The sequence below is a fragment of the Panicum virgatum genome, chromosome 9N, assembly GCF_016808335.1.
Source record: "Panicum virgatum strain AP13 chromosome 9N, P.virgatum_v5, whole genome shotgun sequence".
Classification (NCBI taxonomy): Eukaryota; Viridiplantae; Streptophyta; class Magnoliopsida; order Poales; family Poaceae; genus Panicum; species Panicum virgatum.
Genome location: NC_053153.1, coordinates 82944190 through 83014817, shown reverse-complemented (window position 1 = coordinate 83014817; position 70628 = coordinate 82944190). Strand labels below are relative to the sequence as shown.

The following is a 70628-nucleotide window of genomic DNA, read 5'->3' as shown; positions in this document are numbered from 1 at the left end:
ATTTTTTTCTGTTCTTTGCTTTATGTATTAAATTTCAAACAGAAAGCATATTGAAGCTCATTATGATTTCGTTATGCATTATCTCTTTTCTTTTACTCCCATTTTCGAAGAAAGTCAAAGAAATGAAACATCTTCACACAGTTTCAACTCTGAAATGGTTCCTCTAAAAACAGTTGACCAACATAGGAGGAAGTAGGAGTAATTGTTATCAAGAAGAAATAGCCTCCCGAATTCGAGTCGAAGAGGACTCAAACCTGGGATCCACACCTGCCACCAACTGAAACGGTTCCTCTTAAGCTGTGTGGGCAAATCAATCCGGTCTTATTTGCTGCCGTACCATGACTATGAGCATATTGGCAGTTCTGCACTTTTCCCATACCAATAGTAATGACACTTATTGCTAAAATATTGAAAATTTCTGTAGGTTTTTGCTAGAGGTATGGAAAAGGATGACATTGTCTTAATGGCTGCAAGGGCTTCTAGAATAGAGAATCAAGATGCTATTGATTTTGCTATTGTTTCGATGTTGCCAGATCCAAAAGAGGTAGAAAACCCATCTCTCATACATTTTTATAATTTATGCCTGTTCAGATGATCGTTGGATGTTTTCATCACTCAAGTAGAGAAGAAGCTAAACACTCAAAGTGCTGGCATATATACGATTCACAAAATGGTTGCATATAATTTCAAGTGTATAGTCTACTTCTTGTCTGATTTACTTGTTGTTTAAGACATCACATTAGTACAATTAAGTTTTAGAAGTTTGGCTGCACACATTCTAGGACAATATCTAATTTAGATAAGAGGCATCCGTTCATCATATGAGCTGTATGTTCAATTTCTTGCCTTGATAGGATCTAGCAACTTCTGATAACGCATAGCTGGAGGTAGTATCAATTTTGAACAAGCATTTCTGAGTTCGACAGCTCATAGCACTTGCATTCATAAGTTTCCATGTGTAACAGAAAAAAAAGCCATCTAACGAGCAATGTTGTTGGCATCTCTTGTTTCTTCTTAATTTCATTTACCTATTTTATTCTCTTCTGCCTACTTCTAGGCACGTGCCGGCATTCAAGAAGTTCATTTCCTCCCATTCAATCCAACTGACAAGAGGACAGCACTCACATACTTAGATGCTGGGGGTAAAATGAACAGGATTAGCAAAGGTGCTCCTGAACAGGTATATATATATACCAAAAAAAAAACTGAAGAAAGTGTAGAAACCGTAGTGTGTAGACAGTTTGTAAGTGCACGGTATATGGTAATTTATACTTTGCTACTTGAATTTATGGTTAGATGACTTGTGCATGAAACTTACTACTGCGACAGGAAAAAGGCAAATGGAGGAATGTAGACTCTTGCATCATATTTTGCTTGATTAAGATATATATGTGGTTGCCTTTGGTATTAACTGAATTGATGAATCTCCAGTCCTAGTCTGTGTGTATCTAATTTCCCCCTATCAATCTAGTTTTCTGCATGTTTTCATATGGGACCGGATGTAATCTTGTTCCTTTTTGGTTCATCTCATTGTGCTTTCCTGGTATTTGCTTGTTTGAAATGAATAAAAAAAAGAATACTATATGTGACTGGGTGCACTCACATCACTGTTACTGTAATGTACTTATATCCCATCATATATGTCTTGCAGATTCTGCATCTAGCATCGAACAAGTCTGAAATTGAAAGGAAGGTCCATCATGCTATTGGAAATTATGCCGAGAGAGGGCTGCGATCGCTTGCTGTTGCCTATCAGGTGGCAAAACTGCTAGTATGCTACAGCATGCTTGTCCATGTACAGAACAAAACCTAATTAAATTCTTTCGTCATACAGGAAGTACCTGAAGGGACCAAGGAAAGTCCTGGAGGACCTTGGCAATTTGTTGGTCTTCTCCCGCTCTTTGATCCTCCCCGTCATGATAGTGCTGAAACCATACGCAGAGCTCTTGACCTTGGAGTCAGTGTGAAAATGATTACAGGTGCCTCCTTTTATGCACCATTTAGTATATGCTGAACAGCAAGGAATTACTTAATTTATGGAGTTAGGATATGTGTGCTTGTCTAGGTGATGATGGCTGGTTTTTTTTTCACTTAAGACTTGCTGCCCTCAGTAGCTGGGAGCAGTCAATTAGAATGCTTTACTGTATGTGGACGTTGCACAAATTTACCTTAAATTCTAAAAAAAACATATTAGGATATCATCTAGAGATTGTGATGTTTTCCCTGCATTTTTCCACCTAAACATTTTCAGGTGATCAGTTGGCTATAGCAAAGGAGACGGGCCGGAGGCTAGGAATGGGAACAAACATGTATCCTTCTTCGTCATTGCTGGGTGACAAAAAAGGTGACATAGCAGTCCTACCAGTGGACGAGTTGATTGAGCAAGCTGATGGGTTTGCTGGAGTTTTTCCAGGTGAGCATTAACTATCTATTGCATCATGGTGTTCCTTGATCTAATTAGTACGTGTTTCCTTTGACAGAGCACAAATACGAGATTGTGCAGAGGCTGCAAGCCAGAAAGCACATATGTGGGATGACTGGAGATGGAGTCAATGATGCGCCTGCTCTGAAGATAGCAGATATTGGAATTGCTGTGGCCGATGCTACTGATGCTGCTCGAGGTGCCTCTGACATAGTTCTGACAGAACCTGGATTGAGTGTGATCATCAGTGCAGTGCTAACTAGTCGGGCAATTTTCCAAAGAATGAAAAATTATACTGTAAGTCCACCATAGAGATTTGGATAGAATTTTGGATATCATTATTTGCTGCTGCCTGATCTTTATTTATTTTTGGTGCAGATATATGCGGTGTCTATAACCATACGTATTGTGGTAAGTTCATTTGGCCTACCATAGACAGAGTAGATGTTGTTCGTGGCAAAGTGGTATCATTTATGCATGTTCTTGCCCGTGCAGCTTGGGTTTCTGCTCTTGGCATGCTTTTGGAGGTTTGACTTCCCTCCGATGCTGGTTCTTGTGATAGCGATTCTTAACGATGGTAATAAGACGGCTGCTGGTTCCTTGATTGATTTGATTCCTACTAGTACGTACATGCATAATTAAGAGAGATTGTTGTTCAGGAACCATTATGACTATCTCCAAAGACAAGGTGAAGCCATCTCCCCACCCGGACAGCTGGAAGCTAGTGGAGATATTTGCAACGGGAGTGATCATCGGGGCTTACCTGGCTGTGACGACGGTGCTCTTCTTCTGGGCAGCCTATAAGACGGAGTTCTTCGTGGTAGGTTACTAGTAATTGCAGATACTATCTCATAATAATAACAGGGACAGACAGGACGGACAGACGAGAGGTATTGATGGGAGTATAATAATATCGGAATGGAATTGTGCCACTAATTGCAGAGGGTTTTCGACGTTCGGAGCCTGAACATTGACAAGCTGAGGAGGGAGATGGGAGACAAGGAGGACACGGATGCGATCGCCGACAACATGGAGAGGCTGGCCTCCGCCGTGTACCTCCAAGTGAGCACCATCAGCCAGGCGCTGATATTCGTGACCCGGTCGAGGGGCTGGTCCTTCCTGGAGAGGCCGGGCCTGCTTCTGATGGGCGCCTTCGTCGTGGCGCAGCTGCTGGCCTCGGTGCTGGCCGCCATGGTGAACTGGGAGCTCGCCGGCATCAAGGGCATCGGGTGGGGCTGGACTGGCGCCATCTGGGTGTACAACATCGCGGTGTACCTGCTGCTGGACCCCATCAAGTTCGGCGTGCGCTATGGGCTCAGCGGCCGGGCCTGGGGCCTGGTGATCGACCACAAGGTGGCCTTCACGAGCCGCAAGGACTTTGGCAAGGAGGCCCGCGAGGCGGCCTGGGCCCACGAGCAGCGGACCCTGCACGGGCTCGAGCCTGGGCCCGGGCCCCGGCTCCCTGCATCATCATCATCATCCGTGGAGCAGCTGGGCCTGATGGCGGAGGATGCCCGGCGGCGCGCCGAGATCGCCCGGCTCCGGGAGCTGCACACCCTCAAGGGCAAGGTGGAGTCGGTGGTGAAGCTCAAAGGCCTCGACCTAAACGACATCAACAACCAGCACTACACCGTGTGATTAGTTACTGGGCGCACCTATTATTATTAGTGATAACCTGCGCGTTGCTGCGGGATTTTTTAAATTTTAACGTGAAATTTGAAAATAGAAAAATTAAGATGATTGAATGACAACATTCACAAAAAAATCGATAGAAAACATAAATAGATAGCCCTAGTGGATGTTGATGTGGCATTTGATATAATGGATTTCTATATGATGCGGATAATTTGCATGTTAAGAGAAATAGAGTTAATGATTTTAGTAGGTGTCATCTATATAGACTATATAGTTGATATGAATTTTACTTGCATATTATTTTTTATCAAGATCCGGTAGAAATCGATAAACTAACGTTAATAGAATATTTGATAACATTATAAAAGAATAGGTGCTCAAAGAAATAGAGTGTGTATATGAGTCTTTACGTTAATAGATTAAAGATTAAAAGTATTGCAAAAATAGAGTATGTATATGACTTTACGTTAATAGATTAAAGATTAAAAATATTGCACATAGTAGAGATCATATAGATATTTTCTTGTTTATTGAATCTCGTAAAAATCGATAAGCTAAAAGAAGAAACACCAATAGAATATTTGATCACATTATAGAAGAAAAGATGATGAAAAAATAGTGTATGTATATGATTTTACTTTGGTTAATTAAAGATTAAAAGTATTGCATATCGTAGAGATGACATGAATATTTTTTATAATTAATAAGGTATTGAAAGTTAGTGAGACACTTAGTGGGGAATGATGTGGACACTTTGCATAAAGAGAGAAATAGTTAGTGGGTGCTATCTATGTATGATATATATAGATTAAGTGGGTAACGCACGCATGTGACCTGAATCTATTTGTTATATATACTACCTCCGTTCCCATTTATATGATGTTTCAGACAATAAATTAACATCATATGCAAGTCAAAATGGCTGTCAGAAACGTCATTTAAATATGACCGGATGGAGCCCCCTCGCAGAGCAGAAGCGTCCCCGCGTGCGCTCTAACCTGTATCTTAGGCCAATATTACTTGGGGCATCTCGCTTTTTTGCCAAGAATTCCTCATTGATTTTTTTGGTCCAAGTACTAGCAGTGCATGTTCATTCAGGACTTAAGGAGAAGTGGACAACTGTTCATGCCCATTATTCTATTCTTATACCAGGCTAGCGTGTTTCTACAACTTGGAATTACAAACAAAGAATGTTCATTCTTATTCCAGGATGGGTGCACATTCATTAATTTTTACAACTTGAATTATAAACAAAGAATGAAAAGAATGGACAATCATGACTACGGGACAAAAAAGAATCTAAGGCGCAGATAAAAGTTTTTTTTATGTACGTGAACCATTTAGATAAGAATTCCACCAAATATGAAAAAAGAAATCTGGTACAAAAAGTTCAGAACGGAGGGCAAATATTTGAAGACCAAAACTTTGACTAGGTTCTTATAGTTTGTTACTTGAAATCCGTTGAAGTATGTAAAAACAAAGATAGAATTAGCATTTCATCTACCCACTTGGTAAATGGAAAATAGATGATAGGAAACATAGTTTAAAAAGATGTTGTGCATGCACACATATTTCCAATGAAAATTTGAAGCTACGTCAGGTTTAGTCTTGCTGCCTATTATTCCCAGAAACTAGAATTTTGAAAATCGACCTTTCTTGCAAATTGCAATAACAATAGAACTGTTCATTCTTGAAAATAATCCTTGAGCTATGTTTAAGTACCAACAGAATTCACTCAACGACCGAGTATCAAAAACTTCTCTAGTTCACTTTTTTCGAATCGAGGCATTTCCCCATTTCCATTAGCACAACAGAAATACATGTGTTCGAACCCAGAAGGAGACACACGAGGAGAAAAGGGGACAGCTAGCAAAAGAACATAAGCCCCACCTGCCTTGATTCAAGCCCAGGTAAACTAGACACCGCGCGAGAGACCCAGGATCCCCAGGCTCCCCTCCAGAAAGAATTTAGAGCAGAACAGGTACTACAAGTTTAAGCTCTGGGAAGCAAGACAAATGACTCTTCAACGTCATCACAACAGAAAACTAATTCTTCCCCATCCAAAAGACTCGATCATCCAGCCTCTTCAATCTTCAACGTCATCACAGCCATCGCGAGTATCTGACGGAGCAGGCAGTTGGAGCAGCGGCGCCACAGGGCCTTGTTGTGCGGGGACTCGGTGGGTGCAGGATAGAAGAACCTTCACTCCATCAAGCAGTTTCTCCTGGAACTCCGCATTGTAGAGTCCTGCCCAATAATTCATGAAAGCACACGCTTGTATTAGAATTTCAACAGGGTTATTGATCATTTTGTTGTCAAAACATGCCCTGTTCCGGCATTTCCATATAGCCTAGCATATTGCTGCAAAAGCCAAAGGTGTGTGCTGTTCCACCCTCTGGCAGCCAATTCTTGATCCATCCACTGTACTGTGCCAAACCCCATGGGGTGTTATTTGCTCCTAGACATGTACCAACCCCCCCCCCCCCCCCCCAAAGTACATTGGAAGAACAGGTGATCACAGGACTCTGGTAAAGAGCAGAAATAGCATGTTGGATCTCCCACCCATTTTCGTTTGATCATGTTATCTTTTGTTAGTATAGCATTTTCTTCTAACAACCATATAAAGATTTTGATTTTGTATGGAATTTTAGCTTTCCATATATGCTGAAAATGTGATCCAACAGCCCCATTGGACAACCATTCATAAGTAGATTTCGTGGTGAACAGGCCACTTTTCTTATTCCAATTCCACCTGATTTTATCAATCTCATTAGCAAAAGGGAAGGAGTATATTTTGTCTACTATACCTAGCCATTGTTCAAATAGAGTGGGTGAATGCCACCTTTGAAATTTGATATGTCCATTTTAAAAAGGACAGATTGTTCAACACAAAGTGGTTTGGAATCAACCCAAATGTCTTTTCAGAGTAATGTCTTAGAACCATCTCCTATTTTAAGATCTCCCTCTCAGACAGATGTGTCTTATTTGAAGTAAGTCTTTCCATATTGGGGAATCATTCATCTTCCATTTTACAGTACTAATCAGATCATTTGATAAATATTTGGTCCTCACAATGTCCTGCTAGAGACCATTTTCCATTTCCAATTTCCACCACCACTTGCAAAGCAAGCTAACATTCATCTTTGAGATGTTCTTAATACCCAAGCCACCCTTTTTCTTTCTTCTGCATATGTTAGTCCATTTGACAAGGTGGTATTTTCTTTTTCTCCCACCTCCCTGCCAAAGGAAACATCTTCTTTGTTTATTCAGATTCTTCACAATGATTTTGGGGAGTAGATACATTGACATATGGTAGATGAAAGAGTTAGACAGGCACGAGTTTATTAATGTTACTCTACCAGCTCTAGACATAGAATCGCTCTTCTTTGTAGCAAGTTTTTTCTCATTTTTTTCCACCGATTGGAGCCGGTCTTTCACATGTAGTCTTCCGGGGCTAATAGGTACTCTCAATTATTTCAGTGGAAAACTACCATAGTTAAATAGATCTACATATTGCATGTTTAGGAATTCAATCCCATGTATAAGTATTAGCTCACTTTTGGAGAAGTTAATTTTTAGTCCAGACATCAGTTCAAAGAAGTAGAGCAATAATTTCATGTTTCTTGCTTTGGTGATATCATTCTTCAGACACACAATTGTGTCATCGGTATATTGAAGCAGAATCACTCCCCCACGAATTAAATTGTTGGCTAGACCAGTGACCAAGCCTTCCCTTTGGGTTTTCTTGACCATTCTAGCAACAATCCGCAACAAAATTAAAGACAATGGGGGATAGTGGATCCCCTTGTCTAACTCCCTTAGAGCTGACAAAATATGCTCCCATTATATCATTGTGTTTGACACCCATAGTTCCTCCAGTGACTACTTTCTAAATCCATGAGCACCATATGTTAGAGAAGCCACTTAATTTCAGGATTTCAAACAGAAAGGCCCAATTTACCTTGTCATAGGCTTTTTCAAAATCTAATTTCAGTATAACCCCTACTTCCTTATTTTTCTTAGTTTCATGAAGTATCTCATGTAAGGCTAACACACCATTCATGATATTACAGTCTTTCAAGAATGCAGACTGAGTATTAAGAATCATTCTGGCGGCCACTTTCTCCAGTCTCAAAGTTAAAACTTTGGTAAGAAGTTTGTAGAGTCAGTTCAATAGACAAATTGGCGTGAACTGTTGTATCTTTTCATCTTCCTAAATCTTAGGGAGGAGAGTAATAATCCCATAATTAATTCTACTAACATCCAGAACTCCTAGATGAAATTCATAAAAGATTCCCATAATGACCTCTTTAATAATGCTCCAACAACTTTGATAAAATTCAATAGAAATGGAGTCAGGACCTGCAGCCTTGTTCTTCTCCATTTGATATAAAGTCTCTTTTACTTCCTCTTCAGAGAAGGCTTTTGTTAGTTCCTCATTTTCAGCCGTGTTTACCTTCTCCTCAGCCAGGCCAAATAACTCCTTATAATAATCAGTGCCATGTTTGATTAGATTTTCATCCCCACCAATGATTTGTTCACCATCTCTAAGAGTTCTTGATAAACAAGGTCATTTGCTCATCATCTAGCACATCATCTTCATCATTGCTAGAGTCTTCTTTCTTGGATGATTGATGTAGCAGCACCGTCCAAATTAAACCGGCTTAAATGCACTAACCATCATCTTAATACTTAATCAAGTTACTGTGCACTTAAAACGGTGTAACCTGACAGGCTGTCGGGTAAAATCCCGATTAAACTACTGTATTCCAGGATCACAATTGCACTTAGACCCGTACGAAGACGAGCACAGGTGTTACCAGCAACAGAAATCTTCAAATTAATTTACAACACAGGTTTTACATAAAAGGTTTAAATACAAACAACAGAGTTCAAACACACAGCGGAAGTTTAAAACTGAGTTCGAAATACAATACGATAGCTACGACGACGATAAAAGGTGAGCTCCACATCCTGCCCACCGATGTGACGCCAACCTGCCCAATCTTCACGGGGAAGACGGGGCCCACTCGACGGTCCAACCTGGAGGGAGTGGCTGTCCAATCCAGGACGCACAGATCTCCTCGAAGTCCGTCGGGACACAACCTGCTCAGAAGGGTTACAACAACAACCCTGAGTATACTAATACTCAGCAAGGCTTACCCGACTCTGGGTATACTTAGCCCATTACTTAGACATGCAAGGCTTTTTGGTTCTGGAGCTCTTTTGCTGAAAGGCTGCTAGAAGTGAATCCTTACTTTCAATACTTTAGCTCCGTTTAGTATCTCAAGTATTAACTAAGTTTGCCTAATCATCTAGAGCACACATGGTAGATTAGAGTAAACCTTCAGAACAACAGGTAAAGCATTCCATCGCTACCTTTCAATACTTATTCCACTTCTTACTACGATGTGACGCAGTGACCAAGGTTCTCTTAACCGAGAGAAACGGCGAATCGATCCGATTTAACCTTGCAAGGTGGACCTAACTCACATGACACATGTAAACCCCGCCGGGCCATGCGCGTCAACTGTTTCCACATTACCACGGCATCTGAACTACGCCTGCTAAAACCCAGGTGATGGGCCCCTCGCGGTGAACTCCCGGAGAACCCGGAGGCGGCATCCTATCCAACACCCGCCAACTCCCACGCCCAGCGTAGCATGGCGGAATTCAAATCACCGCTGTAATGTGGTACACAGCTTACCGGTTTCGACTACCTCCTACTTCCGGTATGTGGTTAGTACTGTTCAAACTCGGTCATCAGGGCCAACAACGGTACGGTCCTCAATCGACACAGGCGGGAGTTCATTTTCTCACATAAACCAACTCATTTCCGCCCGGTCTCCAATTCTTTTTACTCATCAACGTATTTCTAAGCCAAAGCTAAGGGATCAAGATCCTAAACTTGCGAGTGACAGCAATCACTCGACTTCTACCGAAATCCTATTTAGCAAAGCATTTCTATCGACACCTGCATACTAGTATAGGCCCACGGTACCTAGGGAAAACATGCATACTATGGTTCCATTCAACTCCTAGAACATAAATGCACAATACTTAAATAAACATTGAATAATTTTAAATTACGGTTATGCTCCGGGGCTTGCCTTGCAGGTCAGCGGGGTTAACAAAGTCTGCTGGAGCGTGCTCAACGACGACCTCCTGCTGCTCTCCTGCTCGTGGCTCCTGGACCGGCTCAGCAACTAGCTCGTGGACAGCGTCGGTCGTGGCGTCTACACGAATAAAATATGTCATGCAACAGATAGGACACAGAGCAATGCATAAGAGCTTACGATGTGAAAACAAGGTTTAAACATTTAGCCTGAAGTGTTTCCTTCGAAAACAACTACTAAAACGACTTAGGTTAGCATGGATTAACAGGAATTTGCTTTGCATGCACGAAACAAATAACCAGATCAACGCGAAAGCAGTAGGCATGCCTCACAAAAATTTTCCAACATAAGCTACTGCTATCAAAGCAATTAACTAACCCTAGCCAGGAAAAAGAACATAAATAGATCTACCCAAAAGTGCACATCACTAGCACCTGCAATTTTTACAGTGGATTACACGTACCAAGAGTAAGCCACTGCAAATTTTTCATAATTTTTAGAGCTATAGAACAAGTGGTACAAAATAAACTAGGTTAAACACAAATTGAATTTTTCATCAGAGAAAAAATGACAATTCACGTGAACCAGTATTTTTCCTCTGAAGATCATTATTTTAGAAACCTAACAAAATTGGTTTGGCATTTTTCGCATTTTTCTGTGATTTTATACACAATTATGAACTTTCAGCCGAATTTAGAATAAAAACATAAATTGGAAAACATAAAAGAGGGGGGGGCTGACAGCCGGGCCCCACTTGCCAGGGAGCCCAGCTCGCCCCCTCCTCTGCTTTGCGCCGCACGCCATAGGGCGCGGCCGGCAGGCCGCGGCGGCACTCCCCTCCGGCGGGGCCGGCCGGCGGCTAGCGGCGGGGCCCTACGGCCGGGACGGGCAGGCGGCCGGGACGGGCAGGCGGCCCCCGGGGCGCACGGCGGGGCCCCCGCGCACGCACAGGACGGCCCCGCGACCGCGCGGCGGCGACCCTGGCTGGGGGCGGCGGCGGCTAGCGGCGGCGCCGAGCCGTTCCGGCTCCGGCGGCGCAAGGCTGCCGCGGCAAGGGGCGGCGCGAGCTACGGGGAGGCCGAGCGGCCCTAGGGCGCGCGGAGGTGGCGCCCAGGGAGGAGCAGAGAGCTCCGGCGGCGTGCACAGTGAGGGTGGCGGCGCGTTCGCGGCGGCGCGGCGGCGCTTCGACGGCGGCGGCCGCGGATTAGGCCGGGGAAAGGGTCAGGAAGAGAGAGGAGAGCGCGGTGGAGCTCACCAGGGGCTCGATTTGGGCGGAGAAGACCTCGGAGAGGGAGCTCGACGGCGCGGGGTGGAGTTCGGGGCGACGGCAATGGCGGACGAAGTTCTGCAGCTCGATTTCGGCCGGGGAAACGACTCGAGCAGGCACGGGATGGAACGGAGTGAGGTCGGGGCGAGGTTGCGCAGCTTGGGGTGCGACGAATCGAGGCGGGACGGCGAGCCGTGGCCGGCGCGACGAACGGCGGCGACTCGAGCTCGTGCTCTGCGCAACAACTCGGGAAAGGGATAGGGATGGACTGAACGGAAACTTCCAGGCCAGTGCTAGGTGAAGAGCGGCGTCAGGGCGCGATTGCCGACGCGTGGCGTCGCTCGCCGGCGACCAGACGCCGGTATGGCGTCGGGGCGGCACAGTGCCGAGCACAGGAGATGCACTGTTTCTTCGTTTAAATGATTTTTGCTCGAGTTCGAACAGTTGAAACTCCAAATTTCGTATGGGAACATGAAATTTGGCCAAAATAGAAGTTGTAGAGGATTAAAAGATCTACAACTTTCGTTTTGGGCGGAAGTTGATTTGGAGCTCAGATCAAGGACAAAAACGAGATCGAACACGGCTAACTAGATGTTTACTAAGCGAACGCGATTAGCGTTAACGACGAATTTGAGTCCACGATTAGCGAGATAAATCGTGATTAGCAAGACGATTAACACAGGGGTGTTACAGCCTTCCCCCCTTAAAAGAATCTCGTCCCGAGATTCAAGCATGAGAAAATTCAACAGGCGGAAAGGGTTCGGAGATGTAGTACCTGGATGAGCGTTTAAAAACTCCGGATACTTGGATTTCAGAAATTCTTCCTTCTCCCAAGTCGCTTCATCTTCGGAGTGATTACTCCATTGAACTTTGTAGAATCGGTTGGTTGTGCGACGAGTAACTCGATCCTTGCGATCGATAATCTTGATAGGATGCTCAGAATAAGTGAGATCAGACTCTAATTGAATCGAGTCACTTTCAACAGCTTCCGTCGGAATTCTAAGGCACAGTCTGAGTTGTGACACATGGAAGATGTCATGAACTGCAGAAAGATTCGCTGGAAGATCCAACCGATAAGCCACAGGACCGCATCGTTCCACAATTGGATATGGACCGATGTAGCGGGGAGCTAACTTTCCTTTTATTCCAAACCTTTGCACGCCTTTCCAAGGTGATACTTTCAGATAGACGTGATCACCGACCTTAAAGACGAGTGGATCTCTTCTTTTATCTGCATAGCTCTTCTGTCGAGATTGTGCAATCTTTAAGTTGGCTTGGATAAGGCGGACTTGTTCTTCGGCCTCTTGAACCATGTCGGGCCCAAAGATTGTTCTTTCCCCAGTTTCAGACCAATTCAGAGGTGTACGACATCGACGACCGTATAAGGCTTCAAATGGAGCCATTTTGATGCTTTCTTGATAACTATTGTTATAAGAAAATTCAGCTAATGGCAAACATTGATCCCATTTCTGTGGATAGGTCAAGACACATGCACGAAGCATATCTTCCAGAATCTGATTAATTCTCTCTGTTTGGCCATCTGTTTGAGGGTGGTAAGCAGAGCTGCGAATCACCCGAGTTCCTAAGCAAGTATGCAATTGTTCCCAGAAGCGAGCAGTGAATTGGCTACCACGATCAGAGATGATAGTCTTGGGTATACCATGCAGGCATAAGATACGCTCAACATATAACTCCGCATATCTTTTTGTGGAATAACGAGTACTAACTGGCAGAAAATGTGCTGACTTGGTTAACCTGTCGACCACAACCCAAATAGAATCGTATCCCTTTTGAGTTCGAGGCAGGCCAACTATAAAGTCCATACTAATGTCTTCCCATTTCCATTCAGGAATACTCAAGGGTTGAAGAGTCCCAGCGGGTCTGAGATGACTGGCTTTAACCCTCCGACAGATATCACATTCTGACACATACTTGGCTATTTCCCTTTTCATCCGAGTCCACCAAAATCGTTGCTTCAGATCTTGGTACATCTTGTTGCTACCCGGATGAATTGATAGTCGTGAAGTATGGGCTTCATCAAGGATCTGTTTTCTAAGCTCAAAATTCTTAGGCACCACTAATCGGTTCTTGAACCATAATACATTCTCAGTATCATGGTGGAAGCAATTCACTTTAGGGTCTCCTTCTGATAGTCTTCTCTGAATTTCCTTCACCCCTTTATCTAGCTTTTGTGCCGCTATGATGAGATCACGAAGAGTAGGAGTAAGCTCTAGATGAGCCAATGTGCCATGTGGTACAATACTTAAGTTCAGCTTTTCCATTTCAAAGCAAAGAGATTCGCTTAATGGTATAGCTGAGATGCAATGACAGTGAGCTTTGCGACTTAGCGCATCAGCAACTACATTTGCCTTGCCAGGATGATAATGCACTTCGAGCTCATAATCTTTAATCAACTCAAGCCATCTTCTTTGACGCATGTTCAAATCAGCTTGAGTGAACAGATATTTGAGGCTCTTGTGATCGGTATAGATGTTGCACAATGAACCTAAAAGATAGTGTCGCCAGATCTTCAGTGAATGGACCACAGCTGCTAATTCAAGATCATGAGTGGGATAGTTTTCTTCGTGACGCTTGAGCGATCGAGATGCATAAGCAATCACTCGGTTCTCCTGCATCAGAACACAGCCAAGTCCTGTGCCTGAGGCATCACAGTAGACATCGAATGGTTTTGTAGTATCTGGTTGGGCCAAGATTGGAGCAGAAGTGAGAAGTGTCTTCAATTTCTGGAAAGCTTCCTCACATTGATTACTCCAATAGAACTTGACACCCTTTTTCAGAAGTTCAGTCATCGGCTTCGCAATTCGGGAGAATTCTGGAATAAATCGTCGATAATACCCAGCTAAACCCAAGAAACTGCGGATTTCAGGAACTGAAGTGGGAGCTTCCCAATCGAGTACATCCTGTACTTTACTGGGATCCACAGAGATGCCCTCAGCAGATATGACGTGACCGAGGAATGGTACTTCCTTCAGCCAGAAGTCACACTTGCTGAATTTGGCATAAAGTTGGTGCTCTCTCAGACGCTGAAGTACTATATGAAGATGCTGGGTATGTTCTTCCTCATTCTTGGAGTAGATCAAGATGTCATCAATGAAGACCACGACGAACTTGTCTAACTCCGGCATAAATACAGAATTCATGAGGTACATGAAATAAGCGGGAGCATTAGTTAATCCGAAGGACATCACCAAATACTCATATAACCCATAACGAGTAGAAAATGCTGTTTTTGGTATATCCACCGGTCTGATTTTTATCTGATGATAGCCAGATCGAAGATCTATTTTTGAGAATACCTTAGCTCCGGCTAGTTGATCAAAAAGAATATCAATACGAGGAAGTGGATATTTGTTTTTGATGGTCACTGCATTCAGAGGTCGGTAATCCACACATAGCCTCAGCCCGTGATCTTTCTTCTTTACGAACAGAGCCGGGCAACCCCAAGGTGAGGTGCTCGGTCGGATATAGCCTTTATCCAGCAACTCTTGTAACTGGATTTTTAATTCAGCTAACTCATTCGGAGTCATTCGATATGGCCTTCGAGATATAGGCGCTGTGCCAGGTTGTAACTCAATGACAAACTCAATATCCCGATCGGGAGGCATGCCTGGCAAGTCCTCCGGAAACACATCGGGGTATTCACAAACCACTGGAATTACCTCTAGGATTTTTCCCTCAAGATGGTATATGACAGTGGCTGGAATTGCATGCTGGGAAAGATGGATTTCCATAGAACCATACATGGAAGAGTTGAACTGAAGGATACGAGAAGAGGTATTGATGATAACGCCATGCTTCTTCATCCAATTCATTCCAAGTATGATATCTATCCCTTGACTTGGAAGGACAATGGGAGTGAGTGGAAAATTTTTCCCACCCAAGGTAAGGGGAACATTTCGAACTACTTGGCCAGCATTTAACCGGGTGCCAGGTGTCTGAATAACGTAGGGTTTCTCTAGGCATGTTACTTGTAAGTGAAGTCGTGTCACACATGCTTCACTGATAAAGTTATGAGATGCTCCAGAATCAAATAGCACAGTAACGGGGCAGTGATTAACGGAGAACGTACCCGCCATCACTTGAGTGCCCTCCGGGACTTCCTCCAAAGTGGTGTAGTTCACACGACCAGTCTTGGCAGGTACAACCTTCTTTTTATGATCCTTCTGGCTGGAACTTTGACTCAGTGCTGGAGTCTTGTAGATATTCTGCCGAGGTGGCAGACGGCAGTCTCGTGCAAAGTGCCCCAGGTTACCACAATTGTAACAAGGGTAGTTGTTGGGGCGTGGAGCTTGTAGCATTAGCGGCCTCTGCTGTTGTGTCGGGAAACGAGGTACCCACGGCTGCTGTTGCTGGGGTGGCCTAGCGACCCAACGGCCCTGCTGTGGAGGACGGTTTGAAGCCTGCTGATTCCCTGTCTGAACCAGCTTGTACCTCTGGGGTGCATTGCTGGAGGATCCAGCAGGTGCTTTTCTCTTCTTATCAGCTTTGTGTGCCAGCGTGGCATCTTCCTGCGTGATGGCCTTATTAACCAGATCAGTAAAGTTATTGCACGTGGTGAGAGCTAGCTTGTCCTGAAGTTTTGTGCTGAGTCCCCTTCTGAAGCAATCCTGCTTCTTCTCATCAGTATCCACATGAAAACCGCCGTACTGAGATAGCTGATTGAAGGTTTGAGCATATTGCAGCACGGTGTTAGTCCCTTGTTTCAGGGCTAGGAACTCTGCCATCTTTCGCCTCATTAAGCTCGTAGGGATGTGGTGAGCTTTAAACGCTGCCACAAACTCATCCCAAGTGAGACGTGTACCAGCGGGAAGTAAAGCCTTATGATTGACCCACCATATTTTCGCAGGTCCTCGCAGCTGTTGCGCTGCAAAGGCGGCTTTGTCCATCTCTGTGCAATTGAGGATGCTGAACTTATCCTCAATGGTGCGAATCCAGGCATCAGCCTCAAGGGGATCATCGGCCTTATGGAACAGAGGTGGCTGGGTGGCCAGAAAACCGACATAGTCAGTTTCTGCTGGTGCTAGCGGGGGAGCATGTCGACCTCTGCCGGCATTGACTTGGGCTTGCACCAGTTGCCTTATTAACTCCGTCTGCTCGTTGCGGTCAGCGATAAGAGCTGCAACGGCTTGAGCCAAAGAGGGAGGTTGCTGGGGCAGTGCCTCGTGATTGTCATTGTCATGATTATCACCCATCTGCAAAAAGAATCATTCCCCTGGTTAGCCATTTCGCTAGCAAGACTAATCCATGCAAGTAAAGAATGTGCATATATAATATGAACACACGGCATGAATCATTTCTCTCGCGAGATGGTTCACCAAGGGAATTAAAATTTACTTGCTTTGGTTGAAAATGCATCAACACAACAAGTTTCGTCCAACGTAGCTCTAACGTATGCAAAACTGAACCTCGCGCAACAATGTTTCAGATTCGAAGACGATCCAAACACAACTCAAATCTGAAAATTCACACACTGACAGAAAAGATCATTACGGAAGTAAAATTTACAATAAGCAGCCACGCTGCTTCAGCTGGAACAAGGTTCAGTACAACCCAAGCCGTGCTACGGCAACAAACTAACATGGGAGAAGGGTTCACAAACGACCCTACAACACACCCCTACGGGGTCTTACACGACCCGGCTACACACCACACTAGCGAGGGGTTATCCTACATGACTCAAACTACTGAGCCACAAAAGAATTCTCAACCCAAGGTTAGCCTAAAGCTCTATGTTGGTCATCCTACCCAACTATCCTACAGTAAGGCTACACTACAAGGGGAGAATCAACACTATCCATCCACGTCCTCACGGAGTCCCAGGTCCCGACTCGACTCCAGACACTCCCTCGATCTCCTCAGGGTCCTCTTCCTCTTCTTCTTCTTCTGGCTCCTCCTCTGCTGCATCAGCCTCCATCTCTGCTGCTGCCTGCACCTGAGCCTGGGCGTCCTCAATCCACTCCTGGGCCTGCTGAAGCTGCCCCTCAAGGTGCTGCACCATCTGAGTCCTGTTCTCTAACTCCTCCTGCAACTCCTGAATCCTGATCTTCCTTGCTCTAGACTTGGCCTTCAGGGTCTTGATCTTGTCCTGGGTACCAAGCATGTGCTGCTCATGGAGGTGAGCCTCTCGAGCCTTGCTCCTGCATATCGCATTCTCCTCACGAAGCTGCTCATACATGTTGCTCAAAGCTGAGGAGTAGCTGAACGAGAGTGCTGTCCTGACGCTGTAGTCGGGCATCATGATGTTCAGGTTGCGGTTAACCCGATCTGCATAGGCCTGAGTGGTCTCATCCCTCAGAGGAAACACACTGTAAGGAGTATCTATCACCTCTGCATTATGCTTTTCTGAGAACTCCTCAATGGCCCTCCTAGCTGCAATCTCCCAGGAGTCTGCCAGCTTCCTACCATAGACAGTGAGCTGCCACGAGTCCCAGTCCAAGCGAGCGGGGCAAGCAGGAATCTTTACAACCATCTGACAGCGCTCGGTGCCCAGCAAGCTAGACTCGTGTCCGGAGTACTGTGGGGGCTCAGTGTAGTCAAACGCCCTGAGCATCTGCCACAGCAGACGAGGAAAGTGGCCGGTGTGGAGGGCACTGGAATGCGCCCAACCCTCAGCGTCCACGATCACGTGCGTGAAGCTAGCCATCTGTAAGAACACATAGCGCTAACGTAAGTGACAGTTTTCAAAAGAAACAGGTTTAAACTTGGCAACGCAACACAAATAAATTTTTAAGAACACATAGTAAAAACATGGTGATCCAAATAAATTTTTGTGAAGTGCTACCGAAGGTAACAAAAATAAACAACAACTCAGGAATGCAAGATGCAGGATGCATGCCACGTTCTAGCGTTTCTCACCCAAACAAGTACCAGAATATGGTATACGAGAACAATCGGTGGCACATTTACGTACTCTCCCTATATATAGACTAGTCGTTCCTACGATCAAGGATTTTATAACGCGCTTACGTGGTTAGTTTCCTGCAGAAGAACACAGAGACAGGTATAAATATCCATTTCTGGACCCTTCGTGCCAGCACACACGAACGGCCCCCATGTGTCCTACGCCACACGGGTAACGCATATGCAGTTTCCCACATATTCACACATACATTACCATCCACTATAGAGATGGCACCCAGACGTTCGACGCTGAATGGGCAGCGCTGCATACGTCATAACAACGTATTCGCTTCCCGTACACTCGCCTTACGGGACATCCAAGGGTAGACGTGTCCCAAGGGTCACGGTCATGGCCAACCGCATGACAGGTTTACATCTCGTAACATTGCCTTACGAAATGGCCGTGATCACAATCACACGACATGAAATCCGCACTCCATATCAGGCGGCAGATAGCGACAGGCTCATTTGAATTGAGCCTTATCACCTCCTCGTATGCTCAACATACGGGACCCGCGCACGTATGAAACACGTGGGCTATTCTAAGGACTACCAGAATGCTTACCTTGCTTACCTTAGCGTAGGTGCGTCGTTACCGAAATAAGGTTTAACAAAAAGTAAAAGCTGGAAGTGCTGGAATAAAATAGATACTTAGTTGCCACCTAACTTATATAACATAATTAGGGCATACGAACTATCTATTCTATTCCTTAGCGCATCTAGCGTCAACTTTTCGAAAACCCGAAATCGTTGCCAGGTAATCACCCCAGTGCAATTTAGAGCTCTGATGCCAGCTGTAGCAGCACCGTCCAAATTAAACCGGCTTAAATGCACTAACCATCATCTTAATACTTAATCAAGTTACTGTGCACTTAAAACGGTGTAACCTGACAGGCTGTCGGGTAAAATCCCGATTAAACTACTGTATTCCAGGATCACAATTGCACTTAGACCCGTACGAAGACGAGCACAGGTGTTACCAGCAACAGAAATCTTCAAATTAATTTACAACACAGGTTTTACATAAAAGGTTTAAATACAAACAACAGAGTTCAAACACACAGCGGAAGTTTAAAACTGAGTTCGAAATACAATACGATAGCTACGACGACGATAAAAGGTGAGCTCCACATCCTGCCCACCGATGTGACGCCAACCTGCCCAATCTTCACGGGGAAGACGGGGCCCACTCGACGGTCCAACCTGGAGGGAGTGGCTGTCCAATCCAGGACGCACAGATCTCCTCGAAGTCCGTCGGGACACAACCTGCTCAGAAGGGTTACAACAACAACCCTGAGTATACTAATACTCAGCAAGGCTTACCCGACTCTGGGTATACTTAGCCCATTACTTAGACATGCAAGGCTTTTTGGTTCTGGAGCTCTTTTGCTGAAAGGCTGCTAGAAGTGAATCCTTACTTTCAATACTTTAGCTCCGTTTAGTATCTCAAGTATTAACTAAGTTTGCCTAATCATCTAGAGCACACATGGTAGATTAGAGTAAACCTTCAGAACAACAGGTAAAGCATTCCATCGCTACCTTTCAATACTTATTCCACTTCTTACTACGATGTGACGCAGTGACCAAGGTTCTCTTAACCGAGAGAAACGGCGAATCGATCCGATTTAACCTTGCAAGGTGGGCCTAACTCACACGACACATGTAAACCCCGCCGGGCCATGCGCGTCAACTGTTTCCACATTACCACGGCATCTGAACTACGCCTGCTAAAACCCAGGTGATGGGCCCCTCGCGGTGAACTCCCGGAGAACCCGGAGGCGGCATCCTATCCAACACCCGCCAACTCCCACGCCCAGCGTAGCATGGCGGAATTCAAATCACCGCTGTAATGTGGTACACAGCTTACCGGTTTCGACTACCTCCTACTTCCGGTATGTGGTTAGTACTGTTCAAACTCGGTCATCAGGGCCAACAACGGTACGGTCCTCAATCGACACAGGCGGGAGTTCATTTTCTCACATAAACCAACTCATTTCCGCCCGGTCTCCAATTCTTTTTACTCATCAACGTATTTCTAAGCCAAAGCTAAGGGATCAAGATCCTAAACTTGCGAGTGACAGCAATCACTCGACTTCTACCGAAATCCTATTTAGCAAAGCATTTCTATCGACACCTGCATACTAGTATAGGCCCACGGTACCTAGGGAAAACATGCATACTATGGTTCCATTCAACTCCTAGAACATAAATGCACAATACTTAAATAAACATTGAATAATTTTAAATTACGGTTATGCTCCGGGGCTTGCCTTGCAGGTCAGCGGGGTTAACAAAGTCTGCTGGAGCGTGCTCAACGACGACCTCCTGCTGCTCTCCTGCTCGTGGCTCCTGGACCGGCTCAGCAACTAGCTCGTGGACAGCGTCGGTCGTGGCGTCTACACGAATAAAATATGTCATGCAACAGATAGGACACAGAGCAATGCATAAGAGCTTACGATGTGAAAACAAGGTTTAAACATTTAGCCTGAAGTGTTTCCTTCGAAAACAACTACTAAAACGACTTAGGTTAGCATGGATTAACAGGAATTTGCTTTGCATGCACGAAACAAATAACCAGATCAACGCGAAAGCAGTAGGCATGCCTCACAAAAATTTTCCAACATAAGCTACTGCTATCAAAGCAATTAACTAACCCTAGCCAGGAAAAAGAACATAAATAGATCTACCCAAAAGTGCACATCACTAGCACCTGCAATTTTTACAGTGGATTACACGTACCAAGAGTAAGCCACTGCAAATTTTTCATAATTTTTAGAGCTATAGAACAAGTGGTACAAAATAAACTAGGTTAAACACAAATTGAATTTTTCATCAGAGAAAAAATGACAATTCACGTGAACCAGTATTTTTCCTCTGAAGATCATTATTTTAGAAACCTAACAAAATTGGTTTGGCATTTTTCGCATTTTTCTGTGATTTTATACACAATTATGAACTTTCAGCCGAATTTAGAATAAAAACATAAATTGGAAAACATAAAAGAGGGGGGGGCTGACAGCCGGGCCCCACTTGCCAGGGAGCCCAGCTCGCCCCCTCCTCTGCTTTGCGCCGCACGCCATAGGGCGCGGCCGGCAGGCCGCGGCGGCACTCCCCTCCGGCGGGGCCGGCCGGCGGCTAGCGGCGGGGCCCTACGGCCGGGACGGGCAGGCGGCCGGGACGGGCAGGCGGCCCCCGGGGCGCACGGCGGGGCCCCCGCGCACGCACAGGACGGCCCCGCGACCGCGCGGCGGCGACCCTGGCTGGGGGCGGCGGCGGCTAGCGGCGGCGCCGAGCCGTTCCGGCTCCGGCGGCGCAAGGCTGCCGCGGCAAGGGGCGGCGCGAGCTACGGGGAGGCCGAGCGGCCCTAGGGCGCGCGGAGGTGGCGCCCAGGGAGGAGCAGAGAGCTCCGGCGGCGTGCACAGTGAGGGTGGCGGCGCGTTCGCGGCGGCGCGGCGGCGCTTCGACGGCGGCGGCCGCGGATTAGGCCGGGGAAAGGGTCAGGAAGAGAGAGGAGAGCGCGGTGGAGCTCACCAGGGGCTCGATTTGGGCGGAGAAGACCTCGGAGAGGGAGCTCGACGGCGCGGGGTGGAGTTCGGGGCGACGGCAATGGCGGACGAAGTTCTGCAGCTCGATTTCGGCCGGGGAAACGACTCGAGCAGGCACGGGATGGAACGGAGTGAGGTCGGGGCGAGGTTGCGCAGCTTGGGGTGCGACGAATCGAGGCGGGACGGCGAGCCGTGGCCGGCGCGACGAACGGCGGCGACTCGAGCTCGTGCTCTGCGCAACAACTCGGGAAAGGGATAGGGATGGACTGAACGGAAACTTCCAGGCCAGTGCTAGGTGAAGAGCGGCGTCAGGGCGCGATTGCCGACGCGTGGCGTCGCTCGCCGGCGACCAGACGCCGGTATGGCGTCGGGGCGGCACAGTGCCGAGCACAGGAGATGCACTGTTTCTTCGTTTAAATGATTTTTGCTCGAGTTCGAACAGTTGAAACTCCAAATTTCGTATGGGAACATGAAATTTGGCCAAAATAGAAGTTGTAGAGGATTAAAAGATCTACAACTTTCGTTTTGGGCGGAAGTTGATTTGGAGCTCAGATCAAGGACAAAAACGAGATCGAACACGGCTAACTAGATGTTTACTAAGCGAACGCGATTAGCGTTAACGACGAATTTGAGTCCACGATTAGCGAGATAAATCGTGATTAGCAGGACGATTAACACAGGGGTGTTACAGATACCAGCTGTCACAGAACAGTCCAAATAATACCGATCAAGTGCACTAATTAACCTTTTAACTTAAAACTCCGCTACTGCACTTCACCAGTACACCCAGACTGCCTGCTTTAACCAAGATCGATTGCACAGGAACTCTCGCCAAAAGACGAGCACAGGTGATTACAAGCAACCAAGGTTTCAAACTTAACTTACAACCAGAGTTAAACAAAAGTCTTCAAAATTAACTTACAATAAAGTTTTACAAGCCAGAGTTACATTTCGAATACAGAGTTTAAACGCAGCGGAAATACAAACAGGTTTGAAACAAGCTTCAAAATACACTACGATAAATAACGTCGATGACCAAAAGACGAACTTCACATCTTGCCCACAGATGTGAGGCTCACCTGCCTTCACTTCACGGAGAAGACGGAACCCACTCGACCGTCCAACCTGGAGGAAGAGGCTGACCACTCCAGGACGCACTAATTTCCTCGAAGTTCTCCGGAATACAACCTGCTCAGAAGGGTTACAACCAAACCCTGAGTATTCTAATACTCAGCAAGGCTTACCCGTCTATGGGTATACTTAGCCCATTACCTAGACATGCACAGCTCTTTGGCTTTGGGTTATTTTGCTGAAAAGCTACTAAAACTGGATCCTTACTTTCGATATTTTAGCTCCAATTGTGTTGATAGCTAGAAACTAGGTTTGCCTAATTCTCTAGAGCACACATGGTTAATCATATTATCTTTTCAAGAATAACAACAAAAGTCCAACTTTTCTCTTTCTGACCTTTCAATCCTTACTACGATGTGACGCATTGACCAAGGCTCTCATATCCGCGAGTCACGGCGAATCGATCCGATTTAACCTTGCAAGGTGGACCTAACCAACACGGCACGTATATGCCCCGTCGGGCTATACACACCAACCCTTCACATATGCACACCGAATAGGCGAACTGCCCTGCGACCCGGGACTGCTAGCCCCACCGATACCAACGAAGGGTCAGCCATGAGTTTCTGTACTAGCTCCACTGGTGAAGTGCAGTAGCGGAGTTTTAAGTTAAAAGGTTAATTAGTGCACTTGATCGGTATTATGTAACGACCCGGCCCGGGATAACGGCTAAGATCTACTCTTCAAGTTGAGTAAACCACACCTACTAATTAATCCTCTTGCGCTTTCGTCCTCGCTTCGCGCAAAAAGAATCGATCCGGAATTAATTAGCTTCCCGTGACTCGGTATTTAAATTGGTCTGGCTCTCAATCGGTTTTCAGTATGGGACAATTCCCGCGGGTGAACAGTGTTACAACGCTACAGTACCCGACGTGCTAGTACCGCCCACCACTGTTCCCTTGGCTGTTACAATCATCCCCCTTAGGACTCGACGTCCCCGTCGAGTACCAGACCAACCTAAATACCAGGATCTCCTCTCTTGGCCACGTCCCATACGTCTAGTGCTAACGGTCCCATGTGCCACGTCCGTGCGTCCAGTGCCAACGGTCTCTGTGCGACGTCCGTGCCTTGCACGCGCCCGTCCACATGCCTTGGCATCTGCGCCCCCACGCGCCCGTGCTCATGCCCGCGCACTTCTGCCCGTATGTGGCGTGAAACCGCGAGAGTCGGCTCTGATACCACTGTAACGACCCGGCCCGGGATAACGGCTAAGATCTACTCTTCAAGTTGAGTAAACCACACCTACTAATTAATCCTCTTGCGCTTTCGTCCTCGCTTCGCGCAAAAAGAATCGATCCGGAATTAATTAGCTTCCCGTGACTCGGTATTTAAATTGGTCTGGCTCTCAATCGGTTTTCAGTATGGGACAATTCCCGCGGGTGAACAGTGTTACAACGCTACAGTACCCGACGTGCTAGTACCGCCCACCACTGTTCCCTTGGCTGTTACAATCATCCCCCTTGTGTTATTTACCTTAATTAGGATTAATTAGAAGTTTAACTTGATCATTAGTGCTAATCGGGTACAGTTTATGGGCCCAGATATTTCTTTCCGAAGTCTCCCGAACCGGCCAGCATGTTCCGTGTTCAAGTCGTCCACGGGGTCGTCTCCTCCTCGCGCAGACGAGAGCCGAGCAGAGCTGCTGCTGTGCCGGCCATCCCCGGTCGCGTCCCCCTCCAGTTCTTTCCGCGGGTGCCTCCCCAACCTCATCCTCCACCTCCACCGCGCAGCAGCAGGCCCGGCCGTGCTCTACCCCGACCAGAATCGGCCATCTGCGGGCCGCTAGAGCTGCTGCTCCGCCCCCAACATCAAGCTCCTTCCTCCGGCCATTCCCCGCTGGATTCGAGGCCTTGGTAAGCACCCACACTCCCTCCTCTACCCACCCCAACAGGCGCCCTTCCATTTCTCTGCCGGAGCAGACCTCCCCACGAGCTCCCGTGGAGGCAACAATGGCCGCTCATGGCCGACCATCTTCCACCCCTTTCCCCGTGCTCCGAGTCACCTAAATGGAACCTCCTCACTCTCCTCTCTCTCCCCATGCCTTTAGCTTCAAGAATGGAGGCCAGGAGTGCCATCCCCAGGAAGCTCAGTGAGCACGAGCTCACTGTAATGGCGACCAGGGACCTCGTGCAGCAATTAGAGTAAGTCCAGGGGGTTTTCTGCAATGTCATAGACTCATAGGAATAGTATTTTAGGGACCAAATCGCTTGAAACTTTGAAAATCCGTAGAAAATAGTAGGAAAATGCTAAAAATGCAAAACCAATTTTGTTAGATTCATTTTTTTTATGCTCTATAAGATAGAACCATGAAATGTGTTGTTTGACAACTTTTTGGGTGCAGTTTTAATTATGCTAGATAAATGCCTTTTTAGCTTGTTTAATGCATAAATGGAGTTAGGAGCATGAGAAAAATGTAAAACCAGTTGGGTTAGTTTTGTTTTGGCATGTAGAACTTAGGAAAAATATTTAATCTGCTGTTTGTTTAATGTTTTTATGATGTTTTGATTTAATCATGAATAATGCTTGTTTTAGATTGTTTATTTAATATCTGCAGTTTTGGAAGTCGAAAAATTATGAAATTTATGAAATAGCTTACTCTTTACATGTTTAGTTCGCTATAAAAATTTCATGTCCAAAAGCTATGCACATGTGTGTAAATCTATTTTTTTGTTCAATTTGTCTTGTTTAGGCTAAAATAAATGCTTTATGTTAGCAATAAATGTTGGTAAATTGTTTTTACACTCTTTATCAGTATCTTGTCATGCTAATTAAGTTGTGCTACCAGGTTCTTGCTGCATGACAAGTTTTTACATTTATATGGTTCCTAGATATAGTTTTTCTTTTGTTATTGCTAAGAAATGTTTTCCTGCATAGATAATTGCGGCAACTTGTTTTGTTCATGTGCTAACCTTGTGAAATCATTTAGAGCTAGTATGTTGGTGGTTTTTATAAAACTTGCTTATGTTGGCTTGTTAGCTAAATAAAGTCTTTAGTTGCTCTCTCGTGCTTTGCTTACCATACTTGATGTTCCTTGCTATCTTTCTATGGAAGATTTGGGTAGTATCTAATTAAACACCTTTTGGTGCTTAAATCGGTGTGGTGTGACTCGGTTTATCTTGTATGCCTTTTAAATGCCTCGTGTGTTGTTTTCTTTACGTTCATGCATTTGCATCGTTGCATATCATATAGGTACGCTAGATGTACGACGCGTGGAGCTAAAGGATAAAGTCGGAGCCGAACCCGAAGATGATGTTTGGTTGACATATCCAGAAGATGGATGGATGGATCCCGATGTGCACGACCGAAGGCAGGTGCTCGTCAAGCGAGTGTCATCTAACCAACACTAACTAATTCAGTGTTAATCCCAGGCAAGCCCCGGAGCATAACCCTTAACTTCAGTATTCAATGTTTATTTATATAATTATTGTGCATTTACATTCTAGGAGTTGATTGGAACCGTAGATGCATGATCCCTAGGTTTCCTCAGTTACTCCACTAGTGTGCAGGTCGTTAGTATTGCAATGCTTAATTAGGGCTCGGTAGAAGTCGAGTGATTCCTGTCACTCGCGAGCTATAGGTCCTGGTTACTTATGGAAAAGTGGTTTGAGAATGAATCTGTGAGGAAAGAAAAATGGAGACCGGGCGGAGAGGAATTGGATTATGGATATGGAATGTTTGGAAAGTGGACCTCCGCCTGTGTCGATTGAGGACCGTTCCGTTGTTGGCAGTGCTGATCGAGGATTGAACAGTACTAACCACATACCGGAAGTAGGAGGTAGTCGAAACCGGTAAGCTGTGTACCACCTTACAGCGGTGATTTGAATTCCGCCATGCTACGCTGGGCGTGGGAGTTGGCGGGTGTTGGATAGGATGCCGCCTCCGGGTTCTCCGGGAGTTCACTGCGAGGGGCCCATCACCTGGGTTTTAGCAGGCGTAGTTCAGATGCCGTGGTAATGTGGAAACAGTTGACGCGCGTGGCCCGACAGGGCTTGCATGTGTCGTGTGAGTTAGGTCCACCTTGCAAGGTTAAATCGGATCGATTCGCCGTGACTCGCGGTTATGAGAGCCTTGATCTCTTTGTCACATCGTAGTAAGAAAATGGAATGAAAGAGGAATGGAAAAGATTGGTTTGTGAGTTACTGAAGAATAATCTGCTCCACCATGTGTGCTCTAGATGTTTAGGCGAATTTAGTTAATACTCGCTGTACTAAATGGAGCTAAAATATTGAAAGTAAGGATTCACTCCTAGCAGCATTTCAGCAAAAGAACTCCAGAGCCAAAAAGCCTGGCATGTCTAGATAATGGGCTAAGTATACCCAACGTCGGGTAAGCCTTGCTGAGTATTAGTATACTCAGGGTTTGTTGTCACCCTGTTTTCAGGTAACTGCTGCTGGCTGGAGCTAACCAGGATTCACATCGGTGGGCTCGATGTGACGTCCTCACGTCATCGTAGTAATCGTTCTTTTTCTAAACTCAACTTCTAATTAGTTTCCGCTGCATTTTGAACTCTGATATTTTACGTAAACTTGTGTGTAAAACTCCACTTTGTAAATTAACTTTGAGAAATTTTGTCTGCTTGTAATCATCTGTGCTCGTCTTCGTGCGAGACTTCCAGTGTTTTTCGATCCTTAAACCGACAGACGTCCGGATTACACCGTTTTAAGTGCACAGTAACTTGATTAAACATTAAGATGATAGTTAGCGCACTTAAGCCGGTTTAATTTGGGCGGTCCTGTTACAGCTGGTATCAGAGCCGAAACGCACTGGGGATGATTACTTGCATGCTTAATTAAGTTTAAAACTAACTTTTTGGCTTGCAAAATGTTCGGTTTCGAAAGTTTGACGCTAGTTGCGCTAAGGAATAAGATAGATAGCTCGTATGCCCTATCTAGGTTTTATTAGTTATGGTGGCATCTATATATCTATTTTATTCCAGCGCTTCCAGTACTTTTCATTCTGTTAAAACTTACTTCTTGCACAACCGGTATCTAATATTCTGTAACGACGCGCCTACGCTCAGGTGAGCAAGGTAAGCATTCTGGTAGTCCCTAGAATAGCCCACGTGTTTCATACGTGCGCGGGTCCCGTATGATGAGCATACGTGGAGGTGATAAGACTCAATTCAAACGAGCCTGTCGCTATCTGCCGCCTGATATGGAGTGCGGATTTCTTACCGTGTGATTGTAATCACGGCCATCTCGTAAGGTAATGTTACGAGGTGAAGACTCGTTATGCAGTTGGTCATAACCGTGTACCTTGGGACACGTGTACCCTTGGGTGTTCCGTAAGGCGATTTGTACGGGAAGTGAATACGTTGCCCCGGTAACGTATGAAGCGCTGCCCATTCAGCGTCGAACGTTTGGGTGCCATCTCTATAGTGGATGGTAATGTATGTGTGAATATGTGGGAAACTGCATATGCGTTACCCGTGTGGCGTAGGACACATGGGGGCCGTTCGTGTGTGCTGGCACGAAGGGTCCAGAAATGGAGTTTTATATCTCTTTTATATCTTGTGTTTGTTTGCAGGTACTCTAATCACATTACGTAAGTTTTGAATGTAAGAACGGCTAGTATATATATAGGGAGAGTACGTATTGTGCCACCAGTTGTCTCCGTATGCCTAGTTATTGGCAATTGTTTGGGTGAGGAACGAATAGAACGTGCATACATCCTGTCGTCTTGGTTTGGTTGATTGCCTTGCTTGTTACGTTGTTTTACTAAAATGTGTTTCTTTTACCTAAATGTCCTTCTAAGTTTTCTGTTGTAGTAGTGGGCTACTGTAATCTGCTGGATTAATCTTGGGTTGAGAGGATCTTTTGCAACTCAGTAACTTTGGGGCCATGTGCGAACCTTACCGTTAATCCTATCTTGTCATTCAAATCAACCTTTGATCTATTTCTTGAACCAATTCCAGCAAAAGCAATGTTGCTTTTTCCTTCAGTGCCTTGATGTTTGTAAACAAAATCATTCAATTCGTGGTCCAATGACCATGCTATTCTCTCTTGAGGTTGACTTCTCCATTGTTGGGCATTTTGATTCCAACATTTGAAATCGTATACCTTCATTCTTGCTCAGTTAATTTTTGGATAACTTAAAAAGATTTATGATAATGATAATTTTTTTTTGTAGAGTCGTTGTAACATCCTGCATCACATCATTGGTCAGTGCATTGTGTGGCAACATGATCGGGAATGTGTAGGCTGACTAACGGGTATGCGTCCGAGTACAACTTCAGGTTGTCTTCGGTTTCGTTAATCTATCTTGTTGCTGGCACTGTTGGGTTGCTACTATCGATTTCTCTTGCGGTTGTGTTTGGTTGCATAACCCTGATGCCGCGACGGAACCTAGGGCCTCATGTGCCTTGCAACCACATGATTGAGCCACTAGGAGCGCGCTGGTACCTGGGTTTGCGTGATGTAACTCACTGCAATCCCCTTTTATGCAACCTTACTAGTGTACTAATTTTCGTTCCTTACTTAAGGGTATAGAGCTAACAAGGTGTTAGCCATGAGAGAACGGTTACGGGGTGTGAATCATGTGCATAGTGCGTATGCATATCATACATGCATACATTAAGAGCATTATCATCTTTGCATAATGGTGTATGCATCATTGAGTCGGCATCATGACAAATGCATCATGTCATATGCACCATTTCATTTGTGCACGGGACCTTCCCTTATCGCGTTGCACCACCATTGCAATCATACATCTCATGGGTGCATCAACGTCATGAGTATTGTGGAATATGTTGTCAATATCCCTTGATTGCATTGGCATAAAGAAGCATGTTTTGCACTTAGCATCGTGTAACTCAATTAAATAATATAATCCTGAGCAAGGATGCCCCAAAAACTCCTAGACCATTATTACGTACTATCCTTACTGGCTATCTGTAAGCCTGGTGTTGATTTTCACCGACATTTGCTTTTCTCATGTTGTGATCTCAGCTCTACGAGAACTTGATCACTTTGTCTCATCACTTGATCTCAGCATCATTTCTTGTTTTGTTTGACCTTTTCTTCTGAAACAGAAAACCTTATATCACTCAATTAACCATTTAAGTCGAAGAGTCTTGCAAGAATTGAGTTCGGATGTTTCTTAAAATCATCGTCGTCATCACGAGGCATCCCTAACTGCATGCAAAGAATGATCTTGTGCAATGCTAATCTCATTTTCCACCTTAGCGTCAGAATCGTTCTCTTGTAAATCACGTCATTGTTTTATCAGGTAAGTCTCTGGATGGTATATCGATTTGTTCCATGTGTCCTGCTTGTTTTCCTTATAATTTCCGTAAGTCTCTGAATGCTTATCGGCCATGACCTCGTGTTGATAGCCAACCGGACCAAATGGCATGTTGATCGTTAATAAGATAATTTCGTCGATGGACGCAAGCTGTATGTGAAGCTAAAGCAAGAGTCTTATGCCCTGTAGCTTTTGGCGTTTAAAATCTTTGATGCTATCATGTCATAACTGGATCACCTCTTTGCTATCCCTATTTTCCGTAATGTCCGTCCATGCATGATCTATCGATGCTACATGAGAATTTTCATTGGTGGTATCTCTGTAAGGGTGTCATGAATAACGACTGACAGTGTTGCAATGAAACCCAGAGCCTCCTCTGAGCAATCGACAAGTGGTTGTGCTATTTGGCACGCGCTGGTATCGAGAATGATAGTCATGATCCCTTATGCACCTACATCGGTGTGCTATCTACTCGTGAGCCATAGTCACATCTATCTCTATTGCCTGTCTGGAGATCTATATATCGGACCCCAAATCGAATAAGTCCTTCTTCTGAAGTTGCGAAAGGATAATCTTAGAAGGAAATGGTAATGGGTGTAAATGTTAGAAGACTGCAAGAGGTGGTAGACAAGGGATCCTAGTTAATCTGCCGAGATGATCAGGCAGCATATGCCATCACCGTTGGAGCAAGAGGGCATACAAAGCGTAAAGTTGGAGAAGTTACCAGTCTGACAAAATCGTGGGAGATATCGAGTTTCTTACACTTTGCTTCTTACATTTTTTTTTTAAGTTCTCGATCCTTATCTGCAACAATTTCTACAATCAACATCGATCTTCTCTGATGTGACTGTTTCCTGCCACTTTTGGTGGTTGATCTGTTCCTTTATCCTTGGAAGTCTTTTGTTCTGAATCTCGGGACGAGATTCTTTTAAGGGGGTAGGGTTGTAACACCCCGTGTGTTATTTACCTTAATTAGGATTAATTAGAAGTTTAACTTGATCATTAGTGCTAATCGGGTACAGTTTATGGGCCCAGATATTTCTTTCCGAAGTCTCCCGAACCGGCCAGCATGTTCCGTGTTCAAGTCGTCCACGGGGTCGTCTCCTCCTCGCGCAGACGAGAGCCGAGCAGAGCTGCTGCTGTGCCGGCCATCCCCGGTCGCGTCCCCCTCCAGTTCTTTCCGCGGGTGCCTCCCCAACCTCATCCTCCACCTCCACCGCGCAGCAGCAGGCCCGGCCGTGCTCTACCCCGACCAGAATCGGCCATCTGCGGGCCGCTAGAGCTGCTGCTCCGCCCCCAACATCAAGCTCCTTCCTCCGGCCATTCCCCGCTGGATTCGAGGCCTTGGTAAGCACCCACACTCCCTCCTCTACCCACCCCAACAGGCGCCCTTCCATTTCTCTGCCGGAGCAGACCTCCCCACGAGCTCCCGTGGAGGCAACAATGGCCGCTCATGGCCGACCATCTTCCACCCCTTTCCCCGTGCTCCGAGTCACCTAAATGGAACCTCCTCACTCTCCTCTCTCTCCCCATGCCTTTAGCTTCAAGAATGGAGGCCAGGAGTGCCATCCCCAGGAAGCTCAGTGAGCACGAGCTCACTGTAATGGCGACCAGGGACCTCGTGCAGCAATTAGAGTAAGTCCAGGGGGTTTTCTGCAATGTCATAGACTCATAGGAATAGTATTTTAGGGACCAAATCGCTTGAAACTTTGAAAATCCGTAGAAAATAGTAGGAAAATGCTAAAAATGCAAAACCAATTTTGTTAGATTCATTTTTTTTATGCTCTATAAGATAGAACCATGAAATGTGTTGTTTGACAACTTTTTGGGTGCAGTTTTAATTATGCTAGATAAATGCCTTTTTAGCTTGTTTAATGCATAAATGGAGTTAGGAGCATGAGAAAAATGTAAAACCAGTTGGGTTAGTTTTGTTTTGGCATGTAGAACTTAGGAAAAATATTTAATCTGCTGTTTGTTTAATGTTTTTATGATGTTTTGATTTAATCATGAATAATGCTTGTTTTAGATTGTTTATTTAATATCTGCAGTTTTGGAAGTCGAAAAATTATGAAATTTATGAAATAGCTTACTCTTTACATGTTTAGTTCGCTATAAAAATTTCATGTCCAAAAGCTATGCACATGTGTGTAAATCTATTTTTTTGTTCAATTTGTCTTGTTTAGGCTAAAATAAATGCTTTATGTTAGCAATAAATGTTGGTAAATTGTTTTTACACTCTTTATCAGTATCTTGTCATGCTAATTAAGTTGTGCTACCAGGTTCTTGCTGCATGACAAGTTTTTACATTTATATGGTTCCTAGATATAGTTTTTCTTTTGTTATTGCTAAGAAATGTTTTCCTGCATAGATAATTGCGGCAACTTGTTTTGTTCATGTGCTAACCTTGTGAAATCATTTAGAGCTAGTATGTTGGTGGTTTTTATAAAACTTGCTTATGTTGGCTTGTTAGCTAAATAAAGTCTTTAGTTGCTCTCTCATGCTTTGCTTACCATACTTGATGTTCCTTGCTATCTTTCTATGGAAGATTTGGGTAGTATCTAATTAAACACCTTTTGGTGCTTAAATCGGTGTGGTGTGACTCGGTTTATCTTGTATGCCTTTTAAATGCCTCGTGTGTTGTTTTCTTTACGTTCATGCATTTGCATCGTTGCATATCATATAGGTACGCTAGATGTACGACGCGTGGAGCTAAAGGATAAAGTCGGAGCCGAACCCGAAGATGATGTTTGGTTGACATATCCAGAAGATGGATGGATGGATCCCGATGTGCACGACCGAAGGCAGGTGCTCGTCAAGCGAGTGTCATCTAACCAACACTAACTAATTCAGTGTTAATCCCAGGCAAGCCCCGGAGCATAACCCTTAACTTCAGTATTCAATGTTTATTTATATAATTATTGTGCATTTACATTCTAGGAGTTGATTGGAACCGTAGATGCATGATCCCTAGGTTTCCTCAGTTACTCCACTAGTGTGCAGGTCGTTAGTATTGCAATGCTTAATTAGGGCTCGGTAGAAGTCGAGTGATTCCTGTCACTCGCGAGCTATAGGTCCTGGTTACTTATGGAAAAGTGGTTTGAGAATGAATCTGTGAGGAAAGAAAAATGGAGACCGGGCGGAGAGGAATTGGATTATGGATATGGAATGTTTGGAAAGTGGACCTCCGCCTGTGTCGATTGAGGACCGTTCCGTTGTTGGCAGTGCTGATCGAGGATTGAACAGTACTAACCACATACCGGAAGTAGGAGGTAGTCGAAACCGGTAAGCTGTGTACCACCTTACAGCGGTGATTTGAATTCCGCCATGCTACGCTGGGCGTGGGAGTTGGCGGGTGTTGGATAGGATGCCGCCTCCGGGTTCTCCGGGAGTTCACTGCGAGGGGCCCATCACCTGGGTTTTAGCAGGCGTAGTTCAGATGCCGTGGTAATGTGGAAACAGTTGACGCGCGTGGCCCGACAGGGCTTGCATGTGTCGTGTGAGTTAGGTCCACCTTGCAAGGTTAAATCGGATCGATTCGCCGTGACTCGCGGTTATGAGAGCCTTGATCTCTTTGTCACATCGTAGTAAGAAAATGGAATGAAAGAGGAATGGAAAAGATTGGTTTGTGAGTTACTGAAGAATAATCTGCTCCACCATGTGTGCTCTAGATGTTTAGGCGAATTTAGTTAATACTCGCTGTACTAAATGGAGCTAAAATATTGAAAGTAAGGATTCACTCCTAGCAGCATTTCAGCAAAAGAACTCCAGAGCCAAAAAGCCTGGCATGTCTAGATAATGGGCTAAGTATACCCAACGTCGGGTAAGCCTTGCTGAGTATTAGTATACTCAGGGTTTGTTGTCACCCTGTTTTCAGGTAACTGCTGCTGGCTGGAGCTAACCAGGATTCACATCGGTGGGCTCGATGTGACGTCCTCACGTCATCGTAGTAATCGTTCTTTTTCTAAACTCAACTTCTAATTAGTTTCCGCTGCATTTTGAACTCTGATATTTTACGTAAACTTGTGTGTAAAACTCCACTTTGTAAATTAACTTTGAGAAATTTTGTCTGCTTGTAATCATCTGTGCTCGTCTTCGTGCGAGACTTCCAGTGTTTTTCGATCCTTAAACCGACAGACGTCCGGATTACACCGTTTTAAGTGCACAGTAACTTGATTAAACATTAAGATGATAGTTAGCGCACTTAAGCCGGTTTAATTTGGGCGGTCCTGTCACCCCTGTGTTAATTGTCCCGCTAATCACGATTTATCTCGCTAATCGTGGACTCAAATTCGTCGTTAACGCTAATCGCGTTCGCTTAGTAAACATCTACTTAGCTGTGTTCGATCTCGTTTTTGTCCTTGATCTGAGCTCCAAATCAACTTCCGCCCAAAACGAAAGTTGTAGATCTTCTTTTTCTTTACAACTTTTATTTTGGCCAAATTTCAAGTTCCTATATGAAAAATTGAGTTTCAACTTGTCAAACTCGAGCTAAAATCATTAAACGAGCAAACAGTGCCCCTCCTGTGCTCGGCACTGTGCTCCGACGCCCATACCGGCGCATGGACGCCGGTGAGCGCGTCCACGCGTCGGCGATCGCGCCTTGACCTCGGCGTCTGAGCGCCGCCCTTATCCTCGCGCGAGAACTGGAGGCTTCTCATCCCTTCCCTTCCCTTCTTCTCCTTCCCCGAGCTCACGACGAGCGGAGCTGAGCCGTGCAGTGTGTCGCCGGCGTCGATCCCGGTCGCTCCTCACCATCACACCTCGTTCCTTCGCGCCCAGAGCCGCGCGACCTCACCCCGAAACCACTCCACCCTTTCCCGACCTCGGTCGCGCCCAATCCGAGCCGAATCGAGCCCGCAGACCACGGCCGCCATTGCCGTTCTTTGCTGAGCTCCGCCCTCTTCGTCGACGATCCTCTCCGAGGTCTCCTCCGCCCAAAATCGACCCACGGTGAGCTCAATCGCGGCCTCCTCCTACTCCCTGACCTATTCCCCACCCGAATCGGCGCCGCCGCCGTCGAATCGGAGCCGCGCCGCCGCGGAACGTGCTGAGCGCCGCCGCGCATGCCGCCGGGCCTCCCTGCCCCCGCCCGCGGGCCAATACCGCGCGCGCCGCCGCCGTTGGACCCCCCTGGTGCTCGCCCCGCCTCGCCTTGCCGCCGCTTGGCCCTGCCGCCGCCGGAACGCAGCCGCCGCCGCCGCCCGTGGCCATGCGCCGCCGTGAGCCGCCGGCACACGCCGCGGGGGCCCCCTGCGCACGCTCGCGCGGCGCCGCCGCGAGCCGCACGGCCGCCTGGGGCCACTGGCCCCCATCCGCCCCTCCCCGCGCGCCGCCTGGCCTCGCCCTGGCCGGCCCGGCCGCGCCACCACCGCGCCACCCCTACCGCCGCTGCGAGCCGCCGCCGCCCTTGGCTCTGCGCCTCCCCGCGAGCCGCCTGCCACCCCGCGCCCCCCCCGGCCGCCCTGTGCCCCGCCTGCCGCCCTGCCGCACCGCCGCCGGTCGGCCCCGCCGACGGGGAGCGCCGCCGCGCCTGCCTGGCCGCCGCGCCGGCCGCCCAGCGCGAAACAGAGGAGGAGGGGGCGGGCTGGGCCACTGACTAGCGGGGCCCGGCTGTCAGCGCCCCCCCCCTTTTATCTTTTATGTTTTCTTTCAATTATTTCGGCTGATAATTCATAATTGTGTAGAAATTCACAGAAAAATGCGAAAAATGCCAAACAAATTTTTTTAGGTTTCTAAAATCAGGATCTTCAGAGGAAAAATACTTAATCATACATTTTATCACTTTTTCTCTGATGAAAAATTCAATTTGTGTTTAACTTAGTTTATTTTGTACCACTTGTTTTGTTACTCTAAAAATTATGAAAAATTCGTAGTGGCTTACTCTTTTCATGTGTAATCCACTGTAAAAGTTTCGTGGCCTGTTGCTATGCGCTTTTGGTAGATCTGTTTATACTTCGCTGGCTTGCTAGGGTTAGTTATTTTGTTTCGTGCATGCAAAGCAAATTCCTGTTAATCCATGCTAACCTAAGTCGTTTTAGTAGTTGTTTTCGAAGGAAACACTTCAGGCTAAATGTTTAAACCTTGTTTTCGCATCGTAAGCTCTTATGCATTGCTCTGTGTCCTATTTGTTGCATGACATATTTTATTCGTGTAGACGCCACGAACGAAGCTGTCCACGAGCTGATCGTTGAGCCGGTCCAGGAGCCACGAGCAGAGGAGCAGCAGCAGGTCGCCGTTGAGCACGCTCCAGCAGACCTAGTTAACCCCGCTGACTTGCAAGGCAAGCCCCGGAGCATAACCATAATTTAAAGTATTCATTGTTTATTTAAGTATTGTGCATTTATGTTCTAGGAGTTGAATGGAACCATAGTATGCATGTTCCCTAGGTACCGTGGGCCTATACTAGTATGCAGGTGTCGATAGAAATGCTTTGCTAAATAGGATTTCGGTAGAAGTCGAGTGATTGCTGTCACTCGCGAGTTTAGGATCTTGATCCCTTAGCTTGGGCTTGAAATGAATTGTTGAGTAAAGAGAAATGGAGACCGGGCGGAAATGAGTTGGTTTTGGTATGGAGTGGATGGAAAGTTAGCTCCGCCTGTGTCGATTGAGGACCGTTCCGTTGTTGGCAGTGCTGATCGAGGATTGAACAGTACTAACCACATACCGGAAGTAGGAGGTAGTCGAAACCGGTAAGCTGTGTACCACCTTACAGCGGTGATTTGAATTCCGCCATGCTACGCTGGGCGTGGGAGTTGGCGGGTGTTGGATAGGATGCCGCCTCCGGGTTCTCCGGGAGTTCACTGCGAGGGGCCCATCACCTGGGTTTTAGCAGGCGTAGTTCAGATGCCGTGGTAATGTGGAAACAGTTGACGCGAGTGGCCCGACGGGGCTTGCATGTGTCGTGTGAGTTAGGTCCACCTTGCAAGGTTAAATCGGATCGATTCGCCGTGACTCGCGGTTATGAGAGCCTTGATCTCTTTGTCACATCGTAGTAAGAAAGTGGAATGAAAATGGAATGGAAAAGACTGGTTTGGAAGTTGCTAAAAGATAATCTGTTCCACCATGTGTGTTTTAGATGAATAGGCGAACTTAGTAATACTTGGTATACTAAATGGAGCTAAATACTGAAGGTAAGGATTCACTTTTAGCAGCCTTTCAGCAAAAGAACTCCAGAGCCAAAAAGCCTTGCATGTCTAGGTAATGGGCTAAGTATACCCAAGGTCGGGTAAGCCTTGCTGAGTATTAGTATACTCAGGGTTGTTGTTGTAACCCTTCTGAGCAGGTTGTGTCCCTGCGGACTTCGAGGAGATCTGTGCGTCCTGGATTGGACAGCCGCTTCCTCCAGGTTGGACCGTCGAGTGGGCCCCGTCTTCCCCGTGAAGATTGGGCAGGTTGGCATCACATCGGTGGGCAGGATGTGGAGCTCACCTTTTATCGTCGTCGTAGCTATCGTATTGTATTTCGAACTCAGTTTTAAACTTCCGCTGTGTGTGTTTGAACTCTGTTGTTTGTATTTAAACCTTTTATGTAAAACTGGTGTTGTAAATTAATTTGAAGATTTCTGTATGCGGGTAACACCTGTGCTCGTCTTCGTACGGGTCTAAGTGCAATTGTGATCCTGGAGTACAGTAGTTTAATCGGGATTTTACCCGACAGCCTGTCAGGTTACACCGTTTTAAGTGCACAGTAACTGGATTAAGTATTAAGATGATGGTTAGTGCATTTAAGCCGGTCTAATTTGGACGGTGCTGCTACAGCTGGCATCAGAGCTCTAAATTGCACTGGGGTGATTACCTTGCAACGATTTAAAGTTTTCGAAAAGTTGACGCTAGATGCGCTAAGGAATAGAATAGATAGTTCGTATGCCCTAATTATGTTATATAGGTTAGGTGGCAACTAAGTATCTATTTTATTCCAGCACTTCCAGCTTTTACTTTTTGTTAAACCTTATTTCGGTAACGACGCACCTACGTTGAGGTAAGCAAGGTAAGCATTCTGGTAGTCCTTAGAATAGCCCACGTGTTTCATACGTGCGCGGGTCCCGTATGTTGAGCATACGAGGAGGTGATAAGGCTCAATTCAAACGAGTCTGTCGCTATCTGCCGCCTGATATGGAGTGCGGATTTCATGCCGTGTGATTGTGATCACGGCCATTTCGTAAGGCAATGTTACGAGATGTAAACCTGTCATGCGGTTGGCCATGACCGTGACCCTTGGGACACGTCTACCCTTGGATGTCCCGTAAGGCGAGTGTACGGGAAGTGAATACGTTGTTATGACGTATGCAGCGCTGCCCATTCAGCGTCGAACGCCTGGGTGCCATCTCTATAGTGGATGGTAATGTATGTGTGAATATGTGGGAAACTGCATATGCGTTACCCGTGTGGCGTAGGACACATGGGGGCCGTTCGTGTGTGCTGGCACGAAGGGTCCAGAAATGGATATTTATATCTGTCTCTGTGTTCTCCTGCAGGAAACTAACCACGTTAAGCGCGTTATAAAATCCTTGATCGTAGGAACGACTAGTCTATATATATAGGGAGAGTACGTAAACGTGCCACCAATTGCTCTCGTATACCATATTTTGGTACTTGTTTGGGTGAGAAACGCTAGAAACGTGGCATGCATCTTGTATTCCTGAGTTGGGTGTTTGTTTTGTTACCTTCGGTTGCGCTTCAAAAAAATTATTGGATCACCATGTTTTTACTATGTGTTCTTAAAAATTTATTTGTGTTGCGTTACCAAGTTTAAACCTGTTTTCTTTTGAAAACTGTCACTTACGTCAGCGCTATATGTTCTTACAGATGGCTAGCTTCACGCACGTGATCGTGGACGCTGAGGGTTGGGCGCACTCCAGTGCCCTCCACACCGGCCACTTTCCTCGTCTGCTGTGGCAGATGCTCAGGGCGTTTGACTACACTGAGCCCCCACAGTACTCCGGACACGAGTCTAGCTTGCTGGGCACCGAGCGCTGTCAGATGGTTGTGAAGATTCCTGCTTGCCCCGCTCGCCTGGACTGGGACTCGTGGCAGCTCACTGTCTATGGTAGGAAGCTGGCAGACTCCTGGGAGATTGCAGCTAGGAGGGCTATTGAGGAGTTCTCAGAGAAGCATAATGCAGAGGTGATAGATACTCCTTACAGTGTGTTTCCTCTGAGGGATGAGACTACTCAGGCCTATACAGATCGGGTGAACCGCAACCTGAACATCATGATGCCCGATTACAGCGTCAGGACAGCACTCTCGTTCAGCTACTCCTCAGCTTTGAGTAACATGTATGAGCAGCTTCGTGAGGAGAATGCGATATGCAGGAGCAAGGCTCGAGAGGCTCACCTCCATGAGCAGCACATGATTGGTACCCAGGACAAGATCAAGACCCTGAAGGCCAAGTCCAGAGCGAGGAAGATCAGGATTCAGGAGTTGCAGGAGGAGTTAGAGAACAGGACTCAGATGGTGCAGCACCTTGAGGGGCAGCTTCAGCAGGCCCAGGAGTGGATTGAGGACGCCCAGGCTCAGGTGCAGGCAGCAGCAGAGATGGAGGCTGATGCAGTAGAGGAGGAGCCAGAAGAAGAAGAAGAGGAAGAGGACCCTGAGGAGATCGAGGGAGTGTCTGGAGTCGAGTCGGGACCTGGGACTCCGTGAGGACGTGGATGGATAGTGTTGATTCTCCCCTTGCAGTGTAGCCTTACTGTAGGATAGTTGGGTAGGATGACCAACATAGAGCTTTAGGCTAACCTTGGGTTGAGAATTCTTTTGTGGCTCAGTAGTTCGAGCCATGTAGGATAACCCCTCGCTAGTGTGGTGTGTAGCTGGGTCGTGTAAGACCCCGTAGTGGTGTGTTGTAGGGTCGTTTGTGAACCCTTCTCCCATGTTAGTTTGTTGCCGTAGCACGGCTTGGTTTGTACTGAATCTAGTTCCAGCTGAAGCAGCGTGGCTGCTTATTGTAAATTTTACTCCCGTAATGATCTTTTCTGTCAGTGTGTGAATTTTCAGATTTGAGTTGTGTTTGATCGTCTTCGAATCTGAAACATGGTTGAGTGAGGTTCAGTTTTGCATACGTTAGAGCTACGTTGGACGAAACTTGTTGTGTTGATGCATTTTCAACCAAAGCAAGTAAATTTTAATTCCCTTGGTGAACCATCTCGCGAGAGAAATGATTCATGCCGTGTGTTCATATTATATATGCACATTCTTTACTTGCATGGATTAGTCTTGCTAGCGAAATGGCTAACCAGGGGAATGATTCTTTTTGCAGATGGGTGATAATCATGACAATGACAATCACGAGGCACTGCCCCAGCAACCTCCCTCTTTGGCTCAAGCTGTTGCAGCTCTTATCGCCGACCGCAACGAGCAGACGGAGTTGATAAGGCAACTGGTGCAAGCCCAGGTCAATGCCGGCAGAGGTCGACATGCTCCCCCGCTAGCACCAGCAGAAACTGACTATGTCGGTTTTCTGGCCACCCAGCCACCTCTGTTCCACAAGGCCGATGATCCCCTTGAGGCTGATGCCTGGATTCGCACCATTGAGGATAAGTTCAGCATCCTCAATTGCACAGAGATGGACAAAGCCGCCTTTGCAGCGCAACAGCTGCGAGGACCTGCGAAAATATGGTGGGTCAATCATAAGGCTCTACTTCCCGCTGGTACACGTCTCACTTGGGATGAGTTTGTGGTAGCTTTTAAAGCACACCACATCCCTACCAGTTTGATGAGGAGAAAGATGGCAGAGTTCCTAGCTCTGAAGCAAGGGAACAACACCGTGCTCCAATATGCTCAGACCTTCAACCAGCTATCCCAGTATGGTGGTTTTCATGTGGACACTGATGAGAAGAAGCAAGATTGCTTCAGAAGGGGACTTAGCACAAAGCTTCAGGACAAGCTAGTCCTCACCACATGCAACAACTTTACCGATCTGGTTAATAAGGCCATCACGCAGGAAGATGCCACACTGGCACACAAAGCTGATAAGAAGAGAAAAGCACCTGCTGGATCCTCCAGCAATGCACCCCAGAGGTACAAGCTGGTTCAGACAGGGAATCAGCAGGCTTCAAACCGTCCTCCACAGCAGGGCCGTTGGGTCGCTAGGCCACCCCAGCAACAGCAGCCGTGGGTACCTCGTTTCCCGACACAGCAGCAGAGGCCGCTAATGCTACAAGCTCCACGCCCCAACAACTACCCTTGTTACAATTGTGGTAACCTGGGGCACTTTGCACGTGACTGCCGTCTGCCACCTCGGCAGAATATCTACAAGACTCCTGCGCTGAGTCAAGGTTCCAGCCAGAAAGATCAGAAAAAGAAGATTGTACCTGCCAAGACTGGTCGTGTGAACTACACTACTCTGGAGGAAGTCCCGGAGGGCACTCAAGTGATGGCGGGTACGTTCTCCGTTAATCACTGCCCTGTTACTGTGCTATTTGATTCGGGAGCATCTCATAATTTTATCAGTGAAGCATGTGTGGCACGACTTCACTTACAAGTATCATGCCTAGAGAAACCCTACGTTATTCAGACACCTGGCACCCGATTAAATGCTGGCCAAGTAGTTCGAAATGTTCCCCTTAACTTGGGTGGGAAAATTTTTCCACTTACTCCCATTGTTCTTCCAAGTCATGGGATAGATATCATACTTGGAATGAATTGGATGAAGAAGCATGGCGTTATCATCAATACCTCTTCTCGTATCCTTCATTTCAACTCTTCCATGTATGGTTCTATGGAAATTCATCTTTCCCAGCATGCAATTCCAGCCACTGTCATATACCATCTTGAGGGGAAAATCCTAGAGGTAATTCCAGTGGTTTGTGAGTACCCCGATGTGTTTCCGGAGGACTTGCCAGGTATGCCTCCCGATCGGGATATTGAGTTTGTCATTGAGTTACAGCCTGGCACAGCCCCCATATCTCGAAGACCATATAGAATGACTCCCAGTGAGTTAGCTGAATTAAAAATCCAGTTACAAGAGTTGCTGGATAAAGGCTATATCCGACCGAGCACCTCACCTTGGGGTTGTCCGGCTCTGTTCGTAAAAAAGAAAGATCACGGACTGAGGCTATGTGTGGATTATCGACCGCTGAATGCAGTCACCATCAAAAACAAATATCCACTTCCTCGTATTGATATCCTTTTTGATCAACTAGCCGGAGCTAAGGTATTCTCAAAAATAGATCTTCGATCTGGCTATCATCAGATAAAAATCAGACCGGTGGATATACCAAAAACAGCATTCTCTACTCGTTATGGGTTATACGAGTATTTGGTGATGTCCTTTGGATTAACAAATGCTCCAGCCTATTTCATGTACCTCATGAATTCGGTATTCATGCCGGAGTTAGACAAGTTTGTCGTGGTATTCATTGATGACATCTTGATCTATTCGAAGAATGAGGAAGAACATGCTCATCATCTTCGTATAGTACTTCAGCGTCTGAGAGAGCACCAGCTTTATGCCAAATTCAGCAAGTGTGACTTCTGGCTGAAGGAAGTACCATTCCTCGGTCACGTCATATCTGCTGAGGGCATCTCTGTGGATCCCAGTAAAGTACAGGATGTACTCGATTGGGAAGCTCCCACTTCAGTTCCTGAAATCCGCAGTTTCTTGGGTTTAGCTGGGTATTATCGACGATTTATTCCAGAATTCTCCCGAATTGCGAAGCCGATGACTGAACTTCTGAAAAAGGGTGTCAAGTTCTATTGGAGTAATCAATGTGAGGAAGCTTTCCAGAAATTGAAGATACTTCTCACTTCTGCTCCAATCTTGGCCCAACCAGATACTACAAAACCTTTCGATGTCTACTGTGATGCCTCGGGCACAGGACTCGGCTGTGTCTTGATGCAGGAGAACCGAGTGATTGCTTATGCTTCTCGATCACTCAAGAGGCATGAAGAAAACTATCCCACTCATGATCTTGAATTAGCAGCTGTGGTCCATTCACTGAAGATTTGGCGACACTATCTTTTAGGTTCATTGTGCAACATCTATACGGATCACAAGAGTCTCAAATATCTGTTCACTCAAGCTGATTTGAACATGCGTCAAAGAAGATGGCTTGAGTTGATTAAAGATTATGAGCTCGAAGTGCATTATCATCCTGGCAAGGCGAATGTAGTTGCCGATGCGCTAAGTCGCAAAGCTCACTGTCATTGCATTTCAGCTATATCATTAAGCGAGTCTCTTTGCTTTGAAATGGAAAAGCTGAACTTAAGTATTGTACCACATGGCACATTGGCTCATTTAGAGCTTACTCCTACTCTTCGCGATCTCATCATAGCGGCACAAAAGCTAGATAAAGGGGTGAAGGAAATTCAGAGAAGACTATTAGAAGGAGACCCTAAAGTGAATTGCTTCCACCAGGATGCTGAGAATGTGTTATGGTTCAAGCACCGACTAGTGGTGCCTAAGAATTTTGAGCTTAGAAAACAGATCCTTGATGAAGCCCATACTTCACGACTATCAATTCATCCGGGTAGCAACAAGATGTACCAAGACCTGAAGCAACGATTTTGGTGGACTCGGATGAAAAGGGAAATAGCCAAGTATGTGTCAGAGTGTGATATCTGTCGGAGGGTTAAAGCCAGTCATCTCAGACCAGCTGGGACTCTCCAGCCCTTGAATATTCCAGAATGGAAATGGGAAGATATAAGTATGGATTTCATCGTCGGCTTACCTCGAACTCAAAAGGGTTATGACTCTATTTGGGTTGTGGTCGACAGGCTAACTAAATCGGCACATTTCCTCCCAGTTAAGACGACGTACTTGACCAAGCAATATGCGGAATTGTACATGGATCGTATACTATGTTTACATGGTGTGCCAAAGACTATCATTTCCGATCGAGGAACTCAGTTCGTTGCTCGTTTTTGGGAGCAATTACATGCTTGCTTGGGAACGCATCTTATTCGCAGCTCTGCATATCACCCTCAAACAGACGGCCAAACCGAGAGGATAAATCAAATTTTGGAAGATATGCTCCGTGCTTGCGTCTTGACCTATCCACAGAAATGGGATCAATGTTTGCCGTTAGCTGAATTTTCTTATAACAATAGTTATCAAGAAAGCATCAAAATGGCTCCATTTGAAGCATTGTATGGTCGTCGCTGCCGTACACCTCTCAATTGGTCTGAAACAGGGGAAAGAACAATCTTTGGGCCCGACATGGTTCAAGAGGCCGAAGAACAAGTTCGCCTTATCCAAGCCAACTTAAAAATTGCGCAATCTCGACAGAAGAGCTATGCAGATAAAAGAAGAGATCCACTCGTCTTTAAAGTCGGTGACTATGTCTATTTAAAAGTATCACCTTGGAAAGGCGTGCAAAGATTTGGAATAAAGGGAAAGCTAGCTCCTCGCTACATCGGTCCATATCCAATTGTGGAACGATGCGGTCCTGTGGCTTATCGGTTGGATCTTCCAGTGAATCTTTCTGCAGTTCATAACATATTCCATGTATCGCAACTCAGAATGTGCCTTAGAGTTCCGACTGAAGCTGTGGCAAGTGACTCGATTCAATTAGGGTCTGATCTCACCTATCCTGAGCATCCTATCAAGATCATTGATCGCAAGGATCGAGTTACTCGTCGCACAACCAACCGATTCTACAAAGTTCAATGGAGTAATCACTCCGAAGATGAAGCGACTTGGGAGAAGGAGGAATTTCTGAAATCCAAGTATCCGGAGTTTTTAAACGCTCATCCAGGTACTACATCTCCGAACCCTTTCCGCCTGTTTGAATTCTCTCATGCTTGAATCTCGGGACGAGATTCTTTTAAGGGGGGAAGGCTGTAACACCCCTGTGTTAATTGTCCCGCTAATCACGATTTATCTCGCTAATCGTGGACTCAAATTCGTCGTTAACGCTAATCGCGTTCGCTTAGTAAACATCTACTTAGCTGTGTTCGATCTCGTTTTTGTCCTTGATCTGAGCTCCAAATCAACTTCCGCCCAAAACGAAAGTTGTAGATCTTCTTTTTCTTTACAACTTTTATTTTGGCCAAATTTCAAGTTCCTATATGAAAAATTGAGTTTCAACTTGTCAAACTCGAGCTAAAATCATTAAACGAGCAAACAGTGCCCCTCCTGTGCTCGGCACTGTGCTCCGACGCCCATACCGGCGCATGGACGCCGGTGAGCGCGTCCACGCGTCGGCGATCGCGCCTTGACCTCGGCGTCTGAGCGCCGCCCTTATCCTCGCGCGAGAACTGGAGGCTTCTCATCCCTTCCCTTCCCTTCTTCTCCTTCCCCGAGCTCACGACGAGCGGAGCTGAGCCATGCAGTGTGTCGCCGGCGTCGATCCCGGTCGCTCCTCACCATCACACCTCGTTCCTTCGCGCCCAGAGCCGCGCGACCTCACCCCGAAACCACTCCACCCTTTCCCGACCTCGGTCGCGCCCAATCCGAGCCGAATCGAGCCCGCAGACCACGGCCGCCATTGCCGTTCTTTGCTGAGCTCCGCCCTCTTCGTCGACGATCCTCTCCGAGGTCTCCTCCGCCCAAAATCGACCCACGGTGAGCTCAATCGCGGCCTCCTCCTACTCCCTGACCTATTCCCCACCCGAATCGGCGCCGCCGCCGTCGAATCGGAGCCGCGCCGCCGCGGAACGTGCTGAGCGCCGCCGCGCATGCCGCCGGGCCTCCCTGCCCCCGCCCGCGGGCCAATACCGCGCGCGCCGCCGCCGTTGGACCCCCCTGGTGCTCGCCCCGCCTCGCCTTGCCGCCGCTTGGCCCTGCCGCCGCCGGAACGCAGCCGCCGCCGCCGCCCGTGGCCATGCGCCGCCGTGAGCCGCCGGCACACGCCGCGGGGGCCCCCTGCGCACGCTCGCGCGGCGCCGCCGCGAGCCGCACGGCCGCCTGGGGCCACTGGCCCCCATCCGCCCCTCCCCGCGCGCCGCCTGGCCTCGCCCTGGCCGGCCCGGCCGCGCCACCACCGCGCCACCCCTACCGCCGCTGCGAGCCGCCGCCGCCCTTGGCTCTGCGCCTCCCCGCGAGCCGCCTGCCACCCCGCGCCCCCCCGGCCGCCCTGTGCCCCGCCTGCCGCCCTGCCGCACCGCCGCCGGTCGGCCCCGCCGACGGGGAGCGCCGCCGCGCCTGCCTGGCCGCCGCGCCGGCCGCCCAGCGCGAAACAGAGGAGGAGGGGGCGGGCTGGGCCACTGACTAGCGGGGCCCGGCTGTCAGCGCCCCCCCCTTTTATCTTTTATGTTTTCTTTCAATTATTTCGGCTGATAATTCATAATTGTGTAGAAATTCACAGAAAAATGCGAAAAATGCCAAACAAATTTTTTTAGGTTTCTAAAATCAGGATCTTCAGAGGAAAATACTTAATCATACATTTTATCACTTTTTCTCTGATGAAAAATTCAATTTGTGTTTAACTTAGTTTATTTTGTACCACTTGTTTTGTTACTCTAAAAATTATGAAAAATTCGTAGTGGCTTACTCTTTTCATGTGTAATCCACTGTAAAAGTTTCGTGGCCTGTTGCTATGCGCTTTTGGTAGATCTGTTTATACTTCGCTGGCTTGCTAGGGTTAGTTATTTTGTTTCGTGCATGCAAAGCAAATTCCTGTTAATCCATGCTAACCTAAGTCGTTTTAGTAGTTGTTTTCGAAGGAAACACTTCAGGCTAAATGTTTAAACCTTGTTTTCGCATCGTAAGCTCTTATGCATTGCTCTGTGTCCTATTTGTTGCATGACATATTTTATTCGTGTAGACGCCACGAACGAAGCTGTCCACGAGCTGATCGTTGAGCCGGTCCAGGAGCCACGAGCAGAGGAGCAGCAGCAGGTCGCCGTTGAGCACGCTCCAGCAGACCTAGTTAACCCCGCTGACTTGCAAGGCAAGCCCCGGAGCATAACCATAATTTAAAGTATTCATTGTTTATTTAAGTATTGTGCATTTATGTTCTAGGAGTTGAATGGAACCATAGTATGCATGTTCCCTAGGTACCGTGGGCCTATACTAGTATGCAGGTGTCGATAGAAATGCTTTGCTAAATAGGATTTCGGTAGAAGTCGAGTGATTGCTGTCACTCGCGAGTTTAGGATCTTGATCCCTTAGCTTGGGCTTGAAATGAATTGTTGAGTAAAGAGAAATGGAGACCGGGCGGAAATGAGTTGGTTTTGGTATGGAGTGGATGGAAAGTTAGCTCCGCCTGTGTCGATTGAGGACCGTTCCGTTGTTGGCAGTGCTGATCGAGGATTGAACAGTACTAACCACATACCGGAAGTAGGAGGTAGTCGAAACCGGTAAGCTGTGTACCACCTTACAGCGGTGATTTGAATTCCGCCATGCTACGCTGGGCGTGGGAGTTGGCGGGTGTTGGATAGGATGCCGCCTCCGGGTTCTCCGGGAGTTCACTGCGAGGGGCCCATCACCTGGGTTTTAGCAGGCGTAGTTCAGATGCCGTGGTAATGTGGAAACAGTTGACGCGAGTGGCCCGACGGGGCTTGCATGTGTCGTGTGAGTTAGGTCCACCTTGCAAGGTTAAATCGGATCGATTCGCCGTGACTCGCGGTTATGAGAGCCTTGATCTCTTTGTCACATCGTAGTAAGAAAGTGGAATGAAAATGGAATGGAAAAGACTGGTTTGGAAGTTGCTAAAAGATAATCTGTTCCACCATGTGTGTTTTAGATGAATAGGCGAACTTAGTAATACTTGGTATACTAAATGGAGCTAAATACTGAAGGTAAGGATTCACTTTTAGCAGCCTTTCAGCAAAAGAACTCCAGAGCCAAAAAGCCTTGCATGTCTAGGTAATGGGCTAAGTATACCCAAGGTCGGGTAAGCCTTGCTGAGTATTAGTATACTCAGGGTTGTTGTTGTAACCCTTCTGAGCAGGTTGTGTCCCTGCGGACTTCGAGGAGATCTGTGCGTCCTGGATTGGACAGCCGCTTCCTCCAGGTTGGACCGTCGAGTGGGCCCCGTCTTCCCCGTGAAGATTGGGCAGGTTGGCATCACATCGGTGGGCAGGATGTGGAGCTCACCTTTTATCGTCGTCGTAGCTATCGTATTGTATTTCGAACTCAGTTTTAAACTTCCGCTGTGTGTGTTTGAACTCTGTTGTTTGTATTTAAACCTTTTATGTAAAACTGGTGTTGTAAATTAATTTGAAGATTTCTGTATGCGGGTAACACCTGTGCTCGTCTTCGTACGGGTCTAAGTGCAATTGTGATCCTGGAGTACAGTAGTTTAATCGGGATTTTACCCGACAGCCTGTCAGGTTACACCGTTTTAAGTGCACAGTAACTGGATTAAGTATTAAGATGATGGTTAGTGCATTTAAGCCGGTCTAATTTGGACGGTGCTGCTACAGCTGGCATCAGAGCTCTAAATTGCACTGGGGTGATTACCTTGCAACGATTTAAAGTTTTCGAAAAGTTGACGCTAGATGCGCTAAGGAATAGAATAGATAGTTCGTATGCCCTAATTATGTTATATAGGTTAGGTGGCAACTAAGTATCTATTTTATTCCAGCACTTCCAGCTTTTACTTTTTGTTAAACCTTATTTCGGTAACGACGCACCTACGTTGAGGTAAGCAAGGTAAGCATTCTGGTAGTCCTTAGAATAGCCCACGTGTTTCATACGTGCGCGGGTCCCGTATGTTGAGCATACGAGGAGGTGATAAGGCTCAATTCAAACGAGTCTGTCGCTATCTGCCGCCTGATATGGAGTGCGGATTTCATGCCGTGTGATTGTGATCACGGCCATTTCGTAAGGCAATGTTACGAGATGTAAACCTGTCATGCGGTTGGCCATGACCGTGACCCTTGGGACACGTCTACCCTTGGATGTCCCGTAAGGCGAGTGTACGGGAAGTGAATACGTTGTTATGACGTATGCAGCGCTGCCCATTCAGCGTCGAACGTCTGGGTGCCATCTCTATAGTGGATGGTAATGTATGTGTGAATATGTGGGAAACTGCATATGCGTTACCCGTGTGGCGTAGGACACATGGGGGCCGTTCGTGTGTGCTGGCACGAAGGGTCCAGAAATGGATATTTATATCTGTCTCTGTGTTCTCCTGCAGGAAACTAACCACGTTAAGCGCGTTATAAAATCCTTGATCGTAGGAACGACTAGTCTATATATATAGGGAGAGTACGTAAACGTGCCACCAATTGCTCTCGTATACCATATTTTGGTACTTGTTTGGGTGAGAAACGCTAGAAACGTGGCATGCATCTTGTATTCCTGAGTTGGGTGTTTGTTTTGTTACCTTCGGTTGCGCTTCAAAAAAATTATTGGATCACCATGTTTTTACTATGTGTTCTTAAAAATTTATTTGTGTTGCGTTACCAAGTTTAAACCTGTTTTCTTTTGAAAACTGTCACTTACGTCAGCGCTATATGTTCTTACAGATGGCTAGCTTCACGCACGTGATCGTGGACGCTGAGGGTTGGGCGCACTCCAGTGCCCTCCACACCGGCCACTTTCCTCGTCTGCTGTGGCAGATGCTCAGGGCGTTTGACTACACTGAGCCCCCACAGTACTCCGGACACGAGTCTAGCTTGCTGGGCACCGAGCGCTGTCAGATGGTTGTGAAGATTCCTGCTTGCCCCGCTCGCCTGGACTGGGACTCGTGGCAGCTCACTGTCTATGGTAGGAAGCTGGCAGACTCCTGGGAGATTGCAGCTAGGAGGGCTATTGAGGAGTTCTCAGAGAAGCATAATGCAGAGGTGATAGATACTCCTTACAGTGTGTTTCCTCTGAGGGATGAGACTACTCAGGCCTATACAGATCGGGTGAACCGCAACCTGAACATCATGATGCCCGATTACAGCGTCAGGACAGCACTCTCGTTCAGCTACTCCTCAGCTTTGAGTAACATGTATGAGCAGCTTCGTGAGGAGAATGCGATATGCAGGAGCAAGGCTCGAGAGGCTCACCTCCATGAGCAGCACATGATTGGTACCCAGGACAAGATCAAGACCCTGAAGGCCAAGTCCAGAGCGAGGAAGATCAGGATTCAGGAGTTGCAGGAGGAGTTAGAGAACAGGACTCAGATGGTGCAGCACCTTGAGGGGCAGCTTCAGCAGGCCCAGGAGTGGATTGAGGACGCCCAGGCTCAGGTGCAGGCAGCAGCAGAGATGGAGGCTGATGCAGTAGAGGAGGAGCCAGAAGAAGAAGAAGAGGAAGAGGACCCTGAGGAGATCGAGGGAGTGTCTGGAGTCGAGTCGGGACCTGGGACTCCGTGAGGACGTGGATGGATAGTGTTGATTCTCCCCTTGCAGTGTAGCCTTACTGTAGGATAGTTGGGTAGGATGACCAACATAGAGCTTTAGGCTAACCTTGGGTTGAGAATTCTTTTGTGGCTCAGTAGTTCGAGCCATGTAGGATAACCCCTCGCTAGTGTGGTGTGTAGCCGGGTCGTGTAAGACCCCGTAGTGGTGTGTTGTAGGGTCGTTTGTGAACCCTTCTCCCATGTTAGTTTGTTGCCGTAGCACGGCTTGGTTTGTACTGAATCTAGTTCCAGCTGAAGCAGCGTGGCTGCTTATTGTAAATTTTACTCCCGTAATGATCTTTTCTGTCAGTGTGTGAATTTTCAGATTTGAGTTGTGTTTGATCGTCTTCGAATCTGAAACATGGTTGAGTGAGGTTCAGTTTTGCATACGTTAGAGCTACGTTGGACGAAACTTGTTGTGTTGATGCATTTTCAACCAAAGCAAGTAAATTTTAATTCCCTTGGTGAACCATCTCGCGAGAGAAATGATTCATGCCGTGTGTTCATATTATATATGCACATTCTTTACTTGCATGGATTAGTCTTGCTAGCGAAATGGCTAACCAGGGGAATGATTCTTTTTGCAGATGGGTGATAATCATGACAATGACAATCACGAGGCACTGCCCCAGCAACCTCCCTCTTTGGCTCAAGCTGTTGCAGCTCTTATCGCCGACCGCAACGAGCAGACGGAGTTGATAAGGCAACTGGTGCAAGCCCAGGTCAATGCCGGCAGAGGTCGACATGCTCCCCCGCTAGCACCAGCAGAAACTGACTATGTCGGTTTTCTGGCCACCCAGCCACCTCTGTTCCACAAGGCCGATGATCCCCTTGAGGCTGATGCCTGGATTCGCACCATTGAGGATAAGTTCAGCATCCTCAATTGCACAGAGATGGACAAAGCCGCCTTTGCAGCGCAACAGCTGCGAGGACCTGCGAAAATATGGTGGGTCAATCATAAGGCTCTACTTCCCGCTGGTACACGTCTCACTTGGGATGAGTTTGTGGTAGCTTTTAAAGCACACCACATCCCTACCAGTTTGATGAGGAGAAAGATGGCAGAGTTCCTAGCTCTGAAGCAAGGGAACAACACCGTGCTCCAATATGCTCAGACCTTCAACCAGCTATCCCAGTATGGTGGTTTTCATGTGGACACTGATGAGAAGAAGCAAGATTGCTTCAGAAGGGGACTTAGCACAAAGCTTCAGGACAAGCTAGTCCTCACCACATGCAACAACTTTACCGATCTGGTTAATAAGGCCATCACGCAGGAAGATGCCACACTGGCACACAAAGCTGATAAGAAGAGAAAAGCACCTGCTGGATCCTCCAGCAATGCACCCCAGAGGTACAAGCTGGTTCAGACAGGGAATCAGCAGGCTTCAAACCGTCCTCCACAGCAGGGCCGTTGGGTCGCTAGGCCACCCCAGCAACAGCAGCCGTGGGTACCTCGTTTCCCGACACAGCAGCAGAGGCCGCTAATGCTACAAGCTCCACGCCCCAACAACTACCCTTGTTACAATTGTGGTAACCTGGGGCACTTTGCACGTGACTGCCGTCTGCCACCTCGGCAGAATATCTACAAGACTCCTGCGCTGAGTCAAGGTTCCAGCCAGAAAGATCAGAAAAAGAAGATTGTACCTGCCAAGACTGGTCGTGTGAACTACACTACTCTGGAGGAAGTCCCGGAGGGCACTCAAGTGATGGCGGGTACGTTCTCCGTTAATCACTGCCCTGTTACTGTGCTATTTGATTCGGGAGCATCTCATAATTTTATCAGTGAAGCATGTGTGGCACGACTTCACTTACAAGTATCATGCCTAGAGAAACCCTACGTTATTCAGACACCTGGCACCCGATTAAATGCTGGCCAAGTAGTTCGAAATGTTCCCCTTAACTTGGGTGGGAAAATTTTTCCACTTACTCCCATTGTTCTTCCAAGTCATGGGATAGATATCATACTTGGAATGAATTGGATGAAGAAGCATGGCGTTATCATCAATACCTCTTCTCGTATCCTTCATTTCAACTCTTCCATGTATGGTTCTATGGAAATTCATCTTTCCCAGCATGCAATTCCAGCCACTGTCATATACCATCTTGAGGGGAAAATCCTAGAGGTAATTCCAGTGGTTTGTGAGTACCCCGATGTGTTTCCGGAGGACTTGCCAGGTATGCCTCCCGATCGGGATATTGAGTTTGTCATTGAGTTACAGCCTGGCACAGCCCCCATATCTCGAAGACCATATAGAATGACTCCCAGTGAGTTAGCTGAATTAAAAATCCAGTTACAAGAGTTGCTGGATAAAGGCTATATCCGACCGAGCACCTCACCTTGGGGTTGTCCGGCTCTGTTCGTAAAAAAGAAAGATCACGGACTGAGGCTATGTGTGGATTATCGACCGCTGAATGCAGTCACCATCAAAAACAAATATCCACTTCCTCGTATTGATATCCTTTTTGATCAACTAGCCGGAGCTAAGGTATTCTCAAAAATAGATCTTCGATCTGGCTATCATCAGATAAAAATCAGACCGGTGGATATACCAAAAACAGCATTCTCTACTCGTTATGGGTTATACGAGTATTTGGTGATGTCCTTTGGATTAACAAATGCTCCAGCCTATTTCATGTACCTCATGAATTCGGTATTCATGCCGGAGTTAGACAAGTTTGTCGTGGTATTCATTGATGACATCTTGATCTATTCGAAGAATGAGGAAGAACATGCTCATCATCTTCGTATAGTACTTCAGCGTCTGAGAGAGCACCAGCTTTATGCCAAATTCAGCAAGTGTGACTTCTGGCTGAAGGAAGTACCATTCCTCGGTCACGTCATATCTGCTGAGGGCATCTCTGTGGATCCCAGTAAAGTACAGGATGTACTCGATTGGGAAGCTCCCACTTCAGTTCCTGAAATCCGCAGTTTCTTGGGTTTAGCTGGGTATTATCGACGATTTATTCCAGAATTCTCCCGAATTGCGAAGCCGATGACTGAACTTCTGAAAAAGGGTGTCAAGTTCTATTGGAGTAATCAATGTGAGGAAGCTTTCCAGAAATTGAAGATACTTCTCACTTCTGCTCCAATCTTGGCCCAACCAGATACTACAAAACCTTTCGATGTCTACTGTGATGCCTCGGGCACAGGACTCGGCTGTGTCTTGATGCAGGAGAACCGAGTGATTGCTTATGCTTCTCGATCACTCAAGAGGCATGAAGAAAACTATCCCACTCATGATCTTGAATTAGCAGCTGTGGTCCATTCACTGAAGATTTGGCGACACTATCTTTTAGGTTCATTGTGCAACATCTATACGGATCACAAGAGTCTCAAATATCTGTTCACTCAAGCTGATTTGAACATGCGTCAAAGAAGATGGCTTGAGTTGATTAAAGATTATGAGCTCGAAGTGCATTATCATCCTGGCAAGGCGAATGTAGTTGCCGATGCGCTAAGTCGCAAAGCTCACTGTCATTGCATTTCAGCTATATCATTAAGCGAGTCTCTTTGCTTTGAAATGGAAAAGCTGAACTTAAGTATTGTACCACATGGCACATTGGCTCATTTAGAGCTTACTCCTACTCTTCGCGATCTCATCATAGCGGCACAAAAGCTAGATAAAGGGGTGAAGGAAATTCAGAGAAGACTATTAGAAGGAGACCCTAAAGTGAATTGCTTCCACCAGGATGCTGAGAATGTGTTATGGTTCAAGCACCGACTAGTGGTGCCTAAGAATTTTGAGCTTAGAAAACAGATCCTTGATGAAGCCCATACTTCACGACTATCAATTCATCCGGGTAGCAACAAGATGTACCAAGACCTGAAGCAACGATTTTGGTGGACTCGGATGAAAAGGGAAATAGCCAAGTATGTGTCAGAGTGTGATATCTGTCGGAGGGTTAAAGCCAGTCATCTCAGACCAGCTGGGACTCTCCAGCCCTTGAATATTCCAGAATGGAAATGGGAAGATATAAGTATGGATTTCATCGTCGGCTTACCTCGAACTCAAAAGGGTTATGACTCTATTTGGGTTGTGGTCGACAGGCTAACTAAATCGGCACATTTCCTCCCAGTTAAGACGACGTACTTGACCAAGCAATATGCGGAATTGTACATGGATCGTATACTATGTTTACATGGTGTGCCAAAGACTATCATTTCCGATCGAGGAACTCAGTTCGTTGCTCGTTTTTGGGAGCAATTACATGCTTGCTTGGGAACGCATCTTATTCGCAGCTCTGCATATCACCCTCAAACAGACGGCCAAACCGAGAGGATAAATCAAATTTTGGAAGATATGCTCCGTGCTTGCGTCTTGACCTATCCACAGAAATGGGATCAATGTTTGCCGTTAGCTGAATTTTCTTATAACAATAGTTATCAAGAAAGCATCAAAATGGCTCCATTTGAAGCATTGTATGGTCGTCGCTGCCGTACACCTCTCAATTGGTCTGAAACAGGGGAAAGAACAATCTTTGGGCCCGACATGGTTCAAGAGGCCGAAGAACAAGTTCGCCTTATCCAAGCCAACTTAAAAATTGCGCAATCTCGACAGAAGAGCTATGCAGATAAAAGAAGAGATCCACTCGTCTTTAAAGTCGGTGACTATGTCTATTTAAAAGTATCACCTTGGAAAGGCGTGCAAAGATTTGGAATAAAGGGAAAGCTAGCTCCTCGCTACATCGGTCCATATCCAATTGTGGAACGATGCGGTCCTGTGGCTTATCGGTTGGATCTTCCAGTGAATCTTTCTGCAGTTCATAACATATTCCATGTATCGCAACTCAGAATGTGCCTTAGAGTTCCGACTGAAGCTGTGGCAAGTGACTCGATTCAATTAGGGTCTGATCTCACCTATCCTGAGCATCCTATCAAGATCATTGATCGCAAGGATCGAGTTACTCGTCGCACAACCAACCGATTCTACAAAGTTCAATGGAGTAATCACTCCGAAGATGAAGCGACTTGGGAGAAGGAGGAATTTCTGAAATCCAAGTATCCGGAGTTTTTAAACGCTCATCCAGGTACTACATCTCCGAACCCTTTCCGCCTGTTTGAATTCTCTCATGCTTGAATCTCGGGACGAGATTCTTTTAAGGGGGGAAGGCTGTAACACCCCTGTGTTAATTGTCCCGCTAATCACGATTTATCTCGCTAATCGTGGACTCAAATTCGTCGTTAACGCTAATCGCGTTCGCTTAGTAAACATCTACTTAGCTGTGTTCGATCTCGTTTTTGTCCTTGATCTGAGCTCCAAATCAACTTCCGCCCAAAACGAAAGTTGTAGATCTTCTTTTTCTTTACAACTTTTATTTTGGCCAAATTTCAAGTTCCTATATGAAAAATTGAGTTTCAACTTGTCAAACTCGAGCTAAAATCATTAAACGAGCAAACAGTGCCCCTCCTGTGCTCGGCACTGTGCTCCGACGCCCATACCGGCGCATGGACGCCGGTGAGCGCGTCCACGCGTCGGCGATCGCGCCTTGACCTCGGCGTCTGAGCGCCGCCCTTATCCTCGCGCGAGAACTGGAGGCTTCTCATCCCTTCCCTTCCCTTCTTCTCCTTCCCCGAGCTCACGACGAGCGGAGCTGAGCCGTGCAGTGTGTCGCCGGCGTCGATCCCGGTCGCTCCTCACCATCACACCTCGTTCCTTCGCGCCCAGAGCCGCGCGACCTCACCCCGAAACCACTCCACCCTTTCCCGACCTCGGTCGCGCCCAATCCGAGCCGAATCGAGCCCGCAGACCACGGCCGCCATTGCCGTTCTTTGCTGAGCTCCGCCCTCTTCGTCGACGATCCTCTCCGAGGTCTCCTCCGCCCAAAATCGACCCACGGTGAGCTCAATCGCGGCCTCCTCCTACTCCCTGACCTATTCCCCACCCGAATCGGCGCCGCCGCCGTCGAATCGGAGCCGCGCCGCCGCGGAACGTGCTGAGCGCCGCCGCGCATGCCGCCGGGCCTCCCTGCCCCCGCCCGCGGGCCAATACCGCGCGCGCCGCCGCCGTTGGACCCCCCTGGTGCTCGCCCCGCCTCGCCTTGCCGCCGCTTGGCCCTGCCGCCGCCGGAACGCAGCCGCCGCCGCCGCCCGTGGCCATGCGCCGCCGTGAGCCGCCGGCACACGCCGCGGGGGCCCCCTGCGCACGCTCGCGCGGCGCCGCCGCGAGCCGCACGGCCGCCTGGGGCCACTGGCCCCCATCCGCCCCTCCCCGCGCGCCGCCTGGCCTCGCCCTGGCCGGCCCGGCCGCGCCACCACCGCGCCACCCCTACCGCCGCTGCGAGCCGCCACCGCCCTTGGCTCTGCGCCTCCCCGCGAGCCGCCTGCCACCCCGCGCCCCCCCGGCCGCCCTGTGCCCCGCCTGCCGCCCTGCCGCACCGCCGCCGGTCGGCCCCGCCGACGGGGAGCGCCGCCGCGCCTGCCTGGCCGCCGCGCCGGCCCGCCCAGCGCGAAACAGAGGAGGAGGGGGCGGGCTGGGCCACTGACTAGCGGGGCCCGGCTGTCAGCGCCCCCCCCTTTTATCTTTTATGTTTTCTTTCAATTATTTCGGCTGATAATTCATAATTGTGTAGAAATTCACAGAAAAATGCGAAAAATGCCAAACAAATTTTTTTAGGTTTCTAAAATCAGGATCTTCAGAGGAAAAATACTTAATCATACATTTTATCACTTTTTCTCTGATGAAAAATTCAATTTGTGTTTAACTTAGTTTATTTTGTACCACTTGTTTTGTTACTCTAAAAATTATGAAAAATTCGTAGTGGCTTACTCTTTTCATGTGTAATCCACTGTAAAAGTTTCGTGGCCTGTTGCTATGCGCTTTTGGTAGATCTGTTTATACTTCGCTGGCTTGCTAGGGTTAGTTATTTTGTTTCGTGCATGCAAAGCAAATTCCTGTTAATCCATGCTAACCTAAGTCGTTTTAGTAGTTGTTTTCGAAGGAAACACTTCAGGCTAAATGTTTAAACCTTGTTTTCGCATCGTAAGCTCTTATGCATTGCTCTGTGTCCTATTTGTTGCATGACATATTTTATTCGTGTAGACGCCACGAACGAAGCTGTCCACGAGCTGATCGTTGAGCCGGTCCAGGAGCCACGAGCAGAGGAGCAGCAGCAGGTCGCCGTTGAGCACGCTCCAGCAGACCTAGTTAACCCCGCTGACTTGCAAGGCAAGCCCCGGAGCATAACCATAATTTAAAGTATTCATTGTTTATTTAAGTATTGTGCATTTATGTTCTAGGAGTTGAATGGAACCATAGTATGCATGTTCCCTAGGTACCGTGGGCCTATACTAGTATGCAGGTGTCGATAGAAATGCTTTGCTAAATAGGATTTCGGTAGAAGTCGAGTGATTGCTGTCACTCGCGAGTTTAGGATCTTGATCCCTTAGCTTGGGCTTGAAATGAATTGTTGAGTAAAGAGAAATGGAGACCGGGCGGAAATGAGTTGGTTTTGGTATGGAGTGGATGGAAAGTTAGCTCCGCCTGTGTCGATTGAGGACCGTTCCGTTGTTGGCAGTGCTGATCGAGGATTGAACAGTACTAACCACATACCGGAAGTAGGAGGTAGTCGAAACCGGTAAGCTGTGTACCACCTTACAGCGGTGATTTGAATTCCGCCATGCTACGCTGGGCGTGGGAGTTGGCGGGTGTTGGATAGGATGCCGCCTCCGGGTTCTCCGGGAGTTCACTGCGAGGGGCCCATCACCTGGGTTTTAGCAGGCGTAGTTCAGATGCCGTGGTAATGTGGAAACAGTTGACGCGAGTGGCCCGACGGGGCTTGCATGTGTCGTGTGAGTTAGGTCCACCTTGCAAGGTTAAATCGGATCGATTCGCCGTGACTCGCGGTTATGAGAGCCTTGATCTCTTTGTCACATCGTAGTAAGAAAGTGGAATGAAAATGGAATGGAAAAGACTGGTTTGGAAGTTGCTAAAAGATAATCTGTTCCACCATGTGTGTTTTAGATGAATAGGCGAACTTAGTAATACTTGGTATACTAAATGGAGCTAAATACTGAAGGTAAGGATTCACTTTTAGCAGCCTTTCAGCAAAAGAACTCCAGAGCCAAAAAGCCTTGCATGTCTAGGTAATGGGCTAAGTATACCCAAGGTCGGGTAAGCCTTGCTGAGTATTAGTATACTCAGGGTTGTTGTTGTAACCCTTCTGAGCAGGTTGTGTCCCTGCGGACTTCGAGGAGATCTGTGCGTCCTGGATTGGACAGCCGCTTCCTCCAGGTTGGACCGTCGAGTGGGCCCCGTCTTCCCCGTGAAGATTGGGCAGGTTGGCATCACATCGGTGGGCAGGATGTGGAGCTCACCTTTTATCGTCGTCGTAGCTATCGTATTGTATTTCGAACTCAGTTTTAAACTTCCGCTGTGTGTGTTTGAACTCTGTTGTTTGTATTTAAACCTTTTATGTAAAACTGGTGTTGTAAATTAATTTGAAGATTTCTGTATGCGGGTAACACCTGTGCTCGTCTTCGTACGGGTCTAAGTGCAATTGTGATCCTGGAGTACAGTAGTTTAATCGGGATTTTACCCGACAGCCTGTCAGGTTACACCGTTTTAAGTGCACAGTAACTGGATTAAGTATTAAGATGATGGTTAGTGCATTTAAGCCGGTCTAATTTGGACGGTGCTGCTACAGGGCCCTACGGCCGGGACGGGCAGGCGGCCGGGACGGGCAGGCGGCCCCCGGGGCGCACGGCGGGGCCCCCGCGCACGCACAGGACGGCCCCGCGACCGCGCGGCGGCGACCCTGGCTGGGGGCGGCGGCGGCTAGCGGCGGCGCCGAGCCGTTCCGGCTCCGGCGGCGCAAGGCTGCCGCGGCAAGGGGCGGCGCGAGCTACGGGGAGGCCGAGCGGCCCTAGGGCGCGCGGAGGTGGCGCCCAGGGAGGAGCAGAGAGCTCCGGCGGCGTGCACAGTGAGGGTGGCGGCGCGTTCGCGGCGGCGCGGCGGCGCTTCGACGGCGGCGGCCGCGGATTAGGCCGGGGAAAGGGTCAGGAAGAGAGAGGAGAGCGCGGTGGAGCTCACCAGGGCTCGATTTGGGCGGAGAAGACCTCGGAGAGGGAGCTCGACGGCGCGGGGTGGAGTTCGGGGCGACGGCAATGGCGGACGAAGTTCTGCAGCTCGATTTCGGCCGGGGAAACGACTCGAGCAGGCACGGGATGGAACGGAGTGAGGTCGGGGCGAGGTTGCGCAGCTTGGGGTGCGACGAATCGAGGCGGGACGGCGAGCCGTGGCCGGCGCGACGAACGCGGCGACTCGAGCTCGTGCTCTGCGCAACAACTCGGGAAAGGGATAGGGATGGACTGAACGGAAACTTCCAGGCCAGTGCTAGGTGAAGAGCGGCGTCAGGGCGCGATTGCCGACGCGTGGCGTCGCTCGCCGGCGACCAGACGCCGGTATGGCGTCGGGGCGGCACAGTGCCGAGCACAGGAGATGCACTGTTTCTTCGTTTAAATGATTTTTGCTCGAGTTCGAACAGTTTGAAACTCCAAATTTCGTATGGGAACATGAAATTTGGCCAAAATAGAAGTTGTAGAGGATTAAAAGATCTACAACTTTCGTTTTGGGCGGAAGTTGATTTGGAGCTCAGATCAAGGACAAAAACGAGATCGAACACGGCTAACTAGATGTTTACTAAGCGAACGCGATTAGCGTTAACGACGAATTTGAGTCCACGATTAGCGAGATAAATCGTGATTAGCAGGACGATTAACACAGGGGTGTTACAATTGAGTAGCTTTCTCTTCGTCTTTGGAGCTTGTTTGAAGGGCCAAACCATTGTTTTTTGCAGTTTGCTCTTGAAGTTCGGCTAAATCTTGATTTATCTTGACTCTCTTCAATTGATCATGATGAGCTTCAATTCTTCCAAGAACATTTTCAGCGGTGAAGTGCTTGAACCCTCTTTCGGCTCTAATCAAGTTAGGTAGAGTGACATCGCTAGCCATATATATAGTCAAAAGCTTACCCACAATCTAAAGTCAGAGATCTGGAAATAACCTTACTGGGCATCAAATCCATTGAACGAGGAACATTAATTCATATCGAAATTAACATGAATAGGAACAATCGTTTGGGTAGCAATGGGAAGGAACCAATTAAATAATCAGGGAGGTCAAAATGTGCTTAAACAAAATAGCAAAAAAACATCCATAGTGGAAGATTCCAGAAATCAACGAACCAACTTCAGCGTGGACCATGAACTCTATCTAACATTTAGAGAAAAGGCATTATTCTAAAAATTGACTTTGAGAAAGCCTATGACAAGGTGAGATGGGACTTCCTCGAAGAGGTTTTGGTAGGAAAAGGGTTCCCTGCCAAGTGGATCAATTGGGTCATGCAGTCTGTCCAAGGAGGGCGTGTCTGTGTGAATGTTAATGGACAGAGGGGACCATACTTCAGAACTTTTGGGGGACTAAGACAGGGGGATCCTTTATCTCCCCTTCTTTTCAACTTGGTGGCTGATGCCCTAAGCAATATGCTAGATAAAGCAGTGGCAAAGGGTCATTTGGTTGGCACTTTAGATTGGCTGATTCCAGGGGGGTTTCTCATATTCAGTATGCGGATGACACAGTAATTATGATTGATGGGTCAGAAAAATCAATACCGAGTCTTAAATTGATCTTGTACTGCTTTGAGTGGCTCTCTGGACTGAAGATTAATTTCCATAAAAGTGATGTTTATGTGTTTGGTGAAGATCAAGAACGTAAAGAGGTTTTAGCCAACATGCTGAATTGCCGACTTGGGGAGTGGCCGATGAAATATCTGGGCCTTCCCATCGCTGAACATCGGGCTAGGAGTCGTGCTTTTATGGGCTTGGTGGATAAAATGAGAAAAATGCTTGATCCTTGGAAGGGTAGAAACCTGTCGTTGGGAGGTAGATTAGTTCTCACAAACTCTTGTCTTTCTAGCTTACCTATGTATACCATGGGATTTTACTTACTCCCAAAATCTGTTCATTTGGAGATGGATCAGATTAGGAGCAACTTCTTCTGGCAGGGAGCTAAGGAGGAATTCAGGTATCACATGGCCAAAATGGACACGATCTGTAGACCCAAAAACCAGGGAGGTTTGGGGATGATCAACACTAGCACGATGAATGAATGTCTTTTGGTCAAGTGGATTTGGAGAATTGCCAAAGGTTCGAATGAAACCTGGTTTAAGATCCTTCAGGCTAAATATATGCAAAATGGGTCATTTTTCTCATCTTCCCCCAGGGGTGCCTCCCAGTTTTGGCAAAGTCTTCATAAGGTGAAACATCTATTTAAATGTGGGGCCATTTTTCAAGTTAAAGATGGAGCCAATACTATGTTCTGGGAGGATACTTGGAAAGGAGATACACCAATCAAAATCCAATTTCCGGATCTGTATAAAATGTGTGCCAACCCTCGGGCAAGGGTGGTAGACTGTTGGGATGGCGAAAATTGGATTATCCCCTTTCGGAGAAGTCTGACAACGACTGAAAAGGATGACTTGGACAAACTCCTCTTGTGGTTACAGCCTTCCTCCCTAAGTGTTGGACTGGATAATATCACTTGGGCTTTGGAGAATTCTAAGGTCTTCTCCACCAAGTCACTCTACTCCTTCATGACCAATAGGGGTGTGATGCTGAAAGATTCGAATAGTTGCTGGAAGGTCCGCACCCCCCTGAAGATTAAGGTCTTCTTGTGGCAGCTGAGTAATGACAGACTGCAAATGGCTACAGCCTTGAAACGCAGGGGCTAGAAAGGGAGCCACCTCTGTTGCCTTTGTGGAAAACCAGAGAATGTCGATCACATCTTCTTCAGATGTTCTTTGGCTCGCTTCCTGTGGGCTGGGGTAGGAGAGGCGTTAGGTTTGGCGCAACAACCAGGGTCCTGGGAGGACCTCGTGGCAATTTGGAGTAAGAATTGTAATTTCCCAAAGCGTTTGGGCATGCTTTTGTTTGCCAGTCTAGCATGAGCGCTATGGACTACCCGAAACAAAATGGCTATTGAGCATATTTTCCCTAATAATGCCATTCAAACCTTTCATGTTTTTGTTGGCTTTATGCAGCGATGGAGCCCACTATCGAAAGCTTCTGATAGAGAAAAAGTAAGAGATCTGGTGGAGCTTCTAAAAGCCTGGGCGATGGGTTTCCGACCTTCGATGACATCTGTTTCGGACATTGAGTTCCTTTAGTGTTGCTTGTCTGTTTCCCTTTAAGCCTAGACGGTAAAACTGGTAACCCCAGTTTGTGACTTGGTTAAACGCTTTGCGTTGTATCCCTAATTGCTTTCAATATAAAGCAGAGTTACCTCCTTAAAAAAAATGGCAAGCAATACATCCAATAATTCATCAGTCAGTTATATAGCAGGGGCAGCAGGTATGTATGTAAACATGAGCGTCGCGCAAAAAGAAAAGAAAATGTTGGTTCGGATGGTAGGGTCAACAAGTCAACGCAGGCAATCAATCAATCATGAGCGGGTTGTGGGTGGGTGATGGGCTGATGGCAATTTGGCATGGCCGCGACGGCACGGCAAGGAGGTCTGGAGGTGGGCCGGGCCGGGCCGGGCCGGCCCACCCATTGGCAATTGAGAGGGACAGGACAGCCAGACAGCCCAATTCAGTCTCCTCCTCCTCCCGAGCCGAGGCCGGCTGGCTGGCTGTTGAGCTGTTGGTGGTGTTGGTGTTGCCTGCCGCTGCCGGCCTCTCCTCGGCTGCCTACCTGCTGCCTCTGCCAGCTGAGGCGAGCGAGAGAGACGGGGCGGCCTATCTTGCTTGAGATCGAGCAGCTGCAGCTGCTGCTGCTACCTGCTCATCCCCCAATTTGATTTGATTGCTGCTTGGTCTTGCTTCCTCAATTGTCAGTCAATTCCCGCGCCAGATCTGCCAGCCTGCCTTGGTCTCCCGCGGCCTGCGCCATGCGGGTGCTGCCGGCGTCCTGGTCCTCGGCCTCCTCATCCGCCAAGCCCAGCAGCAGCAGCAGCAGCGGCACCACCACCACCACCAAGGAACCTCCTCCTCCCCCCACGGCGGCCGCGGTGTACCTCAACATCTACGACATCTCCCCTCTCAACCACTACCTCTACTGGTTCGGGCTCGGCATCTTCCACTCGGGGATCGAAGGTAACTCCTTGTCCTTGTTTCACCGCTCTGCTCTCCTCCTCCTAACTGCTGCTGCAGCAGCACGGAGGGAACCATCGGATTATACCTACAGTTACAGTACGTGCCCAAGGACAACCACCTTCTTTACCTCTCACTTGCTGTACTGTACTACTCAGTAGGAGTATATACATAGCATAGCATAGCATGGCATGGCATGTTTTAATCTCCCTTGATTACACCTACCTACCACTTCTGTTACTTGTTTTGCTTCCCTCTTTTATTTGGCAACCAACGGCCCTTATATATTTGGCAGCGCATGGCATGGAGTATGGCTTTGGAGCTCATGAATACCCAACCAGCGGAGTCTTCCAAGTAGAACCCAAAAGCTGCCCCGGCTTTATCTTCAGACGCTCAGTCTGTGTCGGTACAACTGATATGTCCCCTTCGCAAGTCCGCACCTGCATAGAGGATCTCGCTGAGGATTACCATGGAGACACTTATCATCTGATTGTCAAGAACTGCAATCATTTTACTGCTGATGTCTGCCAGCGTTTGACCGGCAAGCCAGTGCCTGGGTGGGTCAATCGACTCGCCAGATTAGGTTACAATTCTTCCACAACAGACACACTCATAATCTTTTGCTCCTTCATCATATGCTGATTCTTAGCTGTGCTGGAACCGCAGGCTCATTCTTCAACTGCGTACTGCCAGAGAGCATCAAGGTTTCAGCAGTCAGAGATGTAAACGCACATCCTGATTTTTCTGGTACTGCTCCTGCATCCCTGTTTATCCGTACGCTCACATGGCTGCGCTGGAATTCGACCTTACAGAACCTATGCCATTTGATCAAAGTTTGTTCTTCCCCCAATTTGCTGCTGCTGTGAACTGCATTGCATAAGCGGCTGTGTTCAGTTAAATGAGGATGACACGAATTATCTCTAATTTATCGTTATCTCGTCATTTCAATCGTAACAACCTGGAATTGTGAACAAATTGTCTTACTTTTTTCCATATCTGGTGGAAGATGATGAACCAAGTTACCAACATAAAATTGCTAGGAAGTTGTTTTAATTGTATCTTCTTTCATTTCATTTCAAAATTAAATACTAAAGACCCGTATAAAAATCGGTTTGGTCTCCATATGCTTCGTCCATCTTCCAGTTCTCAACATGAAATTTCCGGTGCTCATTACTTGCCTACTCTGAATCACGTGACACTTACTGAAATCGATCCTGAAACTGGATATGTCTTTGTTTGTTGCCATCGCTGCAGATGATGGCTTGGGGTCCAACGCGTCGATTGTTGAGGGAAGTGATGAAGATGACTTGGACCAACTTCTAAGAACACCAAACAGCGACGTTGTATCTTCAAGAGACAAGACATTAACTCCTGGCAGGGATAGCTTCTAATTGATTACTGCCTCTATTCTCCATCGATAGCAAGCATTGCATTTTGGGTTGTCTGCTGAGGATCAGAGGCAGGTTCTTTGGTAGCGCTGATGATCTGGTGATGGTATGGCAGGGGGCCAGTCCGGCCTGATGATCACCTACTGTCAAAACTTCAGACCTCCAAGGTGGCTCGCTAGTCATCGGTGGTGATGAATGATTGATTGATGTTGCTGTTATCAGTTCGTGTAGTAGGGTATAATTTGATGATATTGTATTTGTGGTATCATGTGGCAAAGGCCAAGTTAACCATCATATCATGGCTATATGCACGTGTGGGGAATATGCTGTAGTAACTTAGTGAGAATGGTGTGACATACTGTCCCAGTAGTGAGGTCATCTCATCTGACCTGTTTTCTTTTTCTTTTTCTTTTTCTTTTTGACTTTGTGCGGTGAATCGGTGATGGTGTGTATGAGTGATTTCTTCTGTACAAAAATTAATTGATGGAGATTGAAATGGTTTTCCAGATGTGTGTATCAACTTGCACTTGCTGCTCTATCTGTTCGTTGAGTGCCCGGATTCATCAGAATTCAGAACTGTGCCTCTCGATTTTACTTGTGATCTCCGTGTTTAGATCTTTACACCTAAAACGTAAAATTTTTGTAAATCACTTACATGGTGTACTAAATGTAGTCGAAAAATAAATCGCATTACAAAAATAGATTGTAAATCGCGAGACGAATCTAATGAGACTAATTAGGGCGTGATTAGACATTAAATTGCTACAGTAAATATGCTTTAATGATCCTCTTATTAGGTTCATTAGATTCGTCTCGTAGTTTACAGACGAGATCTGTTATTAGTTTTGTAATTAGCTTACATTTAGTACTTTAAATATTAAAGATTTTTTTACAAAATCGTAAAAACACAAAATACAAAATGAACTAAACACACCTTGTATAGTAAAAAATCTGCCTTTAAACCACGGTGCTATAGCGGCGCCGTACAAGACCAATTTTTTGCCATCTTCCGGAGTGTGCCATTTGACAATCTACGGTGGTCACTGCCATGTAGGCCCACCTCCCTTGCAGTTGCTTGTCAAAGAGGGGAAGTCGAAGTTCTTGGCCTTGGTCAGGTCCGCCAGCGGGCAGCTAGCTTTGGTGGAATCGGACGGAGCGCGAGGAAGAATGGCGATGCAGAGAGCCGCCGCGGCCGTCCTCCTCCCTCTCCTCGCGGCGGCGGCGCGGACCTCCGCCCTGCCCTTCATCGTCCTGCACGGTAGGCCCTCCCCTCCCCTCTCCTCTCCTCTCCTCTCCTCTCCTCTCCTCTCCTCTGGAACAACTTGGATGTGATGATTTGATTCGGTGCCACTGGAATTGCAGGGATTGGGGACCAGTGCGCCAACCATGGCGTCGCCCAGTTCACAAAACTTCTCGCCGAATGGTCCGGCTCCGACGGCCATTGCCTGTACTCTGCTATTTGCTCGCTAACTCTTTCTTTCTCCTCATCCCACTGCCTGCTCTAATGGGTGTATACGAGATACGACTGACCTCAGCCTTTTTCACCCCCAGAGAAATCGGGAGCGGAACATGGGACTCTTGGGTCATGCCTCTTCAACAACAGGTTATTTTTCTTCATTTTATTTTCTTTCTACTTGCGTTCGGTTTCTTTATTTTCTTTCTTCTTGTTAAACGTTTCTAGGTTCACTAACACATTCGCCTGTTTCCTGTCCGCAGGCTGACATCATCTGCAATAAGGTGTTCTCTCACCATCCATAATTCCATCTTTCACAGTTTGATGAGTTGTTAAAAAACTGTTAGTCACCGCTGACACTTCTATTTCTCAAGGTCAAGGAAATGGAGCAGCTGAGAAGCGGCTACAACATAGTTAGTCTGTCTCAGGTATGCTCATGTTCTGCTGTCTTGTTTCCAGTCTTAGGACGTTCCTTACTTTTAAATGCCCAATCCATCTCATATTTCTGCCACTCTTACATGACGTTAGTTACTGCATCATCTTAAAAATACACAGCATATACCAGCTACTTCACATGCTTGTAAACATTTTAGCTTTAGTTTTCACCGACAAACAGTGCTATAGTTCATTCTCTTTTACTTTTACATAGTACTAAAAGGAACATAAACCGGTTGCGAATAAACATTTCCTTTGTTACCGCCTCGCCTATGAGAGGAAGAGAGGGAGGGAATCTGGGAATGAAGGATTAACATATTAGCTTATTTTCATTACTTTTTTATTTAATTCTTGCTCTAGTTGGTGACTTGGTGTAGCTGATACACTAAAACCCTTCTCTTTGTGTCCTTGCAGGGGAACTTGATTGGTCGAGCAGTGGTTGAGTATTGTGATGATGGACCACCTGTGAGTTTTCCTAAAATAGGAACATACTAGTATAGATAAAATGAATGCAGTTCAAATTCTATTTTGTTTAGCCTCTATCAAACTAATATAGGGAATTGGTCAGCTGGATGTTTAATCTGTCTTGTGTGCACTTTAGTTTCTACCAATTTCCTATGCAATATGTTATGGTTCCTGATCCGACTGCCAACAGGTCAAGAATTTCATCTCTCTTGGAGGTCCTCATGCTGGTACTGCTTCAGTGCCGCTTTGTGGTGTAAGTTAATCTTAATATCTCAAATTAATGTGCAGTTTGTTGTGCCAAGTTTTGACCAATAAATCAATGATATAGTGATAAACTTGTGTGACTGAATACTGTTGCGTGCCTTTGTTTTTTTTCTCGAAAAACGCAGGAGAGCTGCGCATCATTATATTAAGAAGATGAAAAAAGGGAAGAGATCCTAGTCAACACAAAACACTCACACAACACACCCAACACACACCAACACACACAGCCAACAAGCAAGCCTCAAGATACCCAACACTCTTGCGTGCCTTTGTTGTGATGACTTGTACAGTTCATAAGAAAATAAAGAAAATATACTGGCTGAGACTGATGCCATATTAATGTTTAAATGTACTTATGTTTTCAACATTTAAATATTCTATGGCAGCTCGTATAATTCAGTTGACATCTGTATATTTGCAGTCTGGTATTTTTTGCATTATTGTCGATGCTCTGATTAAATTGGAGATCTACTCAGACTATGTGCAGGTTTGTATATCTTGGCTTCAGTCAAACTGGATTTTTGTCATCGTGAACACATTTAAATATCTATTTATTTGGGGGAATAACTTGAGACATGGTGAATTACAGGAACATCTTGCACCTAGTGGTTACCTCAAAATCCCAACTGTGAGTATTATGTACCTTTTGAGCATATTTCTGATAATGAGGAATGCACTTTTTATGTTATTTGGTTGACATGTACTTTATTGTTCGACTTAAGGATGTATTTTGACTTGCTTGTTGTACTGATCAGTATACTGGTACTGCACACTATATAGGGCTGAAAGTATGCACATTTATAAGCCACTCACTGTATATGTTGTTCTTAGTGTTAGAGGTGACTCAACTTTCGAGGATGAACTAGTGTTTGACCAATCAGTTGCGTGCACCAGTGAAGATGCTTATGAAGGCTACAGAATAGCTAGCTATGTAATGTTGAATAACTGCTTTGGTCATTTTCTTTTATAATAGATTATCTTGAGAGTTTATAACCATGTGGTAAGCCTGAGGTTCTATTTTTTCCCTCGATTGTAAATTTTTTTTTGTGTGGTTATCTTTTACTTTTAGTGGTAAAAATGTGCCTGATGGTAATGTTTCTGGTGAATGTTACTAAAAATATTTTCCAGGACATGGCAGATTATTTGAAGAGTTGCAGGTTTCTTCCAAAACTGAATAATGAAATTCCAGATAAAAGAAATGCTACCTACAAGGAAAGGTTCAGCAGCCTAGAGAATTTGGTACTGATCATGGTAAGCTTGGCATTGTTCAAAATTGATTCTGACCAAGTTCCAGGAATGGTATCAGTGTTGTGCGCTTATGGTGGCAGGTGTTAGGAATAGCAGCAACTCATCTATTACCATGCCCAAAGGGGCACCCTAGACTAGTGACTAATTACACAATGTATATGTACATCTAACAGCAGGATTGGACTAAAGTTGATGGTCTGGTTAAAAAAGGATTGGACTCCATATTTATTTTGGGAGCATGGACCATCTGGAAGCACCGCAACCGCTGCGTCTTCGATGGGATTACACCCAATATCTCTTGTGTTATTTTGGGTATCAAGGAAGAACTGCATCAGTGGTCTTTTGCTGGGGCTCAAGGAGTGTCACACCTCCTCGCCCTTGGATCACATGTGGCATAAGTTCTAGTTCTTAGCTCTGGTTGGTCAGGCCCCACCTTGTAATATTTTTGTAATAGCAATCAGGTTACTTTGTATGGGTTGGTACAGGCCCTAAACTGTATCACCTGGGGTTTCTTACCCCCTCATTCTTCTTAATATAATGATGCGCAGCTCTCCTGCATTTTCCGAGAAAAAAACATCTAACAGCAGGAAGTCGGTAGAAACCACAGTCCAAAGTACAATGCAACATAGTGCAACATGAAATGCTATTTTATGCCATAATACTATAGCATAATTCTCTTGAACAATCTTGAATGTGACCCATATATCTTTTTTTTTTCTTTTGCAGTTTCAGAATGATGCAGTTTTGATACCTCGGGAAACCGCGTGGTTTGGTTACTATCCTGATGGAGCCTTTGATCCAGTTTTACCCCCTCAGAAGGTATAATTGAATCTGATGGTGTGATTTGGTGAGTTTTGAGTCGCTTACGATGGCAAACTGTGTGTACAGACAAAACTGTATGAGGAAGACTGGATTGGTTTGAAGACGCTGGATGAAGCAGGGCGAGTAAAATTCGTCTCTGTGGCGGGGGGTCACCTTGGTATCTCCAAAGGTGACATGAAGAAGTACATCGTCCCTTACCTGGCAGACAAGTCATCGGAGAAGACCCTCCAGTGGAGCATTTCTGATCTGCTAGGTGTGGCTTGGCACAGCGCTAGGGAAGCGCTGGGGCTGACAGAGGGCGACAGTGCCGTGCTTTACTCGCCAGCATTGTGATGGATCATAATCATATTATGGTAGTCCCTCCCTGCTCTTGTAGGTGGTGTATATGGTGGATTTGCACTCTGGTGTATGGTGGATTTGCCCTCTGGTGCATTCCGTTTCGAGTCCAGTAGTTTATTCATGGGATGGTGGCATGATCACTAGTGCCACGTATGATTGGAGTTCTGCCTTGTATACGTGAAACAAACAAGTGTATGATGCAGCACTACAAGCAGGGGGCTTTGGGTTGTGTAGGCCACCCTGCAAGAAACCTTGTCATGCTTCCATTCTGGCCATGATGTACAGCATCACATTCCATTCTTCATGTGTTGCTGGAGGGGACTAGCTCACGAGCAATCCCCCCCCCCCCCCCTCTGAAAGCACCAGCTTTCAGAAGAATGTAGCCCAGCACCTCACCCTTTGGATTTGCAGCACCTGATTGTGTTTCCATGTAGATATATATAGAAGGTTAGGTTGGTTGGTAAAGCATGAACAAGCAGAGCATCTACTGGGCAAAAATATGCATCTACTGGGTGTCACAACTTGCAAGATTTAGATTTCACCCATGGTTGTACTTGTAACCTGTGATTGGGAAGCATGCCTAGTCGATGCCTTTGATACTGTTTCCTGATATGGCGATATTCCTAGACGAGTGT

At 46.9% G+C, this 70628-nt stretch overlaps 3 protein-coding genes and 2 long non-coding RNA genes across 5 annotated transcripts in view; all 5 read left to right on the top strand.

Moving 5' to 3' along the window:
- Window positions 1–4124, top strand: part of LOC120692047 (plasma membrane ATPase 1-like) — a 7728-nt gene extending 3604 nt beyond the window's left edge. Inside the window, exons 9-18 of the mRNA XM_039975251.1 lie at window positions 425–544; window positions 1058–1180; window positions 1652–1756; window positions 1835–1979; window positions 2252–2413; window positions 2481–2719; window positions 2801–2833; window positions 2918–2999; window positions 3082–3242; window positions 3365–4124. Coding sequence (XP_039831185.1) covers window positions 425–544; window positions 1058–1180; window positions 1652–1756; window positions 1835–1979; window positions 2252–2413; window positions 2481–2719; window positions 2801–2833; window positions 2918–2999; window positions 3082–3242; window positions 3365–4060 — 1866 coding nt within the window. The 3' untranslated portion in view covers window positions 4061–4124. The remainder of the gene's footprint in view (window positions 1–424; window positions 545–1057; window positions 1181–1651; window positions 1757–1834; window positions 1980–2251; window positions 2414–2480; window positions 2720–2800; window positions 2834–2917; window positions 3000–3081; window positions 3243–3364) is intronic.
- Window positions 4125–24507: 20383 nt separating this feature from the next.
- On the top strand, window positions 24508–26472 carry LOC120692291. Its single transcript, XR_005682562.1, has 3 exons — window positions 24508–24890; window positions 25085–25178; window positions 26227–26472. It is a non-coding gene; the product is annotated as an uncharacterized LOC120692291 (long non-coding RNA).
- Window positions 26473–28427: 1955 nt separating this feature from the next.
- LOC120692292 lies at window positions 28428–33211 on the top strand. Its single transcript, XR_005682564.1, has 3 exons — window positions 28428–31629; window positions 31824–31917; window positions 32966–33211. It is a non-coding gene; the product is annotated as an uncharacterized LOC120692292 (long non-coding RNA).
- Window positions 33212–63098: 29887 nt separating this feature from the next.
- Window positions 63099–65475, top strand: LOC120692289 (deSI-like protein At4g17486). Its single transcript, XM_039975559.1, has 4 exons — window positions 63099–63582; window positions 63875–64162; window positions 64246–64326; window positions 64834–65475. The coding sequence occupies exons 1-4, from the start codon at window positions 63378–63380 to the stop codon at window positions 64968–64970; spliced, it is 711 nt and encodes a 236-aa protein (XP_039831493.1). The 5' UTR covers window positions 63099–63377; the 3' UTR covers window positions 64971–65475.
- Window positions 65476–66037: 562 nt separating this feature from the next.
- On the top strand, window positions 66038–70295 carry LOC120692286 (palmitoyl-protein thioesterase 1-like). Its single transcript, XM_039975557.1, has 12 exons — window positions 66038–66225; window positions 66330–66414; window positions 66519–66570; window positions 66684–66704; window positions 66795–66848; window positions 67270–67320; window positions 67511–67573; window positions 68006–68071; window positions 68174–68212; window positions 68713–68835; window positions 69559–69651; window positions 69721–70295. Exons 1-12 carry the CDS (start codon window positions 66135–66137, stop codon window positions 69985–69987), a joined length of 1005 nt encoding a protein of 334 aa, XP_039831491.1. The 5' UTR covers window positions 66038–66134; the 3' UTR covers window positions 69988–70295.
- The last annotated feature ends 333 nt before the right edge of the window (window positions 70296–70628 follow it).

What these genes read in the sequence shown, in the direction of transcription:
- LOC120692289 (XM_039975559.1), top strand. Translation starts at nt 63,378, where the DNA reads ATGCGGGTGCTGCCGGCGTCCTGGTCCTCGGCCTCCTCATCCGCCAAG. An exon ending in CTTCCACTCGGGGATCGAAG is followed by an intron (nt 63,583 to 63,874) that starts GTAACTCCTTGT and finishes TATATTTGGCAG; the next exon opens with CGCATGGCATGGAGTATGGC. An exon ending in CAATCGACTCGCCAGATTAG is followed by an intron (nt 64,163 to 64,245) that starts GTTACAATTCTT and finishes CTGGAACCGCAG; the next exon opens with GCTCATTCTTCAACTGCGTA.
- LOC120692286 (XM_039975557.1), top strand. Translation starts at nt 66,135, where the DNA reads ATGGCGATGCAGAGAGCCGCCGCGGCCGTCCTCCTCCCTCTCCTCGCG. An exon ending in GGCTCCGACGGCCATTGCCT is followed by an intron (nt 66,415 to 66,518) that starts GTACTCTGCTAT and finishes TTTCACCCCCAG; the next exon opens with AGAAATCGGGAGCGGAACAT. An exon ending in CAGTTTTACCCCCTCAGAAG is followed by an intron (nt 69,652 to 69,720) that starts GTATAATTGAAT and finishes CTGTGTGTACAG; the next exon opens with ACAAAACTGTATGAGGAAGA.